Source organism: Salmo salar, chromosome 25 (assembly GCF_965601325.2).
Source record: "Salmo salar chromosome 25, fSalSal1, whole genome shotgun sequence".
Taxonomy (NCBI): domain Eukaryota; kingdom Metazoa; phylum Chordata; class Actinopteri; order Salmoniformes; family Salmonidae; genus Salmo; species Salmo salar.
In genome coordinates, this window is record NC_138315.1 from 29,589,890 (window position 1) to 29,661,978 (window position 72,089).

Consider the following 72,089-nt stretch of genomic DNA (forward strand, 5'->3'; position numbering starts at 1 on the left):
AAAACTATACAACACAAATGGCTCCTAGCTTCCCACATTTAGAAAAAAGGTTCCAAAACAGTTCTTTGTCTGTCCCCATAGGAGAACCTTTTTTGGTACCAGAACCCTCTGAGGGTTCTACATGGAAGGGCTCTCCTATGGGGACCGTAAAGAACCCTTTTAGGCTCTAGATATAACTTTTTTTACTAAAAGCGCACGCATGCTTTCTAAAAAAACGAACTGATATAATGTATAAAACTAAAACGAAATAAAAACTAGCAAATCAGATCTGAAAATTAACTGAAACTAAACAGAATTTCAAAAAAAACAAAAAACGAATAGAAATAAAAAAACACAAAACTATAATAACCTTGGCTAACACACACACACACACACACACACACACACACACACACACACACACACACACACACACACACACACACACACACACACACACACACACACACACACACACACACACACACATACGGGCCACACACACCTACACACATGCACGCAGACACACACATTCACACACACAATGGAAATGGAATGTGTGGGAGAGAGACAAGAAGGGACAGTTAAGACACTGAGCCCCGCATATCACAGTATGGAAACTAGAAACTATTCCACAGTATGGAAACTAGAAACTATTCCACAGTATGGAAACTAGAAACTATTCCACAGTATGGAAACTAGAAAGTATTCTACAGTATGGAAACTAGAAACTATTCCACAGTATGGAAACTAGAAAGTATTCTACAGTATGGAAACTAGAAACCATTCCACAGTATGGAAACTATAAACTATTTCACAGTATGGAAACTATAAACTATTTCACAGTATGGAAACTAGAAACTATTCTACAGTATGGAAACTAGAAAGTATTCTACAGTATGGAAACTAGAAACTATTCTACAGTATGGAAACTAGAAACTATTCCACAGTATGGAAACTAGAAACTATTCTACAGTATGGAAACTAGAAAGCATTCTACAGTATGGAAACTATAAACTATTTCACAGTATGGAAACTAGAAACTATTCTACAGTATGGAAACTATAAACTATTTCACAGTATGGAAACTAGAAACTATTCTACAGTATGGAAACTAGAAAGTATTCTACAGTATGGAAACTAGAAACCATTCCACAGTATGGAAACTAGAAACTATTCCACAGTATGGAAACTAGAAAGTATTCTACAGTATGGAAACTATAAACTATTCTACAGTATGGAAACTAGAAACTATTCTACAGTATGGAAACTATAAACTATTCTACAGTATGGAAACTATAAACTATTCTACAGTATGGAAACTAGAAACTATTCTACAGTATGGAAACTAGAAACTATTCTACAGTATGGAAACTAGAAACTATTCCACAGTATGGAAACTAGAAAGTATTCTACAGTATGGAAACTAGAAACTATTCTACAGTATGGAAACTAGAAACTATTTCACAGTATGGAAACTAGAAACCATTCCACAGTATGGAAACTATAAACTATTCTACAGTATGGAAACTATAAACTATTTCACAGTATGGAAACTAGAAACTATTCTACAGTATGGGAACTATAAACTATTCTACAGTATGGAAACTAGAAACTATTCCACAGTATGGAAACTAGAAACTATTCCACAGTATGGAAACTAGAAACTATTCTACAGTATGGAAACTAGAAACTATTCTACAGTATGGAAACTAGAAACTATTCTACAGTATGGAAACTAGAAACTATTCTACAGTATGGAAACTAGAAACTATTTCACAGTATGGAAACTAGAAACTATTCTACAGTATGGAAACTAGAAACTATTCTACAGTATGGAAACTATAAACTATTCTACAGTATGGAAACTATAAACTATTTCACAGTATGGAAACTATAAACTATTTCACAGTATGGAAACTAGAAACTATTCTACAGTATGGAAACTATAAACTATTCCACAGTATGGAAACTATAAACTATTCTACAGTATGGAAACTATAAACTATTCCACAGTATGGAAACTATAAACTATTCTACAGTATGGAAACTAGAAACCATTCCACAGTATGGAAACTAGAAACTATTCCACAGTATGGAAACTAGAAACTATTCTACAGTATGGAAACTAGAAACTATTCCACAGTATGGAAACTATAAACTATTTCACAGTATGGAAACTAGAAACTATTCTACAGTATGGAAACTAGAAACTATTCTACAGTATGGAAACTAGAAACTATTCTACAGTATGGAAACTAGAAACTATTCTACAGTATGGAAACTAGAAACTATTCTACAGTATGGAAACTAGAAACTATTCTACAGTATGGAAACTAGAAAGTATTCTACAGTATGGAAACTAGAAACTATTCTACAGTATGGAAACTAGAAACTATTCTACAGTATGGAAACTAGAAAGTATTCTACAGTATGGAAACTAGAAACTATTCCACAGTATGGAAACTAGAAACTATTCTACAGTATGGAAACTATAAACTATTCTACAGTATGGAAACTATAAACTATTCTACAGTATGGAAACTAGAAAGTATTATACAGTATGGAAACTAGAAACTATTCCACAGTATGGAAACTAGAAACTATTCTACAGTATGGAAACTATAAACTATTCTACAGTATGGAAACCAAACTCTTCCACAGTATGGAAACATCCAGAACACACACAGTGGAGAGAGAGACAGAGAGCGAGGGAGCAGGACTCACCTTGAGTTTCAGCTGTGCCTGATTAGAAGAAATAAAATAAAAGAAACAGACAATTATTCACATAACACACACACAAATAAAACACACGCACATAATATGTCATTAGGGGAAGCAAGGCCTTTACCTTCTGTTTCTGCTGCATGGGCTGGAAAAAGAGAAGGGGGAGGCATTATTCAAACCCAGTCGTTAATCTAGTTGATGCCCTGAAGGTATTTACTGCTATAGAGTTTCTGCTCTAACCGGTCGGAAAGGACAAATCTACATGCAAACACCCACACACACGTACTGTACTTAATCAAATGTATATTTGCATATGGATCATAGTGAATGTGAGTCATTATTGCCTGGAACTCTCTGTAAGCTGCAGCACCTGAAGGCGCTAAGGCCTCTCTGACTCTGCTTCTCATGCATGTTGGAGCATGATAAACCTCCTGCATGTGACTCAATAGTCTATATTAGTCACTTTATTGGTCATAGACCACAATGAGCCCTGAGCAGTTAATATATTGTAAAAGCTGTTTTCTGACTCATCCATAGAGACTCCATATCTAACTGTATATCAGAATGTAATCAATCGGACACAGCGTAATGATGTAGAAATGTTCACATTATTATATCAAGTATCAGTTTCAGTTAACAGCCATTTGTCTGGTTCTATACTGTGCTGGAGCCAAGTCTTCTAGCCCAGTTCCATACCGCATGTGTTGTAGCCACTAGCAGCAGCAGTACACGATACTAACCAACTGAACCCCTGCTGCGGCTCTTCCCTCCCGCAGGTGTGTCTTCGTCATTCTCAGCTATAGCGTCCTCCAGGTCCAAATCTCCCCCTGTTTCAGTTCATTAAAACATTGAGTTTTCATATATCAACAATGTGGTGTCAACTTTAGTGTGGTGTGTAAAGCCAAACAAGCCCTCCCCCCTGAAACACATACACACACATAAAAACACGTGCTTAGTCACACAGGCCGTTGAGACTCTCACCTGTCTTCTCCTCCGTGGGCTCACTCTCTGCTGGTGTTTCATGCTCCGCCTCTGTAAAAGGAAGGACTGAGGAGAGGTGAGACAGGTTTTGTCAGGGGAAAGGGAGGAGAGGTGAGACAGGTGTTGTCAGGGGAAAGGGAGGAGAGGTGAGACAGGTGTTGTCAGAGAAGAGGGAGGGGAGTGGAGACAGGTGTTGTCAGAGAAGAGGGAGGGAAGGTGAGACAGGTGTTGTCAGAGAAGATGAGACAGGTGTTGTCGGGGAAGTGGGAGAAGAGGTGAGACAGGTGTTGTCAGGGAAGAGGGAGGGAAGGTGAGACAGGTGTTACATTTTACATTTTAGTCATTTAGCAGACGCTCTTATCCAGAGCGACTTATAGTAGTGAATGCATACATTTCATACATTTTATTTTCTTCTGTGCTGGCCCCCCGTGGGAACCGAACCCACAACCCTGGCGTTGCAAACACCATGCTCTACCAACTGAGCTACAGGGAAGGCTGTTGATATATTATGTGTTGTCAGGGAAGAGGGAGGAGAGGTGAATATAGGATTACAGGACTAAAGTAGCATTGCACACTGTATAGACATGTAGTATCTGTGACTCCAGGGTTGTAGACCTAGCTGTAAGAGCAGCAGTGGCAGGTGAGCTAGACCTGAAATTAATAAAAACCAGCTCACTAAAGTCTGACATTGGAGCTTCTCAAACACAGTAAAACTGTGTCTCTACTTCTATAGTAAACTAACTTTACTGGTTCATCAGAAAACTGCAGTCTTGTAAATGTAGGGGGGAAAGCAGAAATGTTTGGTACTGACAGTCCGATTTACCAAAGTAAATAAACCATTCTTACCTGGTTCAATAGCTTCAGACAAATCTAGTTCATCTGCAAAAAAAACAGACACATAGAAACAGACATAAACACAGAGAAATATGAGCAGCACCTTCAGGCTGATTTATGACTGTCTGAGAGGACAGAGTTGTTTGTTCAGTTGGAGCAAATGGGGGAAAACTCTTTAAAAAGGAGCAGGTACTACCTGAACTTGTCAAAGAAAGCTATATTTCAGTTTTTCCATTTCAAACGTTTTGTGTTTTTAGGGGCCAAATGAACACCACCCAGATGTCAATGTCTAACTGTAAATATTGGCAGGTGAGAGGTGAGGGTTAAGGGATAAGGGGTGTGAATGTGTTGATGTTGTGTTTTATCTTCATCTTCTTTTCCAACAGTATCACTCACTACTACACAGCCGCTGTAGATTATCATCCATTTCGTCTGATACGTTACAAATGACAATTTGTTGTAGCTAACGTTAGCTAGGTGGCTAGGTGTCTGGTTAAGGTTAGGGGTTAAGGTTAGGGGTTAAGGTTAGGGTTAAGGTTATGGTTAGGAGTTAAGGTTAGGGTTAGGGGAAGGGTTAGCTAACATGCTAAGTAGTGGCAAAGTAGTAAAATATTTGTAAATAGTTGCAAATTAGCTAAAATGCTAAAGTTGTCTGTGATGTTATTCGAACACACAACCTTTGGGTTGCAAGACATTTACGTTATACGCCCACCCATCCTCCCTGACCAACCACCCTCCTTTTGATTTTTTGGCTTAAGTAACCTTCTGTCTTATGTAACCATAACAAACATAACATATCAGACTAATTTGAGCTTCACATATTTACATTTACCATATTACATCTAGTCTGAGGCCAGGGTGGAGAGAGAGGGAGGGGTGTGTGGGTATGTATGTTGTTAGGGGTACATCCAGTACCGATCCATTTGAATTTAATCAGTCAGAGCAGGTATTCCCAAACTGGGGTACGGGGGTACACGCAGTGCCGTCGGGGGGTACGCCAAATAAAAATGTGATTGTGATTTTTCTTTAAAGAAAAATAAATAAATAAAAGTAGTAAGACATGTATAAAAGCAACAGATACCATTAATAAGAAGGGGCTAGAAGTGTCTTATATGGTGAGCTACCAAGTGGCTAGGACAGGCAAGCCCCATACTACAGTGGAAGACTTAATTCTTCCTGCTGCCACGGATGTGGCTGGGACAATGCTGGGGGGAAAGGCCAAAAAAACGATACAGACAACGCCTTCATCAAACAACACTGTTTCACAACGCATCAGTGGCATGGCAGGATGTGTTTTGAAACAATTACTGCTTTGCATACAAGCCAGTGAATTCTATGCGTTACAGCTGGATGAGTCAATAGACGTGGCGGTCCTGGCACAGCTCCTGGTATATGTCCGTTACGTTTATGGGGGTCAATTAAGGAAGACATCCTCTTCTGCAAACCACTGGAAACCAGGACAACAGGAGAGGATATGTTTAAAGTTCTGGAAGAGCTTAGTGACATCAAATGGACTTTGGGGGTCAAGATGTGTTGGTATCTTTAGTGATGGCGCAAAAGCCATGACAGGGAGACATAGTGGAGTGGTAACGCGCATGCAAGCAGTTGCTCCCAACGCCACTTGGGTACACTGCAGAATCCACCGAGAGGCTCTTGCTGCCAAGGGAATGCCTGACAGCTTGAAAGACGTTTTGGACACTACAGTGAAAATGGTTAACTATGTTAAAGCAAGGCCCCTGAACTCTCATGTATTTTCTACATTATGCAATGATATGGGCAGCGACCATGTAACGCTTTTACAACATACAGAAGTGGGCTGGTTATCAAGGGGCAAAGTATTGAAAAGTTTTTTTTAAACGAGCTTAAAGTTTTCTTTACTGACCATAATTTTCACTTGTCTGACCGCTTGCATGATGATGACTTTCTCACACGACTGGCCTATCTGGGTGATGTTTTTTCTCGCCTGAATGATCTGAATCTAGGATTACAGGGACTCTCCGCAACTATATTCAATGTGCGGGACAAAATTGAGGCTATGATTAAAAAGTTGGACTCTTTTCTGTCTGCATTAACAAGGACAACACACAGGTCTTTCCATCAATGTATGATATTTTGCGTGCAAATGAACTCGGACAATGTCAAATGTGAGTTGGGTGCACAATTACGCAAGTACAATCCCGAAACGGACGACACAAACAACTGGATTAATTATCCCTTTCATGCCCTGCCTCCAGTCCACTTACCGATATCTGAACAAGAGAACCTCATCGAAATTGTAACAAGTGGTTCTGTGAAAATTGAATTTAATCAGAAGCCACTGCCAGATTTCTGGATAGGGCTGTGCTCAGAGTTTCTTGCCTTAGCAAATCGCGCTGTTAAGACACTGATGCCCTTTGCAACCACGTACCTATGTGAGAGTGGATTCTCAGCCCTCACTAGCTTGAAAAGTAAATACAGGCACTGACTGCATGTGAAAATGATTTAAACTGAGACTCTCTCCAATACAACCTAACATTGCAGAGTTATGTGCATCCTTTCAAGCACACCCTTCCCATTAACCTGTGGTGAGTTATTCACCATTTTTGATGAACAAATAAGGTTCTATATGTAAGGTGGCTAAATAAAGACCAAAATGATTGATTATTATATTATTTGTGCCCTGGTCCTATAAGAGCTCTTTGTCACTTCCTACGAGCCGAGTTGTGACAAAAACTCACACTCATTCTTATGTTTAATAAATGTATCGTATCGTGTGTGTGTGTGGCAGGCTTACAATTATGGCAAAAAACAACATTTGAGAGTGTGCTGACCCTGGTGCTGGAGGGGGTACACAGATGGAGGTTGAATGTTTGAAGGGGTATAGGACTATAAAAAGTTTGGGAACCAATGCGATACAGGATAGTGCCTTGAGGTCTACACACTGGCAGAATCACAGTGTTAAAGTGTTTGGATTTACAGTTTAAGACTGCTTTCAGAACACTTTCTCTAGCCTTGCATTCCAGCACACATTCTAAAATTCTTCTGTGTCTTCTGTCTGTCTAGAATAGAACTTATACAGTGTCCTACGAGAAGTTCATCGGCTAGAATGTCAGAATATGTTACTGTGGCTGGCTGTTGACTCTGTGTTGATCAGATTCATCAGAAGGCCAACTAAATTGTACTTGACCCTCCCCACCCACTTCACCTGTAACTCCATCCCCTCCAATTCAGATTTCAAAAAAGTAAGGACAAACGGATCCAAGAACTCAAACCCAACGCTATACAGCTAAATGAATTGAAACTGGTCCTATACACTTGTATGCAAAGATTATGAATGTACTGTAGGCATATGGGGTGTTTGACCTGCTGTGTGTGCATGTGTGTGCGTGTGTCTGGCTCACCTGGTTCAGCCTCAGCTTCAGGGGCTGCCTCTGCTTCTACTGCTGGTTCGTCTACTACTTCTGCATCCTCTTCCTCTGTGGCCGGAGCCTCCTCTTCCTCTGTGGCTGGAGCCTCCTCTTCTGCCAGAGCCTCCTCAACTGTCGGAGCCGTTTCCTCTGTGGCTGGAACTTCCTCCTCCTCTGCAGCCTCCTCCTCTTCTTCTGCCGGAGCTTCTTCTTCTGCAGGGGCCTCCTCAGCTACCAGGGACTCCTCGGCAGCTACTTCTTCTGCAGGGGCCTCCTCAGCTACCAGGGCCTCCTCGGCAGCTACTTCTTCTGCAGGGGCCTCAGGCTCTGCTGCTTCTGCCTCTGGTTCCTTCGCTTCTGGCTCAGTAGCAGGGTCTTCTGGAGAGAGGAACAGACTTGTCCTTTAGGCAGCAGCAGTGTACCCCATCACATTTTACGACATCACAGATAAATATGATAGGTCTACTCTAATGAGCGTGTGTGTGTTGCAGTCAGAGGCGGCTGTGACATTCCACAATTGTATGTAAGGTGCAGCAGTGTGCCAGAGAGTGTAACAGCGAAACAGCAGACAACCTTCTCACTTCAACCCTCTTATTTCTCTAAACCAGGCATGGCCAGCTGGTCCAGGAGGGACACAGAGTATGCAGACTTTTGTTCAAGCCCTGCTTCTGATCCACCTCCTGATTCAACTGGTCTACACTGAATAGCTGATCAGTTGAAGGTGTTCAAGCTGGGTTGGAACAAAAGCCTGCACACTCTGCAGCCCTCAGAGACTGGAGTTACCCTTCCCTGTTCTAGAGAACAGAATCAATAGTCAAACACAATCCAACATCAACAATGACCAAGACAGACAGACTGGCTTGTCATCTTATGTGTGTACGGTACTGTATGTGAGAGTTTCGTCAGGAAACGAAAGACAGGGACTTTAGACTACTGTACCTTAAACATACTGTACATACGTGTGTGTAGGGGAACCACAAAAATGATACAATGTGTTGCTGTTCTCATGTGATATTAGACATTTTCTAAAGCTGTATGACTCATGTACTTGAGAGACCCTATCCTGAGACTGACGCAGTGCCAATGCCTTTCCTCTAGTCCCATGTGTGTGTATATATGACATGCCAGAGACGCAGCCTTCCTTCTATGGTATGTTCTGTGTGTGTGTGTGTGTGTGTGTGTGTGTGTGTGTGTGTGTGTGTGTGTGTGTGTGTGTGTGTGTGTGTGTGTGTGTGTGTGTGTGTGTGTGTGTGTGTGTGTGTGTGTGTGTGTGTCTCTCTCTCTGTGTGTGTGTGTGTGTGTGTGTGTGTGTGTGTGTGTGTGTGTGTGTGTGTGTGTGTGTGTGTGTGTGTGTGTGTGTGTGTGTGTGTGTGTGTGTGTGTGTCTGTGTGTGTGTCTCTCTCTCGTGTGTGTGTGTTGTGTGTGTGTGTGTGTGTGTGTGTGTGTGTGTGTGTGTGTGTGTGTGTGTGTGTGTGTGTGTGTGTGTGTGTGTGTGTGTGTGTGTGTGTGTGTGAGTGTCTGTATCTTTAATAGAGACAGCTTCCCCCCTATATTACGTGTGTGTGTTAACAGGAAGTTTGGAACAGAAGGGAGGGAAGAGAACATAATGTTCATATTTGGGAGTTCCGCAATATTACAGCGCGAGGGCTGGGTCTCATCAGTTGGAACGATAGATGAGGCACGCATACCCCACACAAACACGCACTTAAACTCCCTTACACACAGTGCTATAATAAAAACAGGGCAAACTGCAACTCAAGGAAAGTTTTACTACAGAAAAGAGAAAATCACGACATGGGCAGCTCCAACATCACACACACAGCGCAGCCCGGGCATAATGCTAAAAACCTGAAACATTTTAAAACACTGGGACGCTTATAATGTCAGGGAATCTATACTGTACAGTACACTACGCTTTGAGTGATGGTTAAGGGGGGGGGTGTGTGTGTGTGTGTGTGTGTGTGTGTGTGTGTGTGTGTGTGTGTGTGTGTGTGTGTGTGTGTGTGTGTGTGTGTGTGTGTGTGTGTGTGTGTGCCTGTGTGCGTGGGTAACCTTGCCCTCTCTGGTAACAGCAGATAGCCAGTACAATGTGAGGTGGTTGACAGGTGATATGTTCCAGTTAGTTAGAACATTGTGTTCTCAGGTATTTCTATTGTGTGGTGGCGTGGAGGGACCCTGTTGTTGTTTTCCCTGTTTCAGCTGGCCCTGTGGAATAAATGCACTACTTTTGGCCACACAGAACCCAATGGACAAAAGTATAGGTCACTGTGGGGAATAGGCTGCCATTTCAGATGTACCCGTTTTTTTTTGTATCTGGAGGGTCACAGTAGAATCCAGGTGGCTCACAGCAGAGAACCACTGATCTAGAACATTCTACGGAACCACTGATCTAGAACATATACTGCTGCTCCTGTCTCTACATGTAGACCTGGTCTGGCTCTGAGCTGGGTGTAAGGCCATGTCCAAAAACTGTACTTGCGTTCTAAATATTAGCCATTTTGGGAATGCGAAAATAGAACGTTTATAGGATGTTTTTTTTATTTTATTGAGTATGCTTTAAATGCAATGATGTCATACTAATTTCAGCCGTCATCTAGTACAATTCTCTGCACGCAATTGAAGAAGAGAATCGCCTTTTCAGACCCATGTGTGTTTGACAACAACTGATAATCAAAGAACGGGACGGAATGTAGAAAAATGAACGAATGGCAGGAAACAACAAAATTGTGCATTAGATGTCACATTCTCAGTAGGATGAGCCTAGTGTGCTGTTATTAGATGTCACATTCTCAGTAGGATGAGCCTAGTGTGCTGTTATTAGATGTCACATTCTCAGTAGGATGAGCCTAGTGTGCTGTTATTAGATGTCACATTCTCAGTAGGATGAGCCTAGTGTGCTGTTATTAGATGTCACATTCTCAGTAGGATGAGCCTAGTGTGCTGTTATTAGATGTCACATTCTCAGTAGGATGAGCCTAGTGTGCTGTTATTAGATGTCACATTCTCAGTAGGATGAGCCTAGTGTGCTGTTATTAGATGTCACATTCTCAGTAGGATGAGCCTAGTGTGCTGTTATTAGATGTCACATTCTCAGTAGGATGAGCCTAGTGTGCTGTTATTAGATGTCACATTCTCAGTAGGATGAGCCTAGTGTGCTGTTATTAGATGTCACATTCTCAGTAGGATGAGCCTAGTGTGCTGTTATTTGTTTCTTACTGAATTCGTTTTTTCTAAACAGTACGTTCTAAAGAGTATGCAGGACGATTAGTACACTGTATGTCGTTTTCGTAAGTAGTAGGCAAGACAGATTTCGGGCAAGGCCACTAAGTCATCTGGTCTGTCTCTGAGCTGTGTGTGTGTGCATTTATGTGTGTTGTTTAATCTGTGTTTGCATTTGAAAGGTGTAAACACACATACAGTGGGGGATCCTCTCTCTCTCTCACACACACTCACTCACTCACTCACTCACCCACCCACCCACCCACCCACCCACCCACCCACCCACTCACACATAACCCTAGGGGAATGAGAGAGGCTGAGACTGGTTCTGAGTGTAGGGTGTAGTCTGCAGCTGGGCTGGATTGGGTTACTGAGGCAGCGCCCAGCCCTTTAGTATTGCCATACACACACACACACACACACACACACACACACACACACACACACACACACACACACACACACACACACACACACACACACACACACACACACACACACACACACACACACACTCATCTCATGTGTGATATACAGTAAAGCTGTGTTCCAGCAATATGTGGCACACTGAGATGTGAAGTATAATGTGAAGTTTTCATTAATGAACTGGCTTCAGATCAGAGTCTCCTGAGGGGAGGGAGGTGTGGCAGCCAGGACTCAGACTCTCTCTGTGGAAAACAAAAACTATTATTTCACGACATTAACCAACATGACTTAGGCCAGATGAGACTGTAATAACTCTTATATCACATTAATACCAGGTCACAATCATTCTTAAAGCCAGATGCCTGTAGCCCTGCTAGTTGTGAAATAGAGATTGGTCAAAGGACAACACACAGGCCTACTGGTACGGGATATATGGGTACAGGGGTAGAGGGAGACAGACAGAGAGAAAAGAGAGAGTGGGGGGAAGAGAGAGAAAATGTGTGAAATAGAGGAAGAGTGACAGAACATGGACACGTGTTTGGTATCTCAGATTGTTCTGTCAATTCTCACATAGAAACTTAATTGGGAGGAAGGATGTTTGACATGCTTTTTACATTTGTATCACAAACCATTTTCTAGACAACCATGATGAAAGTGGCCATTTTAGGCCCTTTTAGACCTATACATGACTCCTGTAAGACTATGGTCCTTGCACTATATATGGTACAGACAGCATCTTGGTGTCATTATACTCCTTATGGTGTTCTCTCAAATATGGAGTGTATCTAGATTCTGAAATATACATTTTCACATTATTTTATTCAACACAAAAAAATATGAATATCAATGATTTTGATTTTGCTTATAACAATATACTCTTCAAACACGTCACATTTCCAGAGTGGGCTCTCTGCTATTTTAATTGATATGGCCCATTTTATACAGAGAAATTGACATTATAGGCAGTGGTGGAAAAAGTAATACATCCTCATACTTGAGTTAAAGTAAAGATACCTTAATAATAGAAAATGACTCAAGTAAAAGTGAATGTCACCCAGTAAAATACAACTTGAGTAAAAGTCTAAAAGTATTTGGTTTTAAATATACTTAAATATCAAAAATAAAAGTAAAAGTCAAATCATTTAAAATTCCTTATATTAAGCAAACCAGACGACACAATTTTCTTGTTTTTTTTTGTTATTTACGGATAGCCAGGGTCACACTCAAACATTCAGATATCATTTAAAAACAAAGCATTTGTGTTTAGTGAGTCTGCCAGATCAGAGGCAGTAGGGATGACCAGGGATGTTCCCTTGATAAGTGTGTGAATTGGGCCATTTTCTGTCCTGCAAAGCATTCAAAATGTAACAAGTATTTTGGGTGTCACGGAAAATGCATAGAGTAAAAAGCACAGAATTTTCTGTAGGAATGTAGTGAAGTAAAAGTATAAAGTTGTCAAAAATATAAATAGTAAAGTACAGATACCCCAAAAAACGACAGCACACTAGGCTCATCCTACTGAGAATGTGACATCTAATAACAGCACACTAGGCTCATCCTACTGAGAATGTGACATCTAATGCACAATTATGTTGTTTCCTGCCATTCGTTCATTTTTCTACATTCCGTCCCATTCTTTGATTATCAGTTGTTGTCAAAGTAGTCCTCTAAAGTATTTGTACTTAAATACTTTGCACCACTGATTATAAACCATTAATCAATCACAGCACTCCTTTAGGATTTCACATTCAGCAAGTCAGCGGCAGAGAGGGAGTTTCCTTTCAATCCATTTTCCCATTCACTGTATTGGTGGTGCTCATAAAATGTATCATACCTTCAGAATTAGCAGAGAGCCCACTGGAAATGTGATATACTTGTAGAGTATATTGTTCCAAACAATATGCCTTCAAATTAACTAAATCAAAAAGGGTCATTTTGAGATATTAATATTAATATGTTTCATGTTGAATAAATGAATGTGAAAATTTTTATTTCAGGATCAAGACACTCCATATTTTAAAGCACACTATAAGGAGTATAATGACACCAAGAGGTTGTCTGTATCATGTACGGTTCACAGATCATAGGGTCTTACAGGAGGTACGTATAAGTCTAAAAAGGGCCTAAAATGGCCACTTTCATCATGATTAAAAATAATAATAATAATGGTTTGTGATACAAATGTAAAAAGCATTTCAAATATCCTTCATCCCAATGTTTCCATGTGAGAATTGCTAGAACAATCTAAGATACCAAAAATATCTTCAGATTCTGCTGGCATGGAATCACCCTACAGGAGTAGAGAGAAAGAAAAAAAGGAAGAAGGAAGAAAGAAACAGAATATGGACACAGACAGAGACAGAAAGGGATCGATCACATTGTCCACAACCCACATGATTACATGTCCAGTAGGACACAACCTATAGGACACTCAATGAAATGAATTTTATAAAGCCCTTTTTACATCAGCAGTTGTCACAAAATGCTTTATTAAACACATTTTTACCAGTGTACACACATTATAGAGAAATGCAGTAAGACTATACTGTACATGCGGTAGGCCACACCTTAAAGGACTATGGAGCTTTGGGCCAGCAACTAAAAGGTTGTTGGATCGAATCCCCGAGCTGACAAGGTAAAAATCTGTCGTTCTGCCCCGGAGCAAGGCAGTTAACCCACTGTTCCCCGTGCCTGAGGATGTGGATGTCGATTAAGGCAGCCCTCCGCACCTCTCTGATTCAGAGGGGTTGGTTTAAATGCGGAAGACACGTTTCAGTTGAATACATTCAGTTGTACAACTGACTAGCTATCCCCTTTCCCTTTCCCTTATATACATACAGTATAATGCATATCTACACACCAACATCATATCAGGCTGAATAAATGATGCTATCTGGCACATAGCCAACAGCGTGTATTTATAATGATACATCAGAGCAGGTTTATCAACATTATTTTTGTTCTGCATATCAGCCTCAGGTAGAGATAGACAGAAAAAGATTGAGGATGTATGTCACAGAAGTAGTGGGTGTAAAAGGTGTGAGTACTTGACTTACTTGTCTAAGTAGAAACAGAAACATAAAGCACCATAAAATGAGTTGTAAAAGTTCTTACCAAAGTACATTAGTGGATGTAAAAGTTCTTACCAAAGTACATTAGTGGATGTAAAAGTTCTTACCAAAGTACATTAGTGGATGTAAAAGTTCTTACCAAAGTACATTAGTGGATACAAAAGTTCTTACCAAAGTACATTAGTGGATATAAAAGTTCTTACCAAAGTACATTAGTGGATATAAAAGTTCTTACCTTGTGTCTTGGCTCCAATCACCAAACTGCCCAGCAGGAGAATCCACAGGTATGACATCATGGGAACACAGTGTGCTGAATTACAAAGCTGGACTTTTAGACTTCTCTGTTGAATAGTGAAAATAATACAAGTAGTAATGATTATGTTTCTGGTAATGTAGACTGGGTATGTGTGTGATCTGATTATAGTTTCATGGCTATGTGTGTGATCTGATTATAGTTTCATGTTGCCTCTGCTGCAGCTCCAATCTTCTTACACCTTCTTTTTCTCCGCATCAAACCAACTTTAACGGGCGTGTCTTTGTCCCAGCCACACCCCAGACAAACTGTATTGTTCCATCAGACACCGTGCGCTGTAAACACGTGCCTGGCATCGAAGGCGATGCGTACATTTCTAGGGGAATGGAAGGTGATTGACTAATTGAAAATCTGTTTTCATAAGCCTGCACTAACCATAGTATGGATTGAAATCTTTATACGATGTCATGTTATTTGTGTGTAGAGATATGACATTGTGGCCCTTGTGGAAGAAAGTACTATCGAACTGTAACAGTACAGTGCCTTTTGAGAAAAGTACAGACAATATGACGCTGATCCATAGACACAGGACAGATACTCGCAGACAAACCTGTAGTTTAGTGGCCCAACTCTACGTAGCATACCTGTGTAGTGACGATACCTATATGAGAGTGAGACCAGCGCAACCGGATGGTCTATTGTCGCCATCTAGTAATTCATAATGGTACTGAGATGAATTAATACGCTGAATTGGTGCGTGCTCTTATAATATGGTCATGAACGAAGCCCAAACATTTTCCCACTGAATTCGGTTACGACGCCGAACTGCTGTCAGGTCAAGACCTTGGTGAGGACGGCAAGCACACAGATGAGCTCCCCAGAAACGGTTTCTGATAGGTTGTGCATAAATTCGTTGGTTGTGCAAACCCACAGTTTCATCAGCTGTCTGGGTGGCTGGCCTCAGATGATCCCGCAGCTGAAGAAGCCGAATGTGGAGGTCCTGGGCTGGCACGTGGTCTGCGGTTGTGAGAGTGGTTAGATGTACTGCCAAATTCTCAAAAACAGCGCTTATGGTAGAGAAATTAACATTCAGTTATCTGGCAACAGATCTAGTGGACATTCCTGCTGTCAGCATGCCAATTGCACGCTCCCTCAAAACTTGAGACATCTGTGGCATTGTGTTGTGTGACAAAACTGCACATTTTAGAGTGGCTTTTTATTGTCCCCAGCACAAGGTGCACCTGTGTAATGATAATGCTGTTTAATCAGCTTGTTGATATGCCACACCTGTCAGGTGGATGGCTTATCTTGGCAAAGGAGAAATGCTCACTAACAGGGATGTAGACAAATTTGTGCACAACGTTTGTGAGAAATAAGCATTTTGTGCATATGGAACTTTTCTGGGATCTTTTATTTCAGCTAATGAAACATGAGACCAACCGTTTACGTGTTGTGTTTATATTTTTGTTCCATGTACATATGATTTCCTATTTTCTATACATAGAATATATAGAAAATCCATATAAATAAAACACAATGATCAGCATGGTGTCAGATGTAAAGTTGCTGGATATTCGAGGGAACTGGAATACGCTAGCCTACATCTCGATTCAGAGCATCCCAAACAGCCATTGAAGAGTCTGGTGAGTATGCAGGCTATGGAATAACTGGGACATTTTCAGCTTCCAGGAATTGTGTACAGATCCTTGCGACATGGGGCCGTGCATTATCATGCTGAAACATGAAGTGATGGCGGCGGATGAATGGCACGACAATGGATCTCAGAATCTCATCAGGTATCTCTGTGCTTTCAAATTGCCATCGATAAAATGCAATTGTGTCCATTGTCCGTTGCTTATGCCTGCCCATACCATAACCCCACCGCCACCATGGGGCTCTCTGGTCACAACGTTGACATCAGCAAACCGCTCGCCCACAAGACGCCCAAACTGCCCGGTACAGTTGAAATCAGGATTCATCCATGAAGAGCACACTTCTCCAGCGTGCCAGCCATTGAAGAGGAGTGGGACAACATTCCACAGGCCACAATACACAGCCCAATACAACATCCTGATCAACAAACTCTTATGTGTCCCGCTGCATGAGGTGAATTGTGGTCACACCAGATACTGACTGGTTTTCTGATCCACAGCCCTACATTTTTTAAAGGTATCTGTGACCAACAGATTCCCAGTCATGTGAAATCCATAGATTTGGGCCTAATGAATTTATTTCAATTGACGGATTTCCTTATATGAACTGTAACTCTTTACAATCTTTGAAATTGTTGCATGTTAACCGTTAGGCTTCCATCTTAACCGTATTGTTCCAATGAAATGAATAGGCTAATGTTGATGACCAAAATGATGATGATGATGATGATGATACAAATAAATCTAGAAATATAGACATATACTAATGAATAACATAGCTCTATGAAATAAACCTTAATCATGTTCAAATGAACGAATCTTATTGCTGGCATGAAAAAAGTATCCTCACTGTGATTTCTTATAATACAATATGATATAATACATATAGATTCACTACTAACAGAGAGACTGTATAGCCAAGATAATGATGTGGTATAGCCTCGAGTCGAGACAGGACCGTGTTATTTTTATCATTATTACCAAGCCCCTCACAGCATGTGCTGCCTGCTGGTCGCCCTCGGGCGCCTTTAACCGGGTTGACCACACGCCTCACCGAGAGGAATAATAATCAACGGTTTTCTCTCGAGACTCGCAGCAAGCAGCTACAGCGCGGAACTTGGAGATCCCCCGATTCAACTGGGTTCTGATGGATTTTATTACATTTATTATTTAGGCTTTCTCCTTCACTATGTTCATTATTTATTAGGATTTATTAGTATTTTTGACTGTGGATTTCATACGTGGAGATACCGTTTGTTTTAATAGCCCTCAGGAATTGATGTTCCATTTGGAGGGAAGCCCTGAGCTGTTTGCATGTGTGAGTGTGTGTGTGTTTAGGTGAGTGTGTGAGTGAGTGTGTCCACACGTCCATCCTCAACAGTTGATGCTGACAGAGATCAGAGAAGTGTGTTATTGAGACGCGGTCCTTCATTGCGTCGCTCAGCTCGGAGACACACACACACACACACACACACACACACACACACACACACACACACACACACACACACACACACACACACACACACACACACACACACAGAGAAACCCTTACGCACGCACAAACACGCACACACACAGTGTGCTGTCACACTGTCTGTCGATGAGCTCTGTCATGCAGTCGTTCCTCTCTCCAGTGAACAAGGCTATTCTAGTAGCTCTGTTCATCTTCGCCATCCTCCTCATCCTCTATGTGATCCTCTGGTACATCTGTAGAGACGTGGACTGCGACCACGGCATCTGATCTGATTAACACCGGGAACACCACCGAAAAACGGAGGAGAGAGACGCGTCTGACAGAGGGTCACCCTGGTAAGTCAGCATGTCTCCTCTGCTCTACGCGCTCGCGTGTGTTTGTGTGTGTGGCTCAAGTGACAAAACAAGTGTTTCCTCTAACAGCATCAGTATCATGACAAAAACAGAAACAGTGCCGCGCATAACCTGGTTCCCGATGGCGCCTCCAGTCCGTTATGAAAGGTCGTTTTTATCTAACCTTTATTTGCCAGAAATGTCTTAAGACTGAGAACCTTTTGTGAGAGACCGAGCAAGAAATTCAGAAAGAAAAATCATTTTAGGCCAATCACAATCCAAATCGAGGAGGATACGTTTGTCCTCATTTAGAATTTTTGGGGGTCTTGTTCATGCAATCTCCCCCAATAACAGTAACAGTAGCGTCGAAGTGAACACAGTGTCATCACCATCACAAAAGGTGACACAATGTCATTACCTACAGGAATGTTATGTTATCTTCTCCAGTCTGAGTGGAGAGGCAGCGGCTACTATAGTCGTTACCGGCTTAATAGCGCACGAGGACAGGCTGCGCGGGAACCTGCGTTTGGATGTAAGACATGCTTTAGCAATACTGATCTATAATCACTGTGTGTGTGTGTGTGTGTGTGTGTGTGTGTGTGTGTTCGTGCGTGCGTGCGCCCGTGCGCGTGTTGGCGTGCATGTGAGCTTCATAGTTCATGTTCAGTTCATCTCGTCTCTAAGGGTAGCCTAAGATCTGACATTGCCAATGGCATTATCATTTAACACGATCAAACAAACAGGATTATTCTTCCCCCTATAGAATACCATGTCTTCTTGTGCCATGCAGCAATCATTTGATGTTTGTCGCTGGTACTGTATTCCCTAGACTTTTGCCGATACGCGTTCGTTTGTGACCTCTGCTGCTGCTCAATTAAAACATCTAAAGACGACTGTCTTTCAGTTTGGGATTCATCTTTACTGTCATATATGCTTTTACAACCCTGCACCCAAAGACTTTGTACCAAGAATAACGATGAGCGTGCCATTTATTCTACCCTTTATTCCGCTAATCATCATAGCCATGCCGAGTCAATGTTGCTTTTTACGCATAGGCGTTCTTGACTTCAGCTGACATTTGGCGCTCTTTGCGTGCATGTATGAGAGAGACAGAGAGAGAGAAACAGAGAAAGAAAGAGAGAGAGAGAGAGAGAGAGAGAGAGAGAGAGAGAGAGATAGAGAGTTTCAGTGAATTACATTATCCCTCTGCGTTACCACTGCGGTTGACCTAATGGTAACCATAGTCTCGAAAACCCGACCCTAGTCCGTTGGGGTTCAGGGGAAACGATGGATAAGCCGCAAGATAAAGTGTGATGGTGCAATGCAACTAACTGTTGTTAAATGAATGTGACTGTAGAAAACCCATTGTATTTGTCCCTATACTTAAATAAAGGATCACCTGATCAACAGATCAACAGTCCTACAGTGTTCAGACCCAGCTGGACCCGTAGAAGCCGACTGACAGAATAACAGCTTCTCTCATGCCTGGCGGAAACAAATAAACCTTCCACATGCCAACACGAGGGGCTGAAGGACACACCAAGGACACTATGTGTGTTGTGTGTTTGGGGGGGGGGGGGGGGGGGGGGTTAATGGCGAGAACCCAGCTATCGAGATTTACCGGGGATTACCACCCTAAACCACTCCCTTTTCCGGTGATAAGTAATTGCGAGAAACCGGTCAATTGTAATACATTATTTATATGAACAGCATGGTGTGAAATGGAACTGTTTAATTATATGCGATGTCTAAATCTGGCTTCTCTACCACCTCTGCATGCTGAATCAACGCTCAGAGTGGGGACAGACCCATCGCAATATGGAGCGCAGTTCACAATGCATGTAGACCTATCATCTCATCATGGTCACTGTTTTTCTTGTGACAGGTATGGCCTACATTTGCTGCAGCATAGCCTATGCTACAGAATGCGCGTCTAATTCACACATCTCCACCTGGCTTTCGGGGGTCACCTTGTTTATTAATTGTAAAAATAATACTTTTTTAAATCGCAGCTGCAGAGTTTTAAAACAGCCTACCACTCGAATATCGTTGCTTTAAATCAGTGAACACGGGAGCACACTCACAGTCTTTCTCCCTCTCCATCAAATCCATTCAAATTGCATCCAAAAAAGATCATTCTGTTCTAGATTGATATATAGATGTTCTAGCCTACCTCTTTCAGGTAATACATTCAATGCAGTATTAGCCTTCAATCTAGCTAATTAATGATGGTTTATGCTAAATAAGCTTCTAATTTATAGCCTCTGTATCTTGCGCAATATGCAAGCACCTGTTCTTTGCTGGCCTATCTGTAAAAAGCGCTCCTTAGCTCTAGGAGTCCCTTCCGGAAAAGATAGACTAGAATAGCTGGCTTGAATTATTATGTTGTTGTTGCATATCATATACCAATAGACTATTCAAAGAGGGATGCAAGCTATTTTTTGCTGAATGTTAAATACAGCAGCCAATAGAACTCACAGTTAGTTTGAAAGAAGAGCGAACGCGGATGGGGGTAAGCTATAACAGTTATTTATTCAGACTCACAACCATTCTCTTCTGTGAAGAGAAATGAAATCCTTCTGCATCTGATTCTAGTCCTATATTATTCAATGATGTCATTAGAATGAGGAAGAGAAGGACAATGACACTTATTTCATTGAACTGTTGAAAGCGAGGAAGGAATGAAGAAACAATAGAGAGAGGAAGAGGAGGTAGGCTAATAACATTAGGGGAAATACGCCTTGTACAAATAGGCCCTATTTTATTTTAAAAATGTAATCCAATTCGCTAGCCTATACTTGTAACTGTAACTAGTACGCATGTGCTGCACCAGAATCGCATGTTCTCTGCTGCTTTATCATGATTTGAATGATGTGCATAATTCCAGTCCATATAATACAGTATAATACAATACAGTAATACAGTTCACACTTAACAATATACGCCTACTGGAGCTAGTTTCATTTATTTACACAAGAGAGCATATAAACTCAGCAAAAAAAGAAACGTCCCTTTTTCAGAACCCTGACTTTCAAAGATAATTCTTAAAAATCCAAATAACTTCACAGATCTTCATTGTGACGGGTTTAAACACTGTTTCCCATGCTTGTTCAATGAACCATAAACAATGAATGAACATGCACCTGTGGAACGGTCGTTAAGGCACTAACAGCATACAGATGGTAGGCAATTAAGGTCACAGTTATGAAAACTTAGGACACCAAAGAAGCCTTTCTACTGACTCTGAAAAACACCAAAAGAAAGATGCCCAGGGTCACTGCTCATCTGCGTGAACGTGCCTTAGGCATGCTGCAAGGAGGCATGAGGACTGCAGATGTGGCCAGGGCAAAATATTGCAATGTCTGTACTGTGAGATGCCTAAGACAGCGCTACAGGGAGACAGGACGGGCAGCTGATCGTCCTTGCAGTGGCAGACCACGTGTAACAACACCTGCACAGGATCGGTACATCTGAACATCACACCTGCGGGACAGGTACAGGATGGCAACAATAACTGCCCGAATAACACCAGGAATGCACAATCCCTCCATCAGTGCTCAGACTGTCCGCAATAGGCTGAGAGAGGCTGGACTGGGGGCTTGTAGGCCTGTTGTAAGGCAGGTCCTCACCAGACATCACCGGCAACAATGTTGCCTATGGGCACAAACCCACCGTCGCTGGAACAGACAGGACTGGCAAAAAATGCTCTTCACTGACGAGTCACGGTTTGTCTCACCAGAGGTGATGGTTGGATTCGCATTTATTTTCGTAGGAATGAGAGTTACACCAAGGCCTGTACTCTGGAGTGGGATCGATTTGGAGGGGGAGGGACCGTCATGGTCTGGGGCGGTGTGTCACAACGCTGTGCGTTGGTACCCTTCCTGCAGGCTCATCCTGACATGAACCTCCAGCATGACAATACCACCAGCCATACTGCTCATTCTGTGCGTGATTTCCTACAAGACAGGAATGTCAGTGTTTTGCCATGGCCAGCGAAGAGCCCAGATCTCAATCCCATTGAGCACGTCTGGGACCTGTTGGATCGGAGGGTGAGGGCTAGGGCAATTCCCCCCAGAAATGTCCGGGAACTTGCAGGTGCCTTGGTGGAAGAGTGGGGTAACATTTCACAGCAAGAACTGGCAAATCTGGTGCAGTCCATGAGGAGGAGACGCACTGCAGTATTTAATGCAGCTGGTGGCCACACCAGATACTAACTGTTACTTTTGATTTTGACCCCCCCTTTGTTCAGGGACACATTATTCCATTTCTGTTAGTCACATGTCTGTGGAACTTGTTCCGTTTATGTCTCAGTTGTTGAATCTTGTTATGTTCATACATATATTTACACATGTTAAGTTTGCTGAAAATAAACACAGTTGACAGTGAGAGGAAGTTTCTTTTTTTGCTGAGTTTAGCTAACTACATCTAAGTGCATTTATGTTTTTCTGTCGTGTGTAATGTGCAGTAGCCTATCATATATGTACTGGAGGAACAATCATTTGTTTTTGGGGGGGCTTGGGCTCATTAAATGTCGTTAATGAAGCGCTCATAATATGTATTTAAGATATGGTTCATCAGACTCAGGTAGCATCAGATTAGAATTTTCATCCTGATCAAAGCCCTAATAAAACCCAGACATATTTATATGCTTTATAATGCTTTTGAACGACTCTTCCATTTTGGGGGGAAATAGCGGGTTACCTGGGAGAAAAGTTATTTATTCTTGGGATGGAATTTTTTTTTAAATACTGGGAAAATATTCCTCCTTATCTAGACAATATATAGTTGACCATGAAAGGTTGACTGGCCTGAGTCCAGAAGCATTTTCCAGAAGCATTTTCCAAACATCCAACATCAATCACTTCACTCATAGCCCAGTCAGAGCACTGTCTATGTGGAAGCCCAGTCAGAGCACTGTCTATGTGGAAGCCCAGTCAGAGCACTGTCTATGTGGAAGCCCAGTCAGAGCACTGTTTATGTGGAAGCCCAGTCAGAGCACTGTCTATGTGGAAGCCCAGTCAGAACACTCTCTATTTGGAAGCCCAGTCAGAGCACTGTCTATGTGGAAGCCCAGTCAGAGCACTGTCTATGTGGAAGCCCAGTCAGAGGACTGTCTATGTGGAAGTCCAGTCAGAGCACTGTCTATGTGGAAGCCCAGTCAGAGCATTGTCTCTGTGGAAACCCAGTCAGAACGCTGTCTATGTGGAAGCCCAGTCAGAGCACTGTCTATGTGGAAGCCCAGTCAGAGCATTGTCTCTGTGGAAACCCAGTCAGAACGCTGTCTATGTGGAAACCCAATCAGAGCACTGTCTATGTGGAAGCCCAGTCAGAGCACTGTCTATGTGGAAGCCCAGTCAGAGCACTGTCTATGTGGAAGCCCAGTCAGAGCACTGTCTATGTGTAAGCCCAGTCAGAGCACTGTCTATGTGGAAGCCCAGTCAGAGCACTGTCTATGTGGAAGCCCAGTCAGAACACTGTCTATGTGGAAGCCCAGTCAGAGCACTGTCTATGTGGAAGCCCAGTCAGAGCACTGTCTATGTGGAAGCCCAGTCAGAGCACTGTTTATGTGGAAGCCCAGTCAGAACACTCTCTATTTGGAAGCCCAGTCAGAGCACTGTCTATGTGGAAGCCCAGTCAGAACACTCTCTATTTGGAAGCCCAGTCAGAGCACTGTCTATGTGGAAGCCCAGTCAGAGCACTGTCTATGTGGAAGCCCAGTCAGAGCACTGTCTATGTGGAAGTCCAGTCAGAGCACAGTCTATGTGGAAGCCCAGTCAGAGCATTGTCTCTGTGGAAACCCAGTCAGAACGCTGTCTATGTGGAAGCCCAGTCAGAGCACTGTCTATGTGGAAGCCCAGTCAGAGCATTGTCTCTATGGAAACCCAGTCAGAACGCTGTCTATGTGGAAGCCCAGTCAGAGCACTGTCTATGTGGAAGCCCAGTCAGAACACTCTCTATTTGGAAGCCCAGTCAGAGCACTGTCTATGTGGAAACCCAATCAGAGCACTGTCTATGTGGAAGCCCAGTCAGAGCACTGTCTATGTGGAAGCCCAGTCAGAGCACTGTCTATGTGGAAGCCCAGTCAGAGCACTGTCTATGTGGAAGCCCAGTCAGAACACTGTCTATGTGGAAGCCCAGTCAGAGCACTGTCTATGTGGAAGCCCAGTCAGAGCACTGTCTATGTGGAAGCCCAGTCAGAGCACTGTTTATGTGGAAGCCCAGTCAGAACACTCTCTATTTGGAAGCCCAGTCAGAGCACTGTCTATGTGGAAGCCCAGTCAGAGCACTGTCTATGTGGAAGCCCAGTCAGAGCACTGTCTATGTGGAAGCCCAGTCAGAGCACTGTCTATGTGGAAGTCCAGTCAGAGCACTGTCTATGTGGAAGCCCAGTCAGAGCACTGTCTATGTGGAAGCCCAGTCAGAGCACTGTCTATGTGGAAGCCCAGTCAGAGCACTGTCTATGTGGAAGCCCAGTCAGAGCACTGTCTATGTGGAAGCCCAGTCAGAGCACTGTCTATGTGGAAGCCCAGTCAGAACACTGTCTATGTGGAAGCCCAGTCAGAGCACTGTCTATGTGGAAGCCCAGTCAGAGCACTGTTTATGTGGAAGCCCAGTCAGAACACTCTCTATTTGGAAGCCCAGTCAGAGCACTGTCTATGTGGAAGCCCAGTCAGAGCACTGTCTATGTGGAAGCCCAGTCAGAGCACTGTTTATGTGGAAACCCAGTCAGAACACTGTCTATGTGGAAGCTCATCTGCATAATGGAAGGGAACCATAACCTATATGTACAAAAGTATGTGGACACCCCTTCAAATGAGTGGATTTGGCTATTTCAGCCACACACGTTGCTGACAGGTGTATAAAATCAAGTGCACAACCATGCAATCTCCATAGACAAACACTGGCAATAGAATGGCCTTACTGAAGAGCTCAGTGACTTTCAACGTGGCAAAGTCATAGGATGCCACCTTTCCAACAAGTCAGTTTGTCAAATTGTTCCCCGGGTAGAGCTGCCCTGGTCAACTATAAGTGCTGTTGTTATTATGATGTGGAAACGTCTAGGAGCAACAACGGCTCAGCCACGAAGTGGTAGGCCACACAAGCTCACAGAACGGGACCGCCGACTGCTGAAGCGTGTAGCGAGTAAAAATCATATGTCCTTGGTTGTAAAACTCACTACAGAGTTCCAAACTGCCTCTGGAAGCAACGTCAGCACGAGAATTGTTCGTTGCAACCTTCAGGAAATGGGTTTCCATGGCCGAGCAGCGGCACACAAGCCTAAGATCACCATTTGCATTGCCAAGCATCGGCTTGAGTGGCTTAAGGCTTGCTGACATTGGACTCTGGAGCAGTGGAAATGTGTCTCTGGGGTAATAAATCACGCTTCCCATCTGGCAGTCCGACGGACAAATCTGGGTTTGGCGGATGCCAGGAAAATGCTACCTGCCCCAATGCATAGCGGCAACTGTAAAGTTTGGTGGAGGAGGAATAATGGTACAGGGCTGTTTTTCATGGTTCGGGCTAGGCCCCTTAGTTCCAGTTAAGGGAAATCTTAACGCTACAGCATACAATTATATTCTAGATGATTCTGTGCTTCCAGTATTGTGGCAACATTTTGGGGAAGGCCCTTTCCTGTTTCAGCATGACAATGCCTCTGTGCACAAAGCGAGGTCCATAGAGAAATGGTTTGTCAAGATTGGTGTGGAAGAACTTGACTGGCCTGCACAGAGCCCTGAACTCAACCCCATTGAACACCTTTGGGATGAATTGGAATGCCGGCTGCGAGCCAGGCCTAATCGCCCAACGTCAGTGCCCAACCTCACTAATGCTCTTGTGGCTAAATGGTGGCAAGTCCTCGCAACTCCATATTGAGGCCCATGAATTTGGAATGAGATGTTCGGCGTGCAGGTGTCCACATACTTTTGGCCTTGTAGTGTATCTAATGTGTCCAATACTCTAATCAAGTGGTATGTAATGCATTGGTTATATGTATCTCATAATGGATGGTAATCCATCCAGTATGCACATTTGGAGATGTGTTCCACAGAATCTTCATTACAAATGCGAAAAATCTATCAGTTTCAAACTTCTGTAAATCAGTCATTTTCAATGGAAGGAGGAGACACAAGGAGACCTTAGTAAACCTTTTCAGACAGACAAAACCTCCGTAGTGTATTCTTTCAGACAGACAAAACCTCCGTAGTGTATTCTTTCAGACAGACAAAACCTCCGTAGTGTATTCTTTCAGACAGACAAAACCTCCGTAGTGTCTTCTTTCAGACAGACAAAACCTCCGTAGTGTATTCTTTCAGACAGACAAAACCTCCGTAGTGTATTCTTTCAGACAGACAAAACCTCCGTAGTGTATTCTTTCAGACAGACAAAACCTCCGTAGTGTCTTCTTTCAGACAGACAAAACCTCCGTAGTGTATTCTTTCAGACAGACAAAACCTCCGTAGTGTCTTCTTTCAGACAGACAAAACCTCCGTAGTGTATTCTTTCAGACAGACAAAACCTCCGTAGTGTATTCTTTCAGACAGACAAAAACCTCCGTAGTGTATTCTTTCAGACAGACAAAAACCTCCGTAGTGTATTCTTTCAGACAGACAAAACCTCCGTAGTGTATTCTTTCAGACAGACAAAACCTCCGTAGTGTATTCTTTCAGACAGACAAAACCTCCGTAGTGTATTCTTTCAGACAGACAAAACCTCCGTAGTGTATTCTTTCAGACAGACAAAACCTCCGTAGTGTATTCTTTCAGACAGACAAAAACCTCCGTAGTGTATTCTTTCAGACAGACAAAACCTCCGTAGTGTATTCTTTCAGACAGACAAAACCTCCGTAGTGTATTCTTTCAGACAGACAAAACCTCCGTAGTGTATTCTTTTAGACAGACAAAAACCTCCGTAGTGTATTCTTTCAGACAGACAAAAACCTCCGTAGTGTATTCTTTCAGACAGACAAAAACCTCCGTAGTGTATTCTTTCAGACAGACAAAAACCTCCGTAGTGTATTCTTTCAGACAGACAAACACCTCCGTAGTGTATTCTTTCAGACAGACAAAACCTCCGTAGTGTATTCTTTCAGACAGTCAAAAACCTCCGTAGTGTATTTTTTCAGACAGACAAAAAAAGTTGTCTGAGACACTTCTGAAGCTGCATTTCCCCTGTGTCTGACAGGGAGAGGAGAGAACAGCCAATGATACACTGATGGCTCTGTGGCCTTCTGTTCAAATCTTTGTCCATGATTGCCTTGTGAAGACAGGTGAGTGTGTTGCTCTAGTGACAGTCTGAGAAAGTAGAGCAGGAAAAGGCTCAGTGGGACTCAGTGCCACACACATACACAGGTCATCCATCCCATCTCCCTCCTCATCGTACACACACACACACACACACACACACACACACACACACACACACACACACACACACACACACACACACACACACACACACACACACACACACACACACACACACACCTCAGAACATAAAAAACAGATCCTGTGTGACTCAGCTGTTATGTAAAGTCCATCTCTGATAGGACTGCTTTAGGCTAACTGTCAGTCCAACCCAGATAGACACACACACATCACGCTGCAGTGCGACTAACCCTTAACGCGGATGTGATGTGTGTCTGCTCTGTCCTCGCCCTGCTTAACCTACACATGAGGCAGAAAAACAACGGAGAGGTCTATTTCCTTTCAATTTCAATTTAAATCTGAAGTTTGAATTGAAAAAGTCAATATGGCTGAATCAAGCTAGCAAGTGAGCAAATTTGTAGAGGTGTCTTATTACTTTCTGGCTCTCCTGGATTTATCTTCAGGAATTCTCAGTACTGGGGAGTGGCTGCACCCATAGCTGCTCTTGTTGCGCATCAGAAAGTCGCTGCTGACTGTCATGTGGTGCTAAACTTCATCATTTCGGTTGTGTTGTGGTCCGCTCCAGTTGTACTGAATTGCTCTAGCGGTGCTGAATTAAAGTAAATAGAAATTGGGGACAATTTTTGTGTAATTCTAACTAACAAACACATACACACAGTCTTTTTTATCATATTCGTATTCAGATGTTTCATTATCGAACACTCAGTGGTAAAGTCCGAGTCTTGTCCTGTGTGTGCGTCATAAGGATATAATTTTTTTAGATGTCAGTATAATGTCCGTATCCTCTGTGTCTGTGCTATGAGCCCAGGTTACTGTTTCCTCTGTGTCTGTGCTATGAGCCCAGGTTACTTTTCCTCTGTGTCTGTGCTATGAGCCCAGGTTACTGTTTCCTCTGTGTCTGTGCTATGAGCCCAGGGAACTGTTTCCTCTGTGTCTGTGCTATGAGCCCAAGGTTACTGTTTCCTCTGTGTCTGTGCTATGACCCCAAGGTCACTGTTTCCTCTGTGTCTGTGCTATGAGCCCAGGTTACTGTTTCCTCTGTGTCTGTGCTATGAGCCCAGGTTACTGTTTCCTCTGTGTCTGTGCTATGAGCCCAGGTTACTGTTTCCTCTGTGTCTGTGCTATGAGCCCAGGTTACTGTTTCCTCTGTGTCTGTGCTATGAGCCCAGGTTACTGTTTCCTCTGTGTCTGTGCTATGACCCCAAGGTTACTGTTTCCTCTGTGTCTGTGCTATGAGCCCAGGTTACTGTTTCCTCTGTGTCTGTGCTATGACCCCAAGGTTACTGTTTCCTCTGTGTCTGTGCTATGACCCCAAGGTTACTGTTTCCTCTGTGTCTGTGCTATGACCCCAAGGGACTGTTTCCTCTGTGTCTGTGCTATGAGCCCAAAGGGACTGTTTCCTCTGTGTCTGTGCTATGAGCCCAAGGTTACTGTTTCCTCTGTGTCTGTGCTATGACCCCAAGGTTACTGTTTCCTCTGTGTCTGTGCTATGAGCCCAAAGGGACTGTTTCCTCTGTGTCTGTGCTATGAGCCCAGGTTACTGTTTCCTCTGTGTCTGTGCTATGACCCCAAGGTTACTGTTTCCTCTGTGTCTGTGCTATGAGCCCAGGTTACTGTTTCCTCTGTGTCTGTGCTATGACCCCAAGGTTACTGTTTCCTCTGTGTCTGTGCTATGACCCCAAGGTTACTGTTTCCTCTGTGTCTGTGCTATGACCCCAAGGGACTGTTTCCTCTGTGTCTGTGCTATGACCCCAAGGTTACTGTTTCCTCTGTGTCTGTGCTATGACCCCAAGGTTACTGTTTCCTCTGTGTCTGTGCTATGAGCCCAGGTTACTGTTTCCTCTGTGTCTGTGCTATGACCCCAAGGTTACTGTTTCCTCTGTGTCTGTGCTATGAGCCCAGGTTACTGTTTCCTCTGTGTCTGTGCTATGAGCCCAAAGGGACTGTTTCCTCTGTGTCTGTGCTATGAGCCCAGGTTACTGTTTCCTCTGTGTCTGTGCTATGAGCCCAAAGGGACTGTTTCCTCTGTGTCTGTGCTATGAGCCCAGGTTACTGTTTCCTCTGTGTCTGTGCTATGAGCCCAAAGGGACTGTTTCCTCTGTGTCTGTGCTATGAGCCCAGGTTACTGTTTCCTCTGTGTCTGTGCTATGAGCCCAGGTTACTGTTTCCTCTGTGTCTGTGCTATGAGCCCAGGTTACTGTTTCCTCTGTGTCTGTGCTATGAGCCCAAAGGGACTGTTTCCTCTGTGTCTGTGCTATGACCCCAAGGTTACTGTTTCCTCTGTGTCTGTGCTATGAGCCCAGGTTACTGTTTCCTCTGTGTCTGTGCTATGACCCCAAGGTTACTGTTTCCTCTGTGTCTGTGCTATGAGCCCAGGTTACTGTTTCCTCTGTGTCTGTGCTATGACCCCAAGGTTACTGTTTCCTCTGTGTCTGTGCTATGACCCCAAGGTTACTGTTTCCTCTGTGTCTGTGCTATGACCCCAAGGTTACTGTTTCCTCTGTGTCTGTGCTATGACCCCAAGGTTACTGTTTCCTCTGTGTCTGTGCTATGACCCCAAGGTTACTGTTTCCTCTGTGTCTGTGCTATGAGCCCAGGTCACTGTTTCCTCTGTGTCTGTGCTATGAGCCCAGGTTACTGTTTCCTCTGTGTCTGTGCTATGACGCCAAGGTTACTGTTTCCTCTGTGTCTGTGCTATGAGCCCAGGTTACTGTTTCCTCTGTGTCTGTGCTATGAGCCCAAGGAACTGTTTCCTCTGTGTCTGTGCTATGAGCCCAAGGTTACTGTTTTCTCTGTGTCTGTGCTATGACCCCAAGGTTACTGTTTCCTCTGTGTCTGTGCTATGAGCCCAGGTTACTGTTTCTTCTGTGTCTGTGCTATGAGCCCAGGTTACTGTTTCCTCTGTGTCTGTGCTATGACCCCAAGGTTACTGTTTCCTCTGTGTCTGTGCTATGAGCCCAGGTTACTGTTTCCTCTGTGTCTGTGCTATGAGCCCAGGTTACTGTTTCCTCTGTGTCTGTGCTATGAGCCCAGGTTACTGTTTCCTCTGTGTCTGTGCTATGAGCCCAAGGAACTGTTTCCTCTGTGTCTGTGCTATGAGCCCAGGTTACTGTTTCCTCTGTGTCTGTGCTATGAGCCCAGGTTACTGTTTCCTCTGTGTCTGTGCTATGAGCCCAGGTTACTGTTTCCTCTGTGTCTGTGCTATGAGCCCAGGTTACTGTTTCCTCTGTGTCTGTGCTATGAGCCCAAGGAACTGTTTCCTCTGTGTCTGTGCTATGAGCCCAGGTTACTGTTTCCTCTGTGTCTGTGCTATGACCCCAAGGTCACTGTTTCCTCTGTGTCTGTGCTATGAGCCCAGGTTACTGTTTCCTCTGTGTCTGTGCTATGAACCCAGGGAACTGTTTCCTCTGTGTCTGTGCTATGAGCCCAGGTTACTGTTTCCTCTGTGTCTGTGCTATGAGCCCAGGGAACTGTTTCCTCTGTGTCTGTGCTATGAGCCCAGGGAACTGTTTCCTCTGTGTCTGTGCTATGAGCCCAGGGAACTGTTTCCTCTGTGTCTGTGCTATGAGCCCAAGGTTACTGTTTCCTCTGTGTCTGTGCTATGAGCCCAGGTTACTGTTTCCTCTGTGTCTGTGCTATGAGCCCAGGTTACTGTTTCCTCTGTGTCTGTGCTATGACCCCAAGGTTACTGTTTCCTCTGTGTCTGTGCTATGAGCCCAGGTTACTGTTTCCTCTGTGTCTGTGCTATGAACCCAGGGAACTGTTTCCTCTGTGTCTGTGCTATGAGCCCAGGTTACTGTTTCCTCTGTGTCTGTGCTATGAGCCCAGGGAACTGTTTCCTCTGTGTCTGTGCTATGAGCCCAGGGAACTGTTTCCTCTGTGTCTGTGCTATGAGCCCAGGGAACTGTTTCCTCTGTGTCTGTGCTATGAGCCCAGGGAACTGTGTTGTGACGTGTCATTATCCTCCCTCCCACTCCTTCTGTCCACCCTTTCCTTCTTTCCCATCCCGTTCTCCCATTCCAATTTTACAATTTTTTCCATGGGGCGGTTTTGCAGCTAATTTCCTGCAATTCTACACATTTTGCCATGACTTATACCATGTTAATGATAATGACTGCACCTCCTTAGACCTCTCTTTAACCCAGGCTAAAACTCTCCTAGGGCTAGCTTACCCTCCTTGCACACAGGCATTTGTTCACCCAGGGATAAACCTTAACCCAGGCGTCTCACTGAGCACAATTTCTTTTAAATGTTTTATTGGAAAAAAAGTTTTCTGCAGTTCTACACATTTTGCCATGAGGCAGAGCAACATTTTAGCAATTTTATAACAAATGTCATGCAATTCTACTCATTTTGCCATGGGGCAGATCATTATTTTGGTAGTTTTAAAGCTAATTTCCTGCAATTCTACATATTTTGCCATGACTTATGCCATGTTAATGATATCTGAGTGAGAGTGACTAACAAAATGAATGGGGGACCCTTGGAGGTTAGGGCACGTGTCCTGCGTGACTGATCGGTAGACTAACTTACCAATCTAAAAATTGTTAGCTGACATGGCAAACAAGAGAAAAATTGCTGATGCACAACCAAATATTGAACTTGCACATTGTGTATTCTACTATTCTAACTCTCAACAGTAAGTTGGGATGCCGACAGAGTTCCAAAAAAAATATAACAAATATTTAACTATTAAACATTTTGGGTCGGGGGGTGCCTAGCGACCTTGGACCCTAAGCGACCGCTTTAGTCACTTATGCCTGGAGCCGGCCCTGCACACACACACACACATCACGTTGTATGTACAATGACAATGGTGTGTGAGGTGCTCCTCCTCCTGTTTGGCATTACTAATGGAAACACACCAGATCATTGAGAACTGTAATGAGAAAGACACGTGACCAGAGGTATTACACGCGCACACACGCGCACACACACACATCTTTTCATTAGAGTTGGCTACTGACGGAGACTCGCTGCACAGAGCGACTGCTGCGGTGCTCCTTCTCTCTCGCTCTCTCCGTCTCTCCGTCTCTCTCTTTCTTCTCTCTCTGCCTCTAGGGCTTTTCAGACTGCACCTCCTTAGCCCTCTCTTTAACCCAGGCTAAAACTGTCCTAGAGATAGCTTACCCTCCTTGCACACAGGCATTTGTCGACCCAGGGATAAACGTTAACCTAGGGATAAATGTTCACCCAGGGATAAAGGTTTACCCAGGGATAAACATTCACCCAGGCATCTAACACTTGTGCCCTGAAGCACTAGTTTTTTTGTCTGTAATACAGAGAGAAGGTTGTGTGTGGAAATGGTGGTGGGATGGGGATTCAATTCCACACTCGCTCATTTTCACATAGAGTTACATGCACCAAAGGCGGTGGCATAAATATACACAGAGTATGCCAAACATTAGGAACACCTGCCTAATATTGAGTTGCACCCCTGTCATCTACACTGATTAAGTGGATTTAACTAGTGACATCAATAAGGGTTCATAGCTTTCACCTTGGATTCACCTGGTCAGTCTACGTCATGGAAAGAGCAGGTGTTATTAATGTTTTGTATACTCAGTGTATATATACTGCTCAAAAAAATAAAGGGAACACTTAAACAACACATCCCAGATCTGAATGAAAGAAATAATCTTATTAAATACTTTTTTCTTTACATAGTTGAATGTGCTGACAACAAAATCACACAAAAATAATCAATGGAAATCCAATTTATCAACCCATGGAGGTCTGGTTTTGGAGTCACACTCAAAATTAAAGTGGAAAACCACACTACAGGCTGATCCAACTTTGATGTAATGTCCTTAAAACAAGTCAAAATGAGGCTCAGTAGTGTGTGTGGCCTCGGCGTGCCTGTATGATCTCCCTACAACGCCTGGGCATGCTCCTGATGAGGTGGCGGATGGTCTCCTGAGGGATCTCCTCCCAGACCTGGACTAAAGCATCCACCAACTCCTGGACAGTCTGTGGTGCAACGTGGCGTTGGTGGATGGAGCGAGACATGATGTCCCAGATGTGCTCAATTGGATTCAGGTCTGGGGAACGGGCGGGCCAGTCCATAGCATCAATGCCTTCCTCTTGCAGGAACTGCTGACACACTCCAGCCACATGAGGTCTAGCATTGTCTTGCATTAGGAGGAACCCAGGGCCAACCGCACCAGCATATGGTCTCACAAGGGGTCTGAGGATCTCATGTCGGTACCTAATGGCAGTCAGGCTACCTCTGGCGAGCACATGGAGGGCTGTGCGGCCACCCAAAGAAATGCCACCCCACACCATGACTGACCCACCGCCAAACCGGTCATGCTGGAGGATGTTGCAGGCAGCAGAACGTTCTCCACGGCGTCTCCAGACTCTGTCACGTCTGTCACGTGCTCAGTGTGAACCTGCTTTCATCTGTGAAGAGCACAGGGCGCCAGTGGCGAATTTGCCAATCTTGGTGTTCTCTGGCAAATGCCAAACTTCCTGCACGGTGTTGGGCTGTAAGCACAACCCCCCCCCTGTGGACGTCGGGCCCTCATACCACCCTCATGGAGTCTGTTTCTGACCGTTTGAGCAGACACATGCACATTTGTGGCCTGCTGGAGGTCATTTTGCAGGGCTCTGCTTCTCCTGCTCCTCCTTGTACAAAGGCGGAGGTAGCGGTCCTGCTGCTGGGTTGTTGCCCTCCTACGGCCTCCTCCACATCTCCTGATGTACTGACCTGTCTCCTGGTAGCGCCTCCATGCTCTGGACACTACGCTGACAGACACAGCAAACCTTCTTGCCACAGCTTGCATTGATGTGCCATCCTGGATGAGCTGCACTACCTGAGCCACTTGTGTGGGTTGTAGACTCCATCTCATGCTACCACTAGAGTGAAAGCACCGCCAGCATTCAAAAGTGACCAAAACATCAGCCAGGAAGCATAGAAACTGAGAAGTGGTCTGTGGTCCCCACCTGCAGAACCACTCCTTTATTGGGGGTGTCTTGCTAATTGCCTATAATTTCCACCTGTTGTCTATTCCATTTGCACAACAGCATGTGAAATGTATTGTCAATCAGTGTTGCTTCCTAAGTGGACAGTTTGATTTCACAGAAGTGTGATTGATTTGGGGTTACATTGTGTTGTTTAAGTGTTCCCTTTATTTTTTTGAGCAGTGTATATATACATTCAGCTCTGGAAAAAATTAAGAGACCACTGCAAAATTATCAGTTTCTCTGGTTTTACTATTTATAGGTATGTGTAAAATTAGCATATTTATTTTATTCTATAAACTACTGACAACATTTCTCCCAAATTCCAAATTAAAATATTGTCACTTAGAACATTTATTTGCAGAAAATGATAACTGATCAAAATAACTGGTCAAAATAAGTTCATATTCATTTTTAAACAACACAATACTAATGTTTTAACTTAGGAAGAATTCAGAAATCAATATTTGGTGGAATAACCTTGATTTTCAATCACAGCTTTCATGCGTCTTGGCATGCTCTCCACCAGTTTTCACATTGATGTTGGGTGACTTCATGCCACTCCTAGCACAAAAATTCAAGCAGCTCGGCTTTGTTTAATGGCTTGTGACCATCCATTTTCCTCTTGATCACATTCCAGAGGTTTTCAATGGGGTTCAGGTCTGGAGATTGGGCTGGACATGACAGAGTCTTGATCTGTTGGTCCTCCATCCACACCTTGATTGACCTGGCTGTGTGGCATGGAGCATTGTCCTGCTAGAAAAACCAATCCTCGGAGTTGGGGAACATTGTCAAAGCAGAAAGAAGCACGTTTTCTTCCAGGACAACCTTGTACCTGGCTTGATTCATGCGTCCTTTACAAAGACCAATCTGCCCGATTCCAGCCTTGCTGAAGCACCCCCAGATCATCACTGATCCTCCTCCAAATTTCACTGTGGGTGTGAGACCTGGAGAGGCCTACAAGCCACAGTGTTTCGCACCCACTGTGAAATCTGGTGGAGGGTCAATTTATCAGGGGGTGCTGCAGCACCCCTACTTATTGTGACTATCCTTAACCATGGGATTGTCTTAGCTCTGGGTTAGGCTGAATGTATTATCTGTGCTGGTTAGCACACACACCCTCAAGTCCTGTCATATTCTATGTCCACTGTACTTATCTCCTAGTTATGCAACATGAAGCACACACACACACACACCACACACACACACACCACACACAACAACAAAACAAAGCTGTGATCAAAGTCTATGATCTTATTGGCCACACTGCTGAATAACAATCACAATCAGGAAGGATGTGTGTGTTAGTGTTCATTTGTGTGAAGGTGTGAGAATGTGGTTGTGTACATATGCATGTGTTTGTCTGTGTGTGTGTGCACAAAGCTGTCACAGTACTGTCCCATCATCTTAAATAATCCTAGTCATGCGTGAGATGCGATTCCCACAAACAATACAAAGGATGGCCCACGTCACTGACCCTCAACCTAGAAACTCACTCACACTAATAGAGCTGACATGCTTCTCTAGTCTATTCTACGGACAGTCATATATGTTCTACACAATTTAAACTAAAAGCTCTGCAACGTTTCACCCAACTGAACAGACCCCAGGTTCTCACTGTAGGCCTAAACTTCTGTTATGCTGTCTAGTCCGCATGATGAGGGAAGGAGACGAGGAAGAGAAGAGACAAGAAGGCGTATGATACTTAGTCTTGGGACGGGCGTCCTGCTGGACACATGGTGGAGTGAGGGATTCGTGTGTATGCCGGTCATTATAAAGAGACCAGAGAAGTGCTCGCAAACACAACCTCCAGGCTATGGGGTTTCTGGATTGTTATTTACCTGCTATTAGGCTGTACCTGCTTGGGTTGAGAGTTCTAATTAATCAATTGATCTGCCGTCCCTTCACGTTGCCAGGTTAGTGTATAACAAGGCTAATTAGCCAGTTTCGCTACGAGTAAGAGCAGCTGCAGTCTGTGATGAAAGAGCTGCTGTTCACCCCAGCTAGAACATAGACTGACTTTGTTAAGTATTGCTTTGCCGGTCATTTCTAACCGTTTGAAGTGAACACAGAACAAAAGTATAGCAGACAGCCTCAGCTGCCCTCCTTTGCTCATCAGCGCCTCCATAAAAAGAGCGCAGTCACGAGAGTTCTATCTGCGCGCTACTTGCGCAGCCGCTCATCAGCCGAAGCAGGCTGTTAGAGCTGGTCTGGAACTAAAGCCTGCACAACATCGGTGTCTACTGGACCAGGAGGGAAGAATATTGTAAAGGAAATGGTTAGGCCTGTTACACACATACTAAACGATGTCAAACATGTTGTAAACTACTGCCCAACCATAGAATTAGAAAGAATTATTGTTCACTCATTCTAATGATATAATCTTAAAACACACACACCTCAACATGACATTTACCAATGACCTGCTCACCACCACATATTTCTCCTTTGATGTTGGCATGATAATTTCTACAGCAGAAACAGACTGTCCAGCTGGAAAATAATAAAATACATCCAGCTACATGTCATAAACCTGTAAACATGCCATACAAACTTCATAAACATGTAAACATGCCATACAAACTTCATAAACCTCTAAACATGCCATACAAACTTCATAAACCTGTAAACATGCCATAAACATGCCATACAAACTTCATAAACCTGTAAACATGCCATACAAACTTCATAAACCTGTAAACATGCCATAAACATGCCATACAAACTTCATAAACCTGTAAACATGCCATACAAACTTCATAAACCTCTAAACATGCCATACAAACTTCATAACCTGCATGGCCATGTACGGAAGGAGAGTTTTCCTGGCCTAAAGAATAACACTAGAGGACAGGGTAATATCTGCACCATGTTTATTACCCCATTCCATTTGTCATTGTATTCATTTCCTTTCTCCAGAGCTGACCTTACAACATGGCAAAGTTGCTATAGTGACGGGAGGCACCAGGGGAATTGGCTATGAGACCTCAAGACACATGGCCAGCCTGGGGGCACACGTTATCAAAGGTAGGCCTACAGAAAGACACCATACTGTACACCATAGGCCTACCAATGTGAATGTGTTATACCGTCCAACAGTACCATGAACTGATTAATATACTTAGTTAATATAATGTCTTAATTATATGTTTAATTCCCACGGACAGAAATATTTAGTAGGCAAATTATTTCCTAATGATCTGTTCAGATAGGCAGCTTGTCCTGGAGTGTATGTGGGTAGTTGTGTGTTGTGGAATTTAGCAATGTGTGCATATAGGCCTGCTGTGGCAAGGGACTGTGTTTGTGTGTGTGTCTGGATGTGCGTGTGGGTATGCGTCTCTCGCTCTCTCTTTCGCTCTGAGTGTTTACTGGGTGTGTTTACTTAGGAAATTAATTAGATCAGTCTCCTCTCTTCTCCTCCCCTCCTTTCTTCTCCCTTCTCTCTCGCTCTCCAGCTGGACAGAATGAGCTGGAGGGTGTGTCTGCTGTGAAGAGGATTTGTGAGGAGAACAGAGAGGCCAAAGGTAACATACACAGTCCACACAGTCCTGTTTGCTTCGTGCGTCCATGGCTCTTGATATTACTGACTGGAGTGTGAGTGAACACACCTTTTTGCAGGTAGAAATCAGCTCCTAGTTAAAAAGCAGAATGACTGTTAAGAACTGGAGCTGTGCCTCTGCTCAAGTGCATCACGTCAGTTAGAAGTAGAGACGGCGTCATTGAAATAGATTTCCTCTCTGGAACTGTTGCATGATCTATTTCTCTTTGTGAAGATTAAGAGGTATGGCATTGAGGGGTGTTAGGGAGTGGGGGCGGGGGAGAGAAGCGTGACGGTGCTCTGAATGACGGGGGTGAGTTGGGAGATGAAGGAAGTGGGGGGAGGTGAGGGTCATGTAGCTCTGTCCTCTGAATGACAATGTGCCGATGGGGCGATGAGGTGGGGGTAGGGAGGGGTGTGTGTGAGCGTGTGTCCGAATGACAATGTAACGGAAGCGTCATTAGTATGTGAGGCAGGTGCTTCTCACCAAACGTCCTCTGGCTCTTCGTGTGCGTGTTTGTCTGTGTGTACGGAGGATAGGAGACAGCGCAGGAGAGAGGAGAGGAGAAGAAAGAGTACACGCCCGACGGGCCAATGGATGTCAAGCCTGCCCTCAATAGCCCGCCTTCCTGGGTATAATACCGGGGCTCACATCTATTTCCTCAATTCAGTACCACTCTTCAGCGAGCCCAAATCCCCTGATGGTGATGGGCCAAAATGAGTTATACCTCATTACCTCCTTCAGGGAACAGTAGTTAAATTCATAACTGTACATTCCCTTTCAGTCGGTCACTCAGTATAATATACTATGGGGACATAAATCACACCCCAAGCCGCCTCAGAGGGTGCCAGACTAGGAGGCCCACAGCAGCCCAAGCACACACAGGTTTCACCGGCTCCAAAAAGGGGTTACAGAAGTCACCTTTTCCCCTAATACTTACCCCTAGAAGCCTGAACTGTCAGAGCCCCATACAGGGAACCAGAACCTACTGCAACTTGGCTATGCACACTGACACGCTGCCACTGCAGCCCAAGTCCATAGACCCAACGGTTCCATGAAAAATACATACCTTGCGAGCCTGAAATGTCAGAATTCATACAAGGAACCCAAAACAACAGAACACCTGTCGTGACTTGGTAAAGTGCACACGCTCACTGCATAGCATCGACCAGAGTCGATGAACCACAGGAGCCCAAGGCTCAAACCCACAGGTAACTGTCGTAACCCTGATAAATGCGCAACCTGCACACTAAGAATAAAATCAAATTTATTTATATAGCACTTCTTACATCAGCTGATATCTCAAAGTGCTGTATAGAAACCCAGCCTAAAACCCCAAACAGCAAGCAATGCAAGTGTAGAAGCACGGTGGCTAGGAAAAACTCCCTAGAAAGGCCAAAACCTAGGAAGAAACCTAGAGAGGAACCAGGCTATGAGGGGTGGCCAGTCCTCTTCTGGCTGTGCCGGGTGGAGATTATAACAGAACATGGCCAAGATGTTCAAATGTTCATAAATGACCAGCATGGTCAAATAATAATAATCATAGTGGTTGTTGAGGGTGCAACAGGTCAGCACCTCAGGAGTAAATGTCAGTTGGCTTTTCATAGCCGATCATTGAGTGTATCTCTACCGCTCCTGCTGTCTCTAGAGAGTTGAAAACAGCAGGTCTGGGACAGGTAGCACGTCCGGTGAACAGGTCAGGGTTCCATAGCCGCAGGCAGAACAGTTGAAACTGGAGCAGCAGCACAGCCAGGTGGACTGGGGACAGCAAGGAGTCTTCATGCCAGCTAGTCCTGAGGCATGGTCCTAGGGCTCAGGTCCCCCGAGAGAGAGAAAGAAAGAAAGAGAATTAGAGAGAGCATACTTAAATTCACACAGGACACTGGAGAAATACTCCAGATATAACAGACTGACTCTAGCCCCCCGACACATAAACTACTGCAGCATAAATACTGGAGGCTGAGACAGGAGGGGTCAGGAGACACTGTGGCCCCATCCAATGATACCCCCAGACAGGGCCAAACAGGCAGGATATAACCCCCCCCACTTTGCCAAAGCACAGCCCCCACACCACTAGAGGGATATCATCAACCACCAACTTACCATCCTGAGACAAGGCCGAGTATAGCCCACAAAGATCTCCGCCACGGCACAACCCAAGGGGGGGTGCCAACCCAGACAGGAAGACCACGTCAGTGACTCAACCCATTCAAGTGATGCACCCCTCCTAGGGACGGCATGGAAGAGCACCAGTAAGCCAGTGACTCGGCCCCTGTAATAGGGTTAGAGGCAGAGAATCCCAGAACACTATAAGCAATTATGTCTAAGGAATAAAACCTCACAAAGGCATTTTTCGGGAACCCCAACTCGCTGCAGCATAGACATCTCCAATCTTTATGCCCCTGAACAATGCCCAAGAAGCCTCCACACCCCTAGTGGAGTGAGCACGCACACCACTAGGCAACCCTTGTCCTTTGCTGACATATGCCAGGGAGATAGTCTCCACACTCCAATGAGAAAGACCTACCCCGAGCTAGATTAGCGAAACAAACAAAAAGCTGGTCACAAACGCGGATATCCTTGGTCCTAAAGCGCGCACTGGACAAAAAGTGAGCAGCGGACTCAGGCCATGCAACCTTCGTTGTTTACTGGAAGCTAACGGTGGAGGTGAGACAGGGAACATCTCGAAAGCCAGGGACCTGTAAGACACACAGTATATATATGTACAGCCCTCTAGTAGAGGGTGCACGCATTGTATAGTCATATTGTATAGTCATAATCACATTTGAGGGTAAACCCCTAGCCGTCAAATTCAACCTTTCAGAGGCCAAACCCACAGATCCATATTTGCGGTCGTGGGTGACAGATTTTCCTGTGCGCCTGGGACAATAGATCCCGATGACACAGAACCCTCCACGTGGCCCCGCCCAACTGGCAGATGATCTCCGGAAATAAGGGTTATCTGGGCGAATCGGGAGCCACCAGAATCAACAACATTGAGAAGAATAGCCGAAAATGTGCATTTTCTCACGATGCAAAAATATCTACATCAGCCCTGCCAAACCGGTCCCAGGGGGTGCACCCACGTTGAGAGATCCGGGAAGATACGTTGCCATGAGTGACAGGAAATGTGCTCTGCTCCATACAAGCAGATAACAGGCAAGGTTTAGGAGAGAGGGAGACCGCGTTCCCCCCTGCCTGTTGATGTACGCCAACACCAAAGAACCTTGGGTAGAAACAATGTGCTTTCGTGGTACTGCCGTTCTGATACCCGGCTCACAATGGGTTTGGGGACTTCGGCAACCAGTAACTTTCCCCCATTGACCGAGCCACTTGGAAACACTGTTGCCACAGTAAATGGTCGGGAAGGAGGGCCCCGAGAACACGCCCCCTCTCCAGCTAGGGTCACGAGGTCTCCTCCTTCCCCTGCCCTGCTGAATAATCAGCTTCCATCCCGCTCTTCGGGTAGGAGCGTTGGGCCAGTAACCAAGCTTTCAGTTGAATGCATTCATTGGTACTGACTAGGTATCCCCCTTTCCTTTCTTCTTTGACCCAGCATGGTGTCTGTTCCAAGACGCTCAAAGCTGCTCAGAAACACCCAAATGGTCAAAAACCGTCCTTGAAGCCGCCCCCTGGCCCGGGGCAACCTGCCTCTGACCTGGAGTGGCAGCACTCGACTCCAATACCATCATTAAGTTTGCCGACAATACAGTGGTAGGCCTGATCACTGACTATGATGACACAGCCTATAGGGAGGAAGTCAGAGACCTGGCAGTGTGGTGCCAGAACAACAACCTCTCCATCTATTTCAGCAAGACAAAGGAGCTGATCATGGACTACAGGAAACAGAGGGCCGAGCACGCCCCCATTCACATCTACGGGCTGTAGTGGAGTGAGTCGAAAGCTTCAAGGTCCTCGGTGTCCACATCACTAAGGATCTATCATGGTGACACACACCAGCACAGTCGTGAACATGGCCTCTCAGGAGGCTGAAAATATTTAACATGGGCCCTCAGATCCTCAAAAAGTTATAAATCTGCACCATTGAGAGCATTTTGACTGGCTGCATCACTGCTTGGTATGGCAACTGCTTTGCATCTGATCGCAAGGCTCTACAGAGGGAAGTGCGTACATCCCAGTATATCACTGTGGCCAAGCTCCCTGCCGTCTATGACCTTTATACCAGGCGGTGTCAGAGGAAGGCCCTAGAAATTGTCAAAGACTCCAGCCACCAAAGTCTTAGACTGTTCTCTCTGCTACCACATGGCAGGTGGTACCGATGCACTAAGTCTGAAACAAACAGGACCCAGAATTGCTTCTGCCTCCAAGCAATAAGACTGCTAAATTGTTTGTTAAATAGTTAACCAAACAGCTACCCAGACTATCTGCATTGCCCCATTTGGAATAACTTTTTTGACTCATCACATATGCTGCTGCTACTGTTTATTATCTGTCACCTTATTCCCAGTTATATGTACATACAGTGTCTAACTCAATTACCGTGTACCTCTGCACATCGACTCAGCACTGGTACACCATATACAGTCTCAAGAAAAAGTATTTGAACCCTTTGGAATTATCTGGATTTCTGCATAAATTGGTCATAAAATGTTATCTGATCTTCATCTAAGTCACAACAACAGACAAACACAGTCTGCTTAAATGTTCTTGTCTCCATTGAATGCATCATTTAAACATTCACAGTGTAGGTTGGAAAAAATATGTGAACCCTTAGGCTAATGACCTCTCCAAAAGCTAATTGGAGTCAGGAGTCAGCTAACCAATCATTGAGACGAGATTGGAGATGTTGGTTAGAGCTGCCCTGCCCTATAAATAACACTCATAAAATTTGAGTTTGCTATTCACAAGAAGCATTGCCTGATTTTAACTATGCCTCGAACAAAAGAGATCTCAGAAGATTAAGAATTGTTGACTTGCATAACGCTGGAAAGGGTTACAAATGTATCTCCAAAAGCCTTGATGTTCATCAGTCCATGGTAAGATAAATTGTCTGTAAATGGAGAAAGTTCAGCACTGTTGCTACTCTCCCTAGGAGTTGCCGTCCAGCAAAGATGACTTTAAGAGCACAGCAGAGAATGCTCAATGAGTTTAAGAAGAATCTTAGAGTGTCAGCTAAAGACTTACAGAAATCTCTGGAACATGCTAACATCTCTGTTGACGAGTCCACAATACGTTATTCACTAAACAAGAATGGTGTTCATGGGAGGACACCACGGAAGAAGCCACTGCTGTCCAAAAAAAAACATTGCTGCATGTCTGAAGTTCGCAAAAGAGCATCTGGATGTTCCACAGTGCTACTGGCAAAATATTCTGTGGACAGATGAAACTAAAGTTGAGTTGTTTGGACGGAACACACAACTCTATGTGTGGAGAAAAAAGGCACAGCCCACCAACATCATAACCTCATCCCAACTGTAAAGTATGGTGAAGGGAGCATCATGGTTTGGAGCTGCTTTGCTGCCTCAGAGCCTGGACAGCTTGCTATCATCGATGGAAAAATGAATTCCCAAGTTTATCAAGACATTTTGCAGGAGAATGTAAGGCTATATGTCCGCCAATTGAAGGTCAACAGAAGTTGGGTGATGCAACAGGACAACGATCCAAAACACAGAAGTAAATCAACAACAGAATGGCTTCAACAGAAGAAAATATGCCTTCTGGAGTGGCCCATTCAGAGTCCTGACCTCAACCCGATTGAGATGCTGTGGCATGACCTCAAAAGAGTGGTTCACATCAGACATCCCAAGAATATTGCTGAACTGAAACAGTTTTGTAAAGAGGAATGGTCCAATATTCCTCCTGACCGTTGTGCAGGTCTGATCCGCAACTACAGAAAACGTTTGGTTGAGGATATTGCTGCCAAAGGAGGGTCAACCAGTTATTAAATCCAAGGGTTCACATACTTTTTCCAGCCTGTACTGTTAATGTTTACACGGTTTAACGTATAATTGTTTGTGTTATTAGTTTAAGCAGATGGTGTTTGTCTATTGTAGACTTAGATGAAGATCAAATCAAATTTTATGACCAATTTATATAGAAGTCCAGATGATTCCAAAGGGTCCACATACTTTTCTTGCCACTGTATATATATACACTCATTGTGTTTTATTATTCTGTTATTTCACTTTTTTCTTTTTCTCTGCATTGTTGGGAAGGGCCCGTAAGTAAGCATGTGACAAATTAAATTTGATTTGAAACTCTGTTCCGGGGAGAAGACGGCCAATCCACCCCCAGGTGATTTGTCGCCCTACGATATAGCTCCATCAAAGGTGCATTAACCACTAATGGTTCACTCTGCCCCACCGAATCCAAAGCTGGGGATGTAGGCTGCCCCGGACTGATGTAATCCGATTGACACTCTGAAATCCCTCCAGAGCCAACCAGGGATACTATTAACATCCTGGAATCCGGACTCTGAACACTGCCAGAGAAACCGGAATGAGCCTCACACGGCTGGGATGACACCCCTATCAACTCCAACCACCACTGCCACTCTCTCCCAGCTTCAGACAACCCCATTATCAAGGTCACTTCACCGGAAGACCCTTCACCAGCAGCCCTAATCTTTCTTACTAATTCAGCCCGACGCCCAATGAAAGTTGAGCCCAGCCGGAGACAATGGTCACACGAATTGGTCCGAGCCAAAGCCTCCTGAGCATGTTTCCACCCCAGGCAAACAGGACAGCACTCATGGGTATCTTTCATTTTCATTGTGAAACCATATGCCCAAGGGCATGGTAGAAGGTTCAAACTCGGATGGTTAGTCTTTTTTTGAACTTACTCTTACCACTGGCCATCTTACTCAAGCAAGGAAGCACTGGCTACACAAGCAGATAAGAAAGTAGTGGGTTTTTAGCAAACACAAATCCTACCCAAGCAAGAAAGTATTAGTTACACAAACAGAGCAGAAAGTAGTTAGCTTTTAGAAACCACAAAAACGTATACCAAGACCCAAAATTTACAACATCTAGGGGGGCGAGTACTCTCTCCCCACTAACAGACACTTTAGTCAGTGCCGAATCTCGTAGTCTTCGTGTGCTTGAAAAGTTTGTAAATTGCGTGACACATTCTTTCTTCAGGCGAGCTGAAAAGCAAAGAATTTAGGAAATGGATGCTTCTGAGGCCGGGCTTGGCATCCCTTGGGCCGTAGATTGGTCGGTGACTCCCCATAGTATTGTATACAGAGTCATCGACTGAAAGGGAACAGTGTGTTAACCAGTGATGTAATAGAGGATAAATGTAAGTAAACAGCACTGAATAGTGAAAAGTGTTTAACCACCTATTAGCGTTTTTTTGTATTAACGTTTAGTTATTTGCCTACTATCATCTTGACAGGTGCTCAGAATTTACCCACCTTCTTTTGAGTCATGACTGGACACTATATTAAAAACTTCTTATGGATCAAATGCCGTTAGCGGGATCGACTTGACAACATCCGGTGAAATTGCAGAGCGTGAAATTCCCCAAAAATTATTTGAAATATTTAACTTTCATACATTCACAAGTGCAATACACCAAATTAAAGCGTAACTTCTTGTTAATCTAGCCACCGTGTCAGATTTCAAAAAGGCTTTACGGCAAAAGCAAACCATGCGATTATCTGAGGACAGCACCATCAAACAAACACGTGACAATCATATTTCAACCCGCCAGGCGCGACACAAACCTCAGAAATAACGATATAATTCATGCCTTACCTTTGAAGAGCTTCTTCTGTTGGCACTCCAATATGTCCCATAAACATCACAAATTGTCCTTTTGTTCAATTAATTCCGTCGTTGTATCTCCAAAATGTCCATTCATTTGGCGCATTTGATTCAGAAAAACACCGGTTCCAACTCGCCCAGCATGACTACAAAATATCGAATAAGTTACCTGTAAACGTTGTCCAAACATTTCAAACAACTTTCCTAATCCAACTTTAGGTATTTTAAAACGTAAATAATCGATAAAATTTAAGAGGGGATAAACTGCGTTCAATAGCGGATAAAATGAAAATGGAGCGAGCTTCAGGTCACGCACCCCAACCAAAACAGTCCACTTAGCTATCCACCCAGAAAGGAAATGGCTACTTCTTAATTTCTCAAAAGAAAAACATCAACCAATGTCTAAAGACTGTTGACATCTAGTGGAAGCTATAGGAACTGCAAGCATATTTCTGTTAAAACGGGCTTGCCATAGAAAACCAATGGAAAACAGATTGACCTCAAAAACAAATCCCTGGATGGATTGTGCTCGGGGTTTCATCTGCCAAATCAGTTCTGTTATACTCACAGACATTATTCAAACAGTTTTTGAAACTTCAGAGTGTTTGCTATCCAAATCTACTAATAATATGCATATCCTAGCTTCTGGGCCTGAGTAGCAGGCAATTTACTTTGGGCACACGCATCCGGACGTGAAAATACCGCCCCCTATCCCAGAGAGGTTAAATGTAATACTGCAGTAGCTAGGCTACATTTGATAGACAGTAGTGTATTAACAGTACATTTGGTATAGACTGTAGCAGTGGTGCAGTAGTGTATTGGGTTAGAGTGGAGTAGCCCTGGGTACATTAACAGAATGAAAAGCTTGTAGGTGTAAAATGTGCTTGTCTCTCTGGCATGGAGCCCAGATCCTCATTGTAATTATCACAGGTAGAAAAGGTGGAGTGGAAGGGGGAGATGAAGAGGAGGGGTGGAAAGGATAGGAGGAAAGGAGTGGAGTGTGCCCTAAATGCCCAATTGTTGAGAGGAAAATAGCAAAGCACATGTACACCAAATGCTTCTTATGTTTTGCCAGAGCCAATCAAAACACCACCGGTTTATAGCAAAATCTGCACATACTCAGACAGACAGGATGACAGGTTGGGGACAGAGAGGGACAGAAAGGCAGGCAGGCATTCAGACAGGGGCAAAGCTAGCTATAAGCACACAGGGTTAGGGCTGGAATTTGGCATTAGTTAAATTATTCTCATATCAGTATCAAACCCTGGCTTAGCCTGTGTATGAAACACACAAACACAAATAGTCCTCACACGCACACAGCCAGAGGACTAGGGCTTTTCAAGCTGTACATTTTGGTTTCACCCTGGGTAAACTAATGCTAGTGTGAAACAAGGGTAAGCTAGCCCTAGGCTACTTTTAACCCAGGATAAGTTTAGCCCTGGACTAAAAATCATCCATTGTGAAAGGCTATTTTTGACTGTGAAAGTCACACACAACAGAACACATTCAGAGCAGAGGTCCTACAGCAGGTCCTGCCAGCGCTGCTGCAGAATACTTACCGTATGAGATGTTAGAAGGAGGTATTGTTATCATGTAGTATAATGTGTTTGACGCTAGCAGCAGTTTGTGTTCTCTATTAGAGAAGAGTCTACTGTAGGAGATTAATACATTGATGCTGCTTTGATCTTCCACTACAGACACAGTTAGCAGAAAAACATTTTTTTACAAGAGTGCTGATTATGCTGTGTGTGTTTGTTTGTTTGTGCTCAAATGATCTGCCTATAGGACCTTCTACCCGTATGTGTGTATTTACAGATGTAGGATCTTAATTTGAGCCAGTTTGCTACAGCAGGAGATTAATCCTGCAGCAACAAGTAATGGGAATTATCCATTAAATGGATTATAATTAATAGAGATTTTTGTAAGGGTTGATACATTTTTGGTAAGTGAAAACCAAGTCTGAAATTTCTAAGTGGAAATTACAAACTTCAGAAGCCTTTTTAAACCTCAACTACACTATACATTTAAAATGTTCTGTATTGCAGGAAAGTTCTCCTGCAACAGGGTAATCATACTGTGTATTGTATTTAAATGACTGGTGTGTGTGTGTGTGTTTTGTGTTTTCAGTGGAGTTTGAGCAGTTGGATCTGGCATCTTTGCAGTCAGTCAGGCAATTTGTCCAGAATATCAAGAGATGGGGCCTACCGCTGCACATCTTAGTCAACAATGGTGAGTGACACACAATCAACCAATCAACCTGCCGACCTATACGCTTGATATGAGACTTAAATTCTTAAATGAACTGTGTCTTAACTATTTGTGTTTGTGCACGCGTGCAGTGGCAGTCATGTTGGTCCCTGAGGGTCGTACAGAGGAGGGCTTTGAGCATCACTTCAGGGTCAACTACCTAGGTCACTTCCTGTTGGCCTTGCTGCTGTTAGACACATTAAAGCATTCTGGGAAACGCGGTTCCTGCTCACGTGTTGTCGCCCTTTCCTCGTCAGCTCATGGTGCTGGAGAGATACGACTAGACAGCCTGCTAAACAGGTACACACACACACTAGTGGGGCACGGGTGAGCTGTTTGTTCACCTGCACCCGCCCGCAATTACTAATAACCCATCTGCAACCGCCCGACTTTATGTGATAAAGTAAACATCTGAGGCCTGCACCCGTCCCTAACCCGCTAATATAGAAAATGCGCTGCAGGCAGAGAAGGTATAACGATTTTTTTGGACTATTGTTAGGGTTGAACTGGCTATTTGTATGCATAACTTATATAATATACTGGGGAAGCTATGCTAAGTACATAAACTACGGGTAAATCAACTGTTGAAGACAAGAAGAACTACAACTGGCAACAGGAAGTGCGTCACGACGCTGGGATCAGCCTGCACGCCGACGACAGGAGGAGCAAGTTTAAACCACGCTCCTCCTCCCTCGGGACAGGCCAGCATTGAGCGGGAACTATCTCTGTCAGAGTATAAAAGCGAGAATGTGACGCTCTCTACTCTGTTTACCCTGCGAGGTAAAACAGCGAGACCGTATATATACGAACCACACATATACCACACACGTGTTTGCATTAATTAAAGTACAGCTAAATCAGAAGTTACTATGTGCTGACTATTTTGTTCTAATACCAGAAACGAACTGTCGCAACATTAACACTATCTTTTTGCCTGATTGTAGATATGTTTCTGCTTATAATTTCTGATGTTTTGGTAGGCTATTCGTTAATCAACTTGTCTATTTAAAAAAAAAAAAAGTAACCTTTATTTAACAAGGCAAGTCAGTTAAGAACAAATTCTTATTTTCAATGACGGCCTAGGGACAGTGGGTTAACTGCCTCGTTCAGGGGCAGAACGACAGATTTTTACCTTATCAGCTCGAGGATTCGATCTGGCAACTTTTCGGTTACTAGTCCAACGCTCTAACATCTAAACTACCCGCCGCCCCGTCTATAATTAGATACATGCAGCTTCTCTTCACTCATTATGTTGCCCTAGAAGACTAAATAAACCCTTGGTCACCAGAATGTCATAAATTGATAGAATGAATGCTTCAGTCTAGTTGACATCGGTAAAGTTTTCTGTCATCCCTGCTTCTTTCGGGGCGCAAAGACATTTAGGGACCGGGAAGAAATCATCACAATCATCACACATAACATAGCCTGCTATCATCCTATTTTACCACTTCACCAAATGTATCCCAAACATGACTTTTCCGGCCCTCCCGTCTCTTTATTTTCCACTCCATTTTGCAGCTTTTCTCTTACTGAATTAAACTCCGACATTGTCCTTTTTGTTTCAGTGGATTGACATTAACTTTTTCTGCCCGTTCCCAAATGCATTTGGCGATTGGTGTGTAGGCTATTTGGCGTGCATACAGTTAGGCCCTAAAGCTTAGGCTTATGCACTAATACCAGATAGCCTAAAATAATGATAGAAAAACCTATAGATAAAATTGCACAATAATTATATATTTATAGAATTTTTAAAGTAGTGTTTTCTCTGTATTCAATCCAGCCACCCTTCATCCACATAATATTTCATGACCCTAAACCCACCCACCCGTGGGGACTACGGGTTATGAGTCAACCCACGCATCACATACACTCTCCTCTCCTAATTTCCTCCCACTCCAGACCTTTTTTCAACATCTTTCTCCCCCCTCTCTTTCTGTCTTTAGGCAGTGTTATTCGGCCCATGCGGCGTACTGCCAGAGTAAGCTGGAACTACTGTTATTTTCCTCCCACCTGCAACAGAGGCTGGATAGAGGAGGGTTTCCAGTGAGCTCATGTGCAGCGGACCCTGGGATGGTCGACACGTAACTCTACTGCCACCTCTTCCCCTCCGCCCACCTCGCACAGACAGCCAGGGTACACACACACACACACACACACACACACACACACACACACACACACACACAAACAGTGCTAATCGAGTATTGTCAATTCCACAGTAACAGAATGATGCTGAGACTCAGGTTTTTCACTTTATACATTTATGCCAAACAAAAACCAATGATTGTGAAATTAAATAAACCTACAACTCTATGCACAATGACTCCTTTTAACAATTTCCACTGAACATTTTATATAAACACATTTACTGTGCAAATGCACATTTACTGAACAGTGCAGATGCAACGTTTGGTAACATAATGACAGTTTGTGTGGTTTTGTGACGTCATTCTGTGACCAAACTTTGCATCTGCACTGTTCTTCATGTAAATGTGTTTTTGTAAACTGTTCTGTAGAATTGTTAAAAGTCATCATTGTGCATAGAGTTATATGGCTACCATTGAATTTCCCGTATCTGACTACTGTCAGAGTTTTCAGAATAAATCAGAACGATTTATTCAAGAAGTTAATTACAGAATAAGTATCTTAAAATGTGTCATGTAGCATTTCAGTACCATACTGACTTGTAAACTATATTTAGGCAGAGAGAGAGAGAGAAAGAGAGAGAGGTGAAGGGAAAGAGAGATGAAGAGGGAAAACTTGCCAAGCTTAAGAAAGATGAGAATGTTCAGAATCGCCATAAGATATGCATGAACCAATGTCCCATGACTCTGTCTTTTACAGTTGAGGCATTTAGCAGACACTCTTATCCAGAGTTACTTACAGTTGGGAGTGCATACATTTTGGTACTTTTTCATACTGGTCCTCCATGGGAATCGAACCCACAACCCTGGTGTTGCAAGCGCCATGCTCTACCAACACACACAGACACACACGCACGCACACATACACACACTCACACACACAGACACAAGCACAAAATTAAATGTTAAAACATTTGCTTGTTGCTAACTAAATAGTTGTTCATTTCATTGGGGTTATTTTTGATTGTGTTGCATATCTTAAAGCATTGGCCTGGAGGCCCTGTTAATGTCTGGAGGATGGGATGGAAGGAGACAGCCCTGTGTGTGTCTGGAGGATGGGATGGAAGGAGACAGCCCTGTGTGTGTCTGGAGGATGGGATGGAAGGAGACAGCCCTGTGTGTGTCTGGAGGATGGGATGGAAGGAGACAGCCCTGTGTGTGTCTGGAGGATGGGATGGAAGGAGACAGCCCTGTGTGTGCTGTGTGGGTGTTAGAGAGTGTAATCACTACAGGCAGTTGCCTAAGTAAATTACTTTTAGGGAGCCTCTGCCATGCAGCTACAAGTGCACCATTAATAACAGGCTCCTCAGCGCTATCACATTAATATCACACACACACACACACACACACACACACACACACACACACTCACTGTTTACCAGAGTCTCATGTAGAAATAGGTTGAAAAGTCATGTTGTTGTAGAAATACTGTAGGCTTTTGTTGTTAGGCTGTAGATCTAGCTGTATCTTTATGCCAGTGAAGCTCTGCTGGTTGTGAGTGTTTATATAACAGCCTCTGTGTGTGCGTGCCTGGGTGCGTGCATTATGTATAACAGTCTGACAGTTTGTGTTGTGCCCCCAGAGCCCGTCCCAGGGAGCGTCCACGGTCCTCTACACTGCTCTGTCTCCGTCTCTGGAGGGGGAGGGAGGAGCCTACTGGAGCAATGGGCGCACAGAGATGACATCACCAAACACCTACGACCCTCAGCTCCATCGCGGCCTCTGGGACTCCAGCTGCAGACAAGTTGGCCTGCAGGAACAGCACCAACCATGACCCCTGACCTTCAACCCCTGACCCCCAACATGGGACTGGATGGCTGAGACCCAACACTTAGTCTGTCTGACTGGCGTTGTCTTTGTTTTGACAATCTCCTCACCACCAGACTGTGATTGGACTGATGATGACCATGACTAGACTTTGATTGGTTAGTGAAGAGTTAAGTCCCTTCCCATGCTGTTCAAATGAATGTGCTAATGGAAATGAAGCAACCTTCTCCCTCTGGCACTGTGAACATACACACACACTATGTTAAGAGTATTCATAGTGCTGCTATGAGTGTCTGTAGCGCCACTATGAGTGTTAATAGTGACCTTATAAGTGTTCATAGCAACCTTATGACTGTTGGTTCACAGATCAGATCTTCCAGAACAGAAAGCACCTTCCCTCCATGGGAGAACTTAGTTTTGTCATAAACAAGTGTCATCAGTATGTGTGTGTGTGTACTTATCATCAGTGTGTGTGTGCGTATTATGATATTAGAAGCATCTGGTGTTCTGATCCATCTGTGAAGCATATACTGACCCCTGCCTGAGTGGAGGGTCCAGGACCAATGAACAAGCCAGCATGGTAACATCAGTAAATCACAGCCTGAAACTGATATTTTCAGTTCTTGTGAAAGCAAAGGCTATTTTGTGGAATTCTCACCAAAGCTGCTGGTTTCCTCTCCAGGGGGCAGAAATCATCTGAGAGAAGGTCTTTAGATTGTGTCCCGCCTCCTGGGCTCTGAGTCACACACACACCTGTTTCATGGTATTTCTCTTTTACTGTTAGAGCTGAGCGATGGTTTATCAATATGCACATATCACCTCTCTCAAGTCCAGTTGTTGTGTGTGTTTCTGTGCACAGTATGTGTATTTCTGTGTGCGCTGTTTGTGTGTTTCTTCCAGTCATTAGTTTGTATGCATCCATAAAAAGGCAGCACAACTGAAACCAGTACTGATATTTGTGGCAGAGGGAGAGAAAGACAGTGAGCAAAGGAAAAGGAGATTCTTCCTCTGTGGTGTTTCATCTTCTCTCTCTGCTGCTACCTCGTTTGGCCTTGCTCCCAGTGCATTCATTGTGGGAGGGAGATATCCCAGTGAAAATTCAGCAACATTAAGACAAAGACAAACAGTCACACACACAGAGGTGGACTGTGACCAAAAATGGGCCCTGTCATTTCTAACACACTGGCCATTTTGTTCCTTGAGGCCCTCATTATTAGCCAGATGATTATCATTTTGAGTAAAAACCTAAGTTAGACAGGCCCAGTTAGCTGGACCAGCCCATCTGGCAAGTCTGCCCCTGTGAACACACACACACACACTTTGCAACTATTTATCATGTTAGTTAACCCTTCACCTAAACTTAACCCTTTAACCTAACTCCTAACCTTAACCCCTAGCCTAGCTAATGTTAGCAACCTAGCCACCTAGCTAACATTAGCCACAACAAATTTGAATTGTCAACATATCATACGAATTGTAATTCGTAACATATCATACAAAAGGGATGATTGACATCCACAAATGAATACATACCATACGTAATATATCATATTCATCTGAGTGTCCTGGATTTTTGTTTACTATGTTACGTCCAAACCATACGCAATGTGATCTACAGTGCCTTGCAAAAGTATTCATCCCCCTTGGCGTTTTTCCTATTTTGTTGCATTATAACCTGTAATTTAAATAGATTTTTATTTGGATTTCATGTAATGGACATACACAAAATAGTCCAAATTGGTGAAGTGAAATGAAAAAAATAACTTGTTTCAAAAAAATATCATATAAAAACAGAAAAGTGGTGCAGCATATGTATTCACCCCCTTTGCTATGAAGCCCCTAAATAAGATCTGGTGCAACCAATTACCTTCAGTAGTCACATAATTAGTTAAATAAGTCCACCTGTGTGCAATCTAAGTGGCACATGATCTGTCACATGATCTCACTATATATACACCTGTTCTGAAAGGCCCCAGAGTCTGCAACACCACTAAGCAAGGGGCACCACAAAGCAAGCGGCACCATGAAGACCAAGGAGCTCTCCAAACAGGTCAGGGACAAAGTTGTGGAGAAGTACAGATCAGGGTTGGGTTATAAAATAATATCTGACATTTTGAACATCCCACGGAGCACCATTAAATCCATTATTAATAAATGGAAAGATTATGGCACCACAATAAACCTGCCAAGAGAGGGCCACTCACCAACACTCATGGACCATGCAAGGAGGGCATTAATCAGAGAGGCAACAAAGAGACCAAAGATAACCCTGAAGGAACTGCAAAGCTCCACAGTGGAGATTGGAGTATCTGTCCATAGAACCACTTTAAGCCGTACACTCCACAGAGCTGTTCTTTACGGAATAGTGGACAAAAAAAAGCCATGGCTTAAAGAAAAAAAGAAGCAAAAAAGGCATGTGGAAGACTCCCCAAACATATGGAAGAAGGTACTCTGGTCAGATGAGACTAAAATGTAGCTTTTTGGCCATCAAGGAAAACGCTATGTCTGGCGCAAACCCTACATCTCTCATCACCCTGCGAAAACCATCCCCACAATGAAGCGTGGTGGTAGCAGCATCATGTTGTGGGGATGTTTTTCATCAGCAGGGACTGGGAAACTGGTCAGAATTGAAAGAATGATGGATGTCGCTAAATACAGGGAAATCCTTGAGGGAAACCTGTCTCAGTCTTCCAGAGATTTGAGACTGGGACGGAGGTTCAACTTCCAGCAGGACAATGACCCTAAGCATACTGCTAAAGCAACACTCGAGTGGTTTAAGGGGAAACATTTAAATGTCTTGGAATGGCCTAGTCAAAGCCCAGACCTCAATCCAATTGAGAATCTGTGGTATGACTTAAAGATTGCTGTATACCAGCGGAACCCATCCAACTTGAAGGAGCTGCAGCAGTTTTGACTTGAAGAATGGGCAAAAATCCCAGTGGCTAGACGTGCCAAGCTTATAGAGACATACCCCAAGAGACTTGCAGCTGTAATGGGCAAACATCCCAGTGGCTAGATGTGCCAAGCTTATAGAGACATACCCCAAGAGACTTGCAGCTGTAATTGCTGCAAAATGTGACTTTTGGGGGGGTTTGGGGGGAATAGTGAATAGTTATGCACTCTCAAGTTTGCAGTTTTTTTTGTCTTATTTCTGGTTTGTTTCAAAAGAAAAATATTTTGCATCTTCAAAGTAGTACGCATGCTGTGTAAATCAAATGATACAACCCACCCCAAAATCTATTTTAATTCCAGGTTGTAAGGCAACAAAATAGGAAAAATGCCAAGGGGGGTGAATACTTTCGCAAGTAATTGTATCTACCACCAGTGCTCAGATTTTAATTTCTATAACACATACGCCCACAGAGACTAGTAAATCAGGACGGGGGATAACTACCGACTCTGTGTGTAACCTTCCTTTAGTTTAAGCTCTCATTCTGCTACTGAGCACAGGGTTCATGTCTTCCAGACATGAGGTGTGTGAGTGTGTTACTGTAGCTGTCAGACTGGATGCTGTTTGGGCTGGTTATTATGGGTAGGGTTTTGGTTTTAAAAACAGACCTTTACTGGCACATCCAGTTTTCAGAATAGAAAGTGTGTGTTTGAAGTAATTAGTAAATAAAGACACTATATAACCATCACCATGACGGGTTTGAATTCCAGCCTGTCGACATCCAGAGACTGCTACAGGAGAACAGACAAGATACAGATAATATTGATTTGCGATGTGCAAAGTATATTTTGCTGTGCTGTGCCCGAACTTCCTCAGATATAGAATTTGATTGTGAATTTCCATGTAGAGTTGAACTATAGTTAAATTGTGAACTGTCTTGTCTTGTTATTGTCATGTTTCTGTAAAAACCTTTGTTAGCTGTTTGAGCAATATGATGACATCTAGCGCTTATACCTCTGGAGGAGAAAGACTTCTGTTCACTATGAAGACTGTTATATGGAGACTATGGTTAGTTTCAATATGGAGGTCATTGTGTCAATATGAACAGTGTGCTTATGTTGTTGTGACGTTCTCCACCTCCTCCTTTTCTACCAGGCAAAGCCTCAATAAACATTATTGTGCCACTGAAATGACTGTGTCCACTAGGAGACACCAGTTAGACCTCACACTCAAACCCTTGTCATAGTTTTTTCTTATGTTGCACCTACCTCAACATTTCCATGAATAGTTTTATTTTGGTACTGAATGTATCCAGAGTATTGTCAGATTTCGTTATTGACAAATCAACAATGTAATGTTTGGATTCAGTCTTGTGTCAGGTGAACTGTTGCGTCCTCATCTTTGGTCTGATAATTTCCCCATAATCTCCAAAGTGTTCTCTTTCAATTGCTAACATGGTCATGCATGTTTTATAATTTACCCTTTCCATAGAGGCCAATTGTCATGAGTGTAGAGGGTTAATGGGTTTAAAATGGGTAACTATAGTGAGATCTCTTACTGTCATTAGCATATTGAGAGCTGTTAATAGCTATTCATCATAGTTAGTCTCCTAGTGGTTCTCATACCAGAGTATTGGCAGCAGTCATTACGCTGCCCTCAGACACACACACACAGTCATTACCTTTCCCCTCTGATTAACAACCATTTCCCCTCTGCCGTCAACAATACCCAATGCCACATTCAAAATCACTAGAGCCACTCCATCTCAATGACACAGACTGCTGGTGTGTGTTGGCAGCAGAGGGAAGAAGCTGAAAGTGGTAGAGGACATCTGTGACGCGAGCAGCCACACATTCAAGCTCACACGCACACACACTTACAATCCCGTTCCCTCCTGCTATGAGTCATCTCTCTCCCATATAAGCTGCTTCCTCCAAATGCTCCAATTAGACAACAACAAATATGTTCTAAAAGAATGACAGAATAAAATGGAAGAGAATAAGAAACAACTCAGTGTGGAGGAACAGCACACAGCAGGAGTCACATTTCTCATTATTAATTCAGTAACTGATCGTTTCATTAGCTGATTCATCCTATTGTATATGTCCCAGCAGAGCCAGTGGTGTAAAGCCTCCAACATATTGGATAGGCCAGATCTTCTCCTAGAAATACTAACAATACTGACTGACAAAACACAAATTACATTTCAAAAAGTAATTTCAGGTTTACAGCAGAGTGTGTGTGTGTGCTTGCGTGGAGGAACATTATCAGACATCGCTATTCCACCTTGGCAATGGGAGACAGAGTCTATTTAAGAGTCTCTCTCTCTCTCTCTCTCTCTCTCTCTCTCTCTCTCTCTCTCTCTCTCTCTCTCTCTCTCTCTCTCTCTCTCTCTCTCTCTCTCTCTCTCTCTCTCGTCATGTCTGAAGCATGACGGCCCCCGGGGCATATGGTTCCCTCTGCCCACTCATTCCTGCTGCGTCATACCGCCATCCTCTCTTTAAACCACTCCTCTCTCCATTTTCCCAATCTTCTCCACTCTGCATTCCTTCCACCCCCTCTTTCACCCGCACATCGTTATGTTCTCTCCATACTCACGCATGTGTGTGTGCCAGGCATCAACTGGGCTTTGGCACGTCTTGAAGACCTGCTGAAATGTCTCTTTCTGATCTGAGCTCTTAATAATAATCTTTCTCAATGGCACGCAGGTCCGCACACACACACACACGTACGTACACACCTGCCTGTTTAACAGTCTCACCCATAGCCACAGGAAGTAGGGGATCTGACGGTGCTGCAGCACCCCCTGAAAAATCTGAATAAATACAAAAAATATAAAAATAAGTAAGTGTTCTTTTCACAAAAGTAGTGCACCCACCCCCTGCAATGGTCTTACCAAGAGACAAGCACTTCAGAAGTGGCTTCGCTGAGGAGCCACTAAAACACATCAGTGGGCAAAACCACCCTCCTTACACAGGCATAAATACACACATGCACACACATCGCCCCTGTCTCCTTCGTTTCATCCATGACAGCATCAAGACACTCCATTTCAGATTGAATGGAGAGACAGTCCTCCTGAGAGGCGGGGGAGGAGAGAGGGAGGGAGGGGGGGGTCAGAGATACAGTATGTAATGGGTTTCGCTGTAGTGGAGTGGGGGGAGATGGGGTGGAGTGGGCGAAGATGGGGGTCCTCCATTAACACACATGTATGTGCGCACACACACCACTTTCCACTATCAGCCCCACTGCTGAAGGGCAATATACACGCCCACACAAGATTCATCAAATGTTTTTATCTTGGAAAATTGCTTGTTTGTGAACAGTCTATTAAAACAGAGTCTGTGGGGAGTCTTGACCTTCACATGTCTCGCTGCTTACCAGGCTTTCCTGTAGCCTATTTCAGGGATTCAGGGATGGCTGCACATGATGGTCGCTGTCCACAGTCCTCTGGTTCTGAAATGTCAGATCACAGGATTCTGATCCCGCTGTCTGTGGTGCTGAATCTCAGATTGCCATTGATAGTTGTTAGTTTCTTTACTTTAGCGCCTTTCCAAGGTGGCTTCCAGCGACATTTTGTTTTAATATTTTTTTTTTAATCCTTTCAAAATCATGTTTCAATACACATATTGCTATCACAGCCTCTGTTACAGATTCCTGCTGTTATTTCTCACTAGTGTAAAACTCAGTGAAAGCAGTAAAAGGGAGCCATATTGAAGCAGCCATTACTCCATAGTCTTCCTGGTAAGTCACTTTACATGTCTGCTAATTCTGCTGTAGTACTGAGGGAATCATCTCTCTAGACTGCACCCTATAAGATGAATGTATCACACACTCATGCATGAATGTCATAATATATAGTGCTATAGATGGTTTAAGCAGACAGCATCTATGGGTCATCATGACACTCCGTGTTATATCTGTCTCTACTGTCCCTCTGTTGTCACTGTGGATCAGTGGATCTGCTGCTGTCTGACACAGACACACACACAGGATATAACATAGGCTGTTTATGCCACGGGCCTCAGCTTTTTTTAGCCTGCTGGCTACGAGCTGCCACCCTGATGGATGTGAGCGCTGCCACCCTGATGGATGTGAGAGATGCCACCCTGATAGATGGGAGAGCTGTGTGTGTGTGTGTGTCCAGCCCCCTGTAGTGCAGTAATGAGTCAGATCTAGCAGACAGACAGACGGATGGATGGACGGACGGACGCACCCTGGGGAAGGAACGGTTTAGCAGAGGCTTCAGATAAGAACATTTAGTTTGTGTTTCAGGCTGTGTGTGTTTCAGGCTGGAAATAAACGTGTGTTTACTAGGACTCTGGCTAGACTGGAGGCTGGAATGACTCATCTGTTGAGAATGAGTGACTTAACGAGCTGTATGTTTTAAGAAGGACAGAATGAGAGGCGAGGACAGAGAAGAGAAGAAGAAAGGAAGAAGAGAGAAAGGAGAAGAGAGGAGAGTGTGTGTGTACGTGCATGCATGCGTGTGCATACATGAGTGCGTGTATCTGTATGCCTGTGATCTATGGACTTTGGGCTCTCATAGACAAACTGTAGGAATAAAAGGCCTGTCAGATATGAGGGAGAGTGTTGGCCTGCAGGCAACACAGAGCTGAAACACATCATACAGTACAGCAGGCTATTCACACCTTCAATTTGTGTGTGTGTGTGTTTGTGTTGGAGTTTGTGTGCGTGCATGTGTTATATGCATGCACAGCATCACAATAGGAAAGTTTTCTTCCTGCCTCAATGCCCACAAGACTGACTACTCACAGTGAAAAATACTAAGGGGCTGATCTGATAGGCTGGTTCCTCTCTAGGTTTCTTCCTAGGTTGTGGCCTTTCTAGGTAGTTTTTCCTAGCCACCGTGCTTCTACACCTGCATTGCTTGCTGTTTGGTGTTTTAGGCTGGGTTTCTGTACAGCACTTTGAGATATCAGCTGATGTAAGAAGGGCTATATAAATACATTTGATTTGATTTGATCTGGGGAGACCATGTAGAATGAGCACTAGTAGAGAGCTATAGGTGCCAGTTGATAAGATTCAGCCACCACAGGTCTGTCCAGCAAGAACAAGTCAGAAGTCAACAGAACAGGTTTATTGCACATATTGGGTTCAACACCAGTCTGGTCACGCGTGATACAAGTCAGTATTCGACGTCCATCCATGTCTGAGGATGTCAGGACATGACCTGGAAACCAGACACAAGGGGCAACAGTAGGTTTCTGTTTAAGCATCTCCCTCTAATTCTAAAGGTTGCAAGTTCAAATCCAGCGATAGAAAGTTATTTTTGAGATTTTTGTTTTAAGCCTATCCCGAACCTTAACCCTTAACTTAACGATCCAGAGTTAACGCCCAACCTTAATATGTCGGAGTTGAAGCCTAAACTTAACCCTAACCTTAAAAATTGGAAGTTAATGCCTAAACCTAAGCATAAACACTTAGAAATGTGACATTTGCAACAACTTCGAAATGTTACGTTTGAGAAACATGGATGAACGTCCAATTCTGACGTGAGACTGTGAGAGCTAGTTGTTCAACACACCACACTCCTCTTTAATGACGGCTCAAAGTTAAAGTGGTTCTATGGTGGACTAGAATAAATAACAATAATGCATATCTGGAATAGTATTTTAGGCTAGATATAATATACACATACTGCACACTGACATATGAATGATAGTATGTTATTACTGTATCCTGTATACACTATTCCTATCTAAACATTACCATGCAGGATACAGTAATAACATAATATCTAAACATTACCATGCACTAATGACCAGAAAGTATTACCACAATTGTAGGACTAGATACAATAAAGCATACAGGTGAATAATGCACACAACAGAGAAGGACCACTGATAAGCATAGGCCACATCTACACAAATGCAATGACGCAGGAAGTATCTGCTCTAGCAACTGAAACGTGACCATACTGTAAACAGGATCTGCGCATGTGCACAAGAACATGACCAACGTGGGATAGTAACTGCTCCACGAGAAAGGCAGGCTAAATGAGGCAAACGCTACATAAGGCTAAATACAGTACATGGTAGCATGAGGCTACACAGTGGTTGTATATGTCCATAAACATAATGATATGCATATCTAGACAATATGAACATAATATATAGGCTATCCTAAACAAGGCATGTGGTACACATCATTACAAGCTAGAATGACTGGCTAACATCTTGGCTAGCAGGCTAAATGTAGCATGACGCACATGGAAAACGAATAACTAAATAAACCTTATAGACATCATAAATACTCTACTGCCTTAGCAACACCCAACTAAAATCCCAATCATTTCTAACAGTACTTACAGTTAGATCCACGCACTAAGCACGGGTCAAATACAAAAATACAATAAACATGAGGAACAGTCCAGCAAGTCCATACTCTTCTGACTGTGATCTCACTCTGACAGCAGGAGCAGGGTTCAGTGAGATGCACAGGGAATAGTGAACTATCATTGGCTGATACAAGTGGGGTGACTTGGAGGTACCACTAGGGTGAAAATAAGGGGTGCAGCAGCATAGCTTGACGATGGTCTCAGGACTGGATACTTTGGTGGCTAAACCTTATCAACTGGCACCTATAGCTCTCTACTAGTGCCTGTTCTACATGGTCCTCACAAGTTTGCGGTGACCAGTAGACAGAAGATCGGTTGCATGCTATCCGGGAGTGGTCCAAGGTCCTCTACCACAGCACAGCTCTCATCTCAGACCTGATGCTACTCGAGACCTAGCAGGAGCTCAAAAAGATGGAGAAAAGGATGAAGCAGCTCATGGCTACACTAGTCAAACCACGCCCACAACCAGCTGAACCTCCAGTGTCACAGGCTCATACCAGCACACCACGGAGGGCGAGCTCAGTATCTACGATGAGAAGAAGATCACCACCATTTGTCACCAAAAGGGATGCCCATCCTGACCAAGTGGAGGCTGACCAGTCCCCTTTCTCATGCACCATCGTTCACTGCCAGCTGCTGTGGCTCATATTCAAGAGGATGCTGAAGATTTAACCCCTGCAGCCCCACATCACTCTCTCAAGCCTAAAGTTGATCATCAGCGCCTCCATCAGCATGAACCCTCGACAACGCCCTCACCGTTAGCATCAGAGTCGCCATCAGCCCCAGTCTTGGATCACAGTGGAGCTAGAGCCCTCTCCAGGGAAGGAGAAGTTACCAGAGCTCACCCTGAGAGAGCACCCTACTCCAGCCAACGTATCTGTCAGGAATCAAGGTAAGACCCAGATGCAGACACGTCGAGTTGACAATGGTTTAATATTCCAACAGGGGCAGGCAATAGACAGGTCAAGGCAGGCAAGGGTCAGGAAACCAGATGTGGGGCAACGGTACCGGACGGCAGGCAGGCTCAGGGTCAGGGTAGGCAGGGTCAACAATCCAGAGGTGGGGCAAAGGTACAGGTCGGCAGGCAGGCTCAGGATCAGGGTAGGCAGGGTCAACAATCCAGAGGTGGGGCAAAGGTATAGGTTGGCAGGCAGGCTCAGGATCAGGGGCAGGCAGAGTGGTCAGGCAGGCGGGCTCAGAGTCAGGACAGGCAAGGTTCAAAAACCAGGAGGCGAAGAAAAAGAAAGACTGGGAAAAGCAGGAGCTGAGAACAAAAATGTTGGTTGACCTGACAAACAAGACGAACTGGCAACGGACAAACAAAGAACACAGGTATAATTACACAGGGGATAATGGGGAAGATGGGTGACACCTGGAGGGGGGTGGAGACAATCACAAGGACAGGTGAAACAGATCAGGGTGTGACAGTATCAGAATGTCAGTCAGACCCTGTTTGGTGGGGTTTTCCTCATCCTACCTTCCAAGTCTAACCTGTCGCCATCCAATGGTGTCAGCCTGCCCCAATCTGCTCAGGCTGGCCTGGCCCGTCAGCCCCTGCCTGGTGGGACTTGCCTGTCACCACCTTGTGGTCTCTGCTGGCCACTACTGCTATTACCCTGCTAGCTCCAGTCTCTAGAACCTCACCCTCTGCCCTACTAGGACCTCAGTTCATAGCCCCTATAGCCCAAGCAGGTCCAGAGCATCTTAGCCCTCAGTTGCCTGATCACCTAATGCCTTTACAGTCTCCTGCTATGCTAGGTCCCTAGTTTCCTATCCCAGTAGGCACAGCGCTTTCTGTCCCAATAGGCCAATGGTCCCGTGTGGCTCAGTTGGTAGAGCATGGTGTTTGCAACGCCAGGGTCGTGGGTTCAATTCCCACGGGGAACCAGTATGGAGAAAAAAATGTATGAAATGTATGCATTCACTACTGTAAGTCTCTCTGGATAAGAGCGTCTGCTAAATGACTAAAATGTAAATGCCTAACATCCCCCAACTCACAGTCTCTAGCCCAGTCAGGCCCCAAGTTACTAACTCCGGGACCAGGGGTCCAGCTCTCTCCCATCTTTGTGTCTTTTTCACCCTCTCTTTCAGGTGTGCAGCTGTCTTCCGTTCTGAGATCTCTGTCCCTTGCTGCTGTGGGGATCCAGCTGATTTCAGCTCCTATTATTTACCTCATACATACAGTACATAATACACACACACTCGGTCACCCACAATTATTTCTGTTAACCTCATACATCCAGTACATAATACACACACACTCGGTCACCCACAATTATTTCTGTTAACCTCATACTTAAAGTACATAATACACACACACTCGGTCACCCACAATTATTTCTGTTAACCTCATACATCCAGTGCCGTCAGAAAGTATTCACACCCCTTGACTTTCTCCACATTTTGTTGTGTTACAGCCTGAAGTAACACCCTACACACAATACTCCATAATGAATTAAGTTTTTAGAAATGATTTGAAATGAATGAAAAATGAAAAGCTGAAATATCTTGAGTCAATAAGTATTCAACGCCTTTGTTATGGCAAGCCTAAAGTTCAGGAGTAAAAATGTACTTAACAAGTAATATAAAAGTTGCATGGACTCACTCCTGTGTGCAATAATAGTGTTTAACATGATTTTTGAATGACTACTCATCTTTGTACCCCACACATACAATTATCAGTTGAACAGGGAATTTCAAGCACAGATTCAACAACAAAGACCATGGAGGTTTTCCAATGCCTCGCAAAAAAGGGCACCTATTGGTAGATGGGTAAATATAAAAAAACAGACATTGAATATCCCTTTGAGCATGGTGAAGTTATTAATTACACTTTGGATGGTGTATCAATACACCCAGTAAATTCAAAGATACAGGCGTCCTTCCTAACTCAGTTGCCAGAGAGAAAGGAAACTGCCCAGGGATTTCACAATGAGGCCAACGGTGACTTTAAAACAATTACAGAGTTTAATGGCTGTGACAGGAGAAAATTACAACATTATAGTTATTCCACAATACTGACTGAGTGAAAAGAAGGAAGCCTGTACAGAATAAAAATATTCCAAAACATGCATCATGTTTGCAACAAGGCACTAAATTAATACTGCTGTCACGTTTGTGTGTAGAGAAGGACCAAGGTGCAGCGTGAGTATCGTTCCACATCTTTATTAATATGTGAAACTTAGCCAGCCAGCCAGACATACAATAAACTATAAACAAAACAAAAACAACAAACCATGACGACAGCGGTGCAACATGCACTAACTCAAAATAAGATCCCACAAACAGGTGGGAAAAGGCTGCCTAAATATGATCCCCAATCAGAGACAACAATAGACAGCTGCCTCTGATTGGGAACCATATCAGGCAAACATAGAAATACATGACATAGATTTTCCACCCTAGTCACACCCTGACCTAACCAAATAGAGAATAAAAGGGAACTCTAAGGTCAGGGCATGACAACTGCAAACTTTTTGTCCTGAATACAATGTGTTATGTTTGGGGCAAATCCATTAAAACACATTACTGAGTACCACTCTACATATATTTTCAAGCTTAGTGGTGGCTGTATCATGTTATGGGTATGCTTGTAATCGTTAAGGACTGCGGAGTTTTTCAGGCTAGAACATTTACGGAATGGAGCTAAACTCAGGCAAAATCCTAGAGGTAAACCTGGTTCAGTCTGCTTTCCACCAGACACTGGGAGATTAATTCACCTTTCAGCGGGACAATAGCCTAAAACACAAGGCCAAATCTACACCTGAGTTGCTTACCAAGAAGACAGTGAATGTTCCTGAGTGGCCAACTTACAGTTTTGACTTAAATCTGCTTTAAAATCTATGGCAAGACCTGAAAATCAACAACCAATTTGATAGAGCTTGAAGAATTTTGAAAAAAATTATGGGCAAATGTTGTACAATCCAGGTGGGTGAAGTTCTTAGAGACGTACCCAGAAATATTCACAGCTGTAATCACTGTCAAAGGTGATTCTAACACATATTGACTACTTATCTAATCAAGATACTGTATATTACTGTTTTATTTTTTCATAAATGTTTTACAAATGTTAGAATGATTCTTCCACTTTGACGTTACAGAGTATTTTGTATAGATTGTTGACAATGAAATCCATTTGAATCCCACTTTGTAACAATAAAATGTGGAAAAAACAAATGGTTGTGAATACTTTCTGAAGGTATATACAGTTGAAGTCAGAAGTTTACATACACCTTAACCAAATACATTTAAACTCAGTTTTTCAGTCCTGACATTTAATCCTAGTACAAATTCCATGTTTTAGGTCAGCTAGGATCACCACTTTATTTTAAGAATGTGAAATGTTAGAATAATAGTAGAGAGAATTATTTATTTCAGCTTTTATTTCTTTCATCACATTCCCAGTTGGTCAGAAGTTTACATACACTCAATTAGTATTTGGTAGCATTGCCTTGAAATTCTTTAACTTGGGTCAAATGTTTTGGGTAGCCTTCTACAAGCTTCCCACAATAAGTTGGGTGAATTTTGGCCCATTCCTCCTGACAGAGCTGGTGTAACTGAGTCAGGTTTGTAGGCCTCCTTGCTTGCACACGCTTTTACAGTTCTGCCCACAAACTTTCTATAGGATTGAGATGACTTTGTTGTCCTTAAGCCATTTTGCCACAACTTTGGAAGTATGCTTGGGGTCATTGTCCATTTGGAAGACCCATTTGCGACCAAGCTTTAATTTCCTGACTGATGTCTTGAGATGTTGCTTCAATATATCCACATAATTGTCCTACCTCATGATGTCATCTATTTTGTGAAGTGCACCAGTCCCTCCTGCAGCAAAGGACCCCCACAACATGATGCTGCCACCCCTGTGCTTCACGGTTGGGATGGTGTTCTTCGGCTTGCAAGCCTCCCCCTTTTTCCTCCAAACATAACGATGGTCATTATTGCCCAACAGTTCTATTTTTGTTTCATCAGAACAGAGGACAGTTGCAAACCGTAGTCTGGCTTTTTTATGGCGGTTTTGGAACAGTGGCTTCTTCCTTGCTGAGCGGGCTTTCAGGTTATGTCGATATAGGACTCGTTTTACTGTGGATATAGATACTTTTGTACCTATTTCCTCCAGCATCTTCACAAGGCCCTTTGCTGTTATTCTGGGATTGATTTGCACTTTTCGCACCAAAGTACGGTCATCTCTAGGAGACAGAACGTGTCTCCTTCCTGAGTGGTATGACAGCTGCGTGGTCCCATGGTGTTTATACTTGCATACTATTGTTTGTACAGATGAACGTGGTACCTTCAGGTGTTTGGAAATTGCTCCCAAGGATGAACCAGACTTGTAGAGGTCTACAATTCTTTTTCTGAGGTCTTGGCTGATTTCTTTTGATTTTCCCATAATGTGAAGCAAAGAGGCACTGAGTTTGAAGGTAGGCCTTGAAATACATCCACAGGTACACCTCCAATTGACTCAAATTATGTCAATTAGTCTATCAGAAGCTTCTAAAGCCATGACTTCATTTTCTGGAATTTTCCAAGCTGTTTAAAGGCACAGTAAACTTAGTGTATGTAAACTTCTGACCCACTGGAATTGTGATACAGTGAATTATAAGTGAAATAATCTGTCTGTAAACAATTGTTGGAAAAATTACTCGTGTCATGCACAAAGTAGATGTCCTAACCGACTTGCCAAAACTAGAGTTTGTTAACAAGAAATTTGTGGAGTGGTCGAAAAACAAGTTTTAATGACTCCAACCTAAGTGTATGTAAACTTCCGACTTTAACTGTAGCTATTTGTCTCTCCGGTCATCATCAGCTCTGAGCTTTACAGCCTCTCTGAAGGCAGCAGCTATCACACACTGCCTTTCTCTCCAGTCATCATCAGCTCTGAGCTTTACAGCCTCTCTGAAGGCAGCAGCTATCACACACTGCCTTTCTCTCCGTAATCACACACACAAGCACACATGTGCGCGCACACAGACACACAGCAAATTAGCAATACTATCCTTATGCCTTCCACATACAACTATGACGTTTTCAGCAACGGAGGCACACGCACACACACACCTCCAGTGTCAGAATAAGATATGAGCAGCTTATTCCCATGCAGCAGCAGCAGCAGCAGCAGCAGCAGGGAAGCCCATCTGATAGGTGTCTGATGCATTACCATAATGATTGGTTCTCTCTGCTACACACAGGAAACACCTGCTGGAACACACTTAATACTAACCAGGACTCTCTGGAGACTGTATTACTGATTTAAAGACTAGGAATTAGCTCAGGGAGTCTTCATGTCTCAGGCAAGGTTCCTTCTCATCCAACCCAAACCACTTTCATTACGTATGTATGTATGTACAGTAGGTACAGTATTAGACATACATATTATCAAAACCCAAACTTTAGACATTTAAATAATCTATATTTTGAAACTTGTTAGGATGAGTCAGTGACAGCTTGGAGGAAGATAATCTAGCAGCCGTTTGAACCCTCTCTCTCTCTCTCTGCTCCTCTCATTTCCAGTCGCTCCTTCATTTCTGAATTTGATACATTTAATGTAGCCTACAGTTGGTTCCTAAAATGTGAGGAAGATCTATTTATAAAATGTCTCTATGCATTTATAATGACAGTATACGTATGTAGAGCAACGTGCAGCATGCTTGGATAGTCAGAGGTTTGTAGTAATGTCACTGAGGGCCTGATGGATGGATGGATAGATGGGCACACGGACGGACGGACAGACAGGCAGGCAAACTAGACAGAGAGACAGGTACTGAGGGGTGAGACAGTGATGTTTGTAATGTAACAAGACAGTGAGACAGGTATTGAGCAGTGAGACAGTGATGTTTATAATGTTTAAGGTTAAATGGATGCGGTTGCTGTGGGTGACTGCTGCCAGGGGAAGGAAGGCAGGAAGGCAGGAAGGAAGGCAAGAAGGAGCAGGCAGGCAGGCAGGCAGGCAGGCAGGCAGGCAGGCAGGCAGGCAGGCAGGCAGGCAGGCAGGCAGGCAGGAGTAATGTTTGCCATATTTGCTGCAGCTCATTATGTTGCCATGTACAGATAATGAGAGTGGAGCTGGCTAATTATCCACATAATCTAATGAGTACCAAGCTTTCTCCACTGACAGACATGACTGCACACAGCTGACTTTAGCCAGATTTGATCTTAATCAACAGTGGCAGAACTGATCAATCGTTCTGTTTTGTGTATGTGTGCGCTATGTGGTGTGTGTGCGTGCATGCTTGAGTGCGTGTGTCTGGCCTGATGCTGTGAGAGACAGACCTAGGATCGTTACATTTTTACTGTTGGGAATATGCTAATGAGTTGAACTGTGGTTGGATGTTTTTAAAGGCCAGTTCCCCCTGGCAGCAGTCACCCACAGCAACCGCATCCATTTAACCTTAAACATTATAAACATCACTGTCTCACTGCTCAATGCCTGTCTCACTGTCTTGTTACATTACAAACATCACTGTCTCACCCCTCAGTACCTGTCTCTCTGTCTAGTTTTACATTCATTATTATAAATCTCACTGCTCATGAAGGGAATGGCTCAGAGAGAGAGGGAGAGGAATAAGTGATTATCAGGGTTGAGATATATGGTCCTCAGAGACAGACAGCTACACACACATGGACAGACACACATCGTGCTGAGACCCACCCCTGAATTAGTACTTAGTAAGAGAAGCCCTTAGAAACACAGATATAATACATTCGAGATTCACTGTAGCATCATTACACAGCTTTAACCTTCCAACCCCAAAGCCCTAACCTAACCCACATCATTCTACTCCAGGCAGGAGGAAGAGGAAGGAAGAAAGGGAGAGAGAGGAGTGATGATTAAGTAGAGGGAGGAGGAAAAGGATTCAGAGTTGTGTAATCATTCAGAGAGTAGTTCATGTCTGCTGGCCACAGGTGTCTGGTAATGAATGTGTGAAAATAGGGTGTGTGTGTGTGTGTGTGTGTGTGTGTGTGTGTGTAGCCTACAGGGCAGACAGGCTTCGTCCTCAGCTCAATACTGCTGTCACCGAGACTTCAGCATGAATAACTGAATGTTTATACTGGAGAAAAGCAGGTTTACACAGAAAAAGTTTTTTATTGAATTGTGGGAAGTGTCTGTCTGTCTGTGTGTGTGTCTGTCTTGGCTTGTGCGAGCCAGAATGGCTCATTGGCTCATTGTTTCTGTAGGGTGAGGCAGCTTGATGTACAAGTACACCCACTGGACAGGATGCTAGCCTATCATAGGGCCTTACCCCAAATCTATCTCCTTAATGCTGAGTGCAAAGCAGAGATGCATCAGGTCCCATTTTTTACAGTCTTTGGTATGACTCAGCCGGGGATTAAACTCACAACCTCCAATCTCAGGAGGACACTCCAACCACAAGGCCACTATCACCTTGGGTGAGGCTGGGCCAATTGTGCGCCACCCTATGGGACTCACCTAAATACTTATAATCAAACAAGGCCTTGTTTGACCAGGGCCAACCATTTTATTTAACTTTTATTTAACTAGGCAAGTCAGTTCAGAACAAATTCTTATTTACAATGACGGCCTACACCGGCCAAACCTGGACGACGCTGGGCCAATTGTGCACCACCCTATGGGACTCCACATCACAGCCAGTTGTGATACAGCCTGGATTCAAACCAGGGTGTCTGTAGTGACGCCTCAAGCACTGAGATGCAGAGCCTTAGACCGCTGCGCCACTCAAGAGTCCATGCAGAGCTAATATTTAAATAATAGTCCTACAGCAAAATGTGGTTTTCATGCCAAAATATACAGTAGGAAAATCTTGCTATAACCTCTACAAAAAAGTTAACTTTTGCCAAGAATAACCAAGACCCACATAAACACACACACACGGTCAGTGGCTGTGAGTGTATCCCCAGTATGCCCTGGAGCAGTTGTCTTACAGGAGCGTCATGCAAAGGCCTCTGGATAAAGAACAGTGACATCATCACAGAGTGTTAGTGTGGTGTGAAGTGAACCAGCCTGAGGCCAGATTAGTCTGGTGAAGGGGAGGAGGGGAAGAGAAGAGGAGGATGAACCCCCCTCCTCTACTTTACTTCCACCCTCCCTCCCTTTACCTCCCCTGAGAACCAATCAGAGAACCAATCAGAGAACCAATCAGAAACAGAGAAGCTGTAGAACGTTGACTTCCAACACAGTTTTAATGGGTAAATATTCTATCATATCAGAAGAACAAAGGTTTTAACATTCAAATAAAGATTACAAAGACGATAGGTTTACTACCCAGGCTACAGAGATAGGTCTACAGAGATAACGGTCTATCATTTCATTTGACCCTGTTTAATAATAAACCTCCAGCAACAGGAAATGGGAATTATTATGTAGATTGTAATTCATCTACATTTTTGTAGGGTTTGATTCATTTTCCGTTAATCAAGTCTGACATTTTGTAGTGGAAATTACAAACTTAAGAAGCCTATTCAAACCTTGAATACACTACAAAATGCATTTTGAAAATTCTTTGCGACAACAGAGTGATCAAATGAAGATAGCAGATCTGTACATCAGCAACATCAACAGTAGATATAGAGAGTTCTCTACTTGCGTCCCAGGACAGCATCATAGATCTTGCCTGTCCTCTCCACCTGTATGTTTTGAAACCCTGCGGCTGTCAGCAAGGCAGTATACTCTGCTGCCGTCCGCTCTTTCCCCTCCGTCTGCACCAGCATGTTCAGAGAGTACAGCTGGGCTGTCAGAGGCCCTGACCCGTCTTCACACAGCAACGCCTCTACCACCAACACACCTCCTCCTACACACACACACACGCACACGCACACACACACAAACACACATACACACGCACACACACACAAACACAGAAAACGTATAATGAGTGCCTGATTGCGTTCTTTGGCTCTGGGCTACGATGGCCTGGCTGTGATGTCAGTCAATGTGTGTTCTTCCTCAGTTGTCCTTCCCAGACTGCTGCTTACTCTGTTAGTTTCTATCAGAAGGTTGAGCTGAAGGTTAAAACAATATCCTCATTTGCATCTCTGCGGAATGTGTGTGTGTGTTATGTTATTTCCAGTGTGTGTGAGTGTGTTTGTGTTATGTAACAAGCCTCTGGCTACAGCGGAGCTCTCAAAGACCATAGTGTTTGTGTGTGGCTACTTGTGGGCTTGTCTGATAGGATGCTGTTCTTGACACAGTCACCCGAGGCGAGGGAGGGGGTGCGGAAGAGTACGGAGAGGGGTGGTATTTGTGACAGTGCAGCTATGGGACATACACACACACAAACAGACAACAACAAACAGAATTTGGCTACCAGCTCTCCCAGCCTCAGAATAGGACGTTCATTCATGTTTCTCAAACCTCAAATTTCAAGGTTGTTCGAAACGTTAAATTTCTAAGTGTTTAAGGTTAAGTTCAGGCATTAACCCTACTAAACTATATGGAATTATTTTAAGGTCATACCAAGGATAATTTTGCTATTTGATTCAGAATTTTAAGACCCCTTGAAGTATAACAAAAAAAAGGTAGGAAGTTTGTTCTGAAATGTCTGTCCAATATCTGAGAGATATAAGAAAGATCAGGAAACATTATTATAATTTTTCAACTTGTATTTAACCCCTTATTTTGGGCATTAAACAGTCTCAATATACAGTATTTGAGTACAGAAGTTGGCAGATCGGCTGTACCGACTTCAGATAAGCCCCAAGAACCTTGTGGGGGTCATAGAGCAAAATGAAGAACACCATCGTGTTTGTGACAGTCTC

The 72,089-nt window shown here is 43.8% G+C and overlaps 3 protein-coding genes across 5 annotated transcripts in view; 1 reads left to right on the top strand and 2 right to left on the bottom strand.

Moving 5' to 3' along the window:
* LOC106586507 (uncharacterized) overlaps positions 1 to 15,151 on the bottom strand; it is a 26,692-nt gene extending 11,541 nt beyond the window's left edge. The window contains exons 1-8 of one of the 3 annotated variants that reach the window (XM_082969091.1): positions 14,859 to 15,151; positions 8,179 to 8,285; positions 7,902 to 8,130; positions 4,534 to 4,566; positions 3,688 to 3,753; positions 3,447 to 3,533; positions 2,831 to 2,851; positions 2,707 to 2,724 (exon numbers count right to left, since the gene is read on the bottom strand). In XM_082969091.1, the coding sequence (XP_082825217.1) occupies positions 2,707 to 2,724; positions 2,831 to 2,851; positions 3,447 to 3,533; positions 3,688 to 3,753; positions 4,534 to 4,566; positions 7,902 to 8,130; positions 8,179 to 8,285; positions 14,859 to 14,919 (622 nt within the window). In that variant the 5' untranslated portion in view covers positions 14,920 to 15,151. Of the gene's footprint in view, positions 1 to 2,706; positions 2,725 to 2,830; positions 2,852 to 3,446; positions 3,534 to 3,687; positions 3,754 to 4,533; positions 4,567 to 7,901; positions 8,286 to 14,858 lie in introns of all 3 variants that reach the window. The other 2 variants (XM_045707357.2, XM_014173892.3) reach the window with 2 other exon arrangements.
* A 2,845-nt stretch (positions 15,152 to 17,996) lies between these two features.
* Positions 17,997 to 56,231, top strand: LOC106586508 (polyprenol dehydrogenase). The gene is made up of 7 exons (XM_014173893.3): positions 17,997 to 18,340; positions 37,603 to 37,710; positions 38,139 to 38,207; positions 48,077 to 48,178; positions 48,289 to 48,496; positions 50,140 to 50,329; positions 51,923 to 56,231. Exons 2-6 carry the CDS (start codon positions 37,680 to 37,682, stop codon positions 50,279 to 50,281), a joined length of 552 nt encoding a protein of 183 aa, XP_014029368.1. The 5' UTR covers positions 17,997 to 18,340; positions 37,603 to 37,679; the 3' UTR covers positions 50,282 to 50,329; positions 51,923 to 56,231.
* Positions 56,232 to 70,490: 14,259 nt separating this feature from the next.
* The window catches only part of asmt (acetylserotonin O-methyltransferase), an 8,531-nt gene continuing 6,932 nt past the window's right edge, over positions 70,491 to 72,089 (bottom strand). The window contains exon 8 of the mRNA XM_014173895.3: positions 70,491 to 71,122. Coding sequence (XP_014029370.1) covers positions 70,911 to 71,122 — 212 coding nt within the window. The 3' untranslated portion in view covers positions 70,491 to 70,910. The remainder of the gene's footprint in view (positions 71,123 to 72,089) is intronic.

What these genes read in the sequence shown, in the direction of transcription:
- LOC106586508 (XM_014173893.3), top strand. Translation starts at nt 37,680, where the DNA reads ATGGCCAGCCTGGGGGCACACGTTATCAAAG. An exon ending in GCACATCTTAGTCAACAATG is followed by an intron (nt 48,179 to 48,288) that starts GTGAGTGACACA and finishes GCACGCGTGCAG; the next exon opens with TGGCAGTCATGTTGGTCCCT. An exon ending in CTAGACAGCCTGCTAAACAG is followed by an intron (nt 48,497 to 50,139) that starts GTACACACACAC and finishes TTCTGTCTTTAG; the next exon opens with GCAGTGTTATTCGGCCCATG.